General features: G+C 37.6%; 1 protein-coding gene across 1 annotated transcript; it reads left to right on the top strand.

Moving 5' to 3' along the window:
• Window positions 1-15,829: 15,829 nt before the first annotated feature.
• On the top strand, window positions 15,830-62,747 carry LOC129250617 (uncharacterized). The gene is made up of 6 exons (XM_054890224.1): window positions 15,830-16,084; window positions 16,139-16,458; window positions 16,520-16,623; window positions 16,676-16,823; window positions 59,820-60,166; window positions 62,502-62,747. Exons 1-6 carry the CDS (start codon window positions 15,972-15,974, stop codon window positions 62,745-62,747), a joined length of 1,278 nt encoding a protein of 425 aa, XP_054746199.1. The 5' UTR covers window positions 15,830-15,971.
• The last annotated feature ends 9,342 nt before the right edge of the window (window positions 62,748-72,089 follow it).

The following is a 72,089-nucleotide window of genomic DNA, read 5'->3' as shown; positions in this document are numbered from 1 at the left end:
CGCCCGGTCAGATAGTTTTTGATAAATAATGATCACCGCGACGGTAATTTTCAAAAAACACGACTTCGAGATAATCGCGTCTAGAGTTTTGCGTGCACTTCATTTATGGATAATTTGCGCGCTTCCACGGTCTGTAACTTTCGTTCTAGTGCTCCGATCTTTACGATTTTTTTGAATTTATATTTTTAAAATGATGTACTTTTAGAATATGCCATACGAAAATTTTCGATTTTTTAATCCAACACAGGGTATATAACCTCTTAAAAAGATGTAATATCCATGTCGATTTTCCAACATTTCCGGACAAAAAATACAAAGGGGTGCAAAGCTTGGCTTCAGATCAGCCTGACCAATCTTACGAACTTAATTCATCCGCTAGGAAAATTGCAAAATCAAATAAGAGCGTTACCGTGACATGCTCAACGAGTTTTTGTTTCCAAAAATTGAAGAGGATGACATGGACGACATTTGGTTTCAACAGGACGGTGCAACTTGTCGCACTGCCAAAGTTACACTCAAACTTTTGACTACCGTTTTTGAAAACCGAATAATCAGCCGAAATTCCGATATCAATTGGCCGCCTCGGAGCTGTGATTTAAGCCCCTTGGACTATTTTTTGTGGGGAGCCGTTAAGGACAAATGCTATGCGAACCATCCAGAGACGATTGATGCTTTGCTGAAATTGGAGCCTAAACAATCGAAAATGTGCTTAAAAATTGGGTTGATCGAATGGCCTACAGTAAAGCCAGTCGTGGCAGTCATTTGAACGATATTATTTTTTATTCATAAATGACAATGTTCAATCTTCAAAATAAAAAAAAGTTTGAAAAAATCTTGTTTAGTTTTTTTTTTATAGCCGATTCAAAAAGTAAATTTTACATGGCCCACCCTATATTTAGTTGATCCGCCGTTACTATCCACAGCCGCTTGAAGTTAGCATGTCATCGAGGCAACTAAATTTGTCTGCTCTGACGTTTCCAAGCTTGTATTACGCGCTCTAAGAGCATATCAGGGTTAGAAATCTATTTTTTTCTAATCCTTAATAATGAGTGACATGTGTTTTGTATCGTTATCTTGTTGATAGATCCAACCTGCACCAAAATCTAAATTATCCACTGTAAGCTTTCAACTCTAGATGCCTCAAGAGCCCCACAGACTATTACGTTCCCGCCCATACTTGACAGTTTATACCAAATTCTTCGGATTATGTGCAGTATTTATTTCCTCCCAACTTTTCCCCTTCCATCGCTGCCAAATATATTAACACTAAGCCTACCGATATTTTATGTATTCCTATTCCTACCAACGTGGGTCAAATGACCCGTTACGGTAGTTAGAGCAGATCACATATATTTCTCGGTAAAACAATTACGAAGAGAGGAGTAAATCTTGAAAAATACATTCGATGTATTTTTTAATAAAAGTCGTGAAGGCAAACGGTGATTTAATAACGTTATTTTTAAGAACTTCTGACAAAAAGTTTAAAATAGGTCATTTGACCCATCATGGTAGGTTTAGTGTTAAGCTTTGACTCATCTGCAAACAACATTTTTGCCAAAAATCCAACCCCTTTTCGTTATGCGCTGCGTGGTATTCTACTGTGGAAACCATTATTGTTCAGCGTTCTTCAAATTGCTCTTCGATGTACACGTTTTTCTGATGTGATTACTATATGTGAGGGTAATTTTGAAGCATTAATTTTCGGATTTGTGTCCACTTCTTTGATTATCAAACTGAAGTATCTGCGACACACATTCTTCGGCAGGAAATGAGCCTTTTATTTTTGGTAGAACTAATATTTTTAAAGTTTTTCACAATGGTTGGTACTGTTGGTGGATTCAAGTTTTTCTTTTCTATGCTGTATAACCAAATTTCATATGTCAATTGATGTTTGTTTTCACGGAGCCATTTATTATGCTTAAGTGTCCACATAACGACTGAATTTAATATTTGTAAAGCAGCCAACATAATAAAAGATGTGAAAAAACAGTACTTTACCTTATCACAATGCAGAATAACAAGTCCACACGCTTGGAACTTCGTTTTGTATGTAGACTATTGTCAGCGCTGTATATGCGTTTTTCCCCATAACTTTATTTTTTGTCAAAGAATGTATTTGTTTGGCTTACTGTGATTAGAAAAAGGTTTCAAATAAAATTGTATCAACACAATTTTCGATAAACTTTATGGACTTTCAAACCAACGAAAATATGTGGTGTATATAAACTTTTTCCCATCACTGTACGTGCGTGAAAGCTGTAGTCACTGAATTCAGTTTTGCAATTGTATTCTTCCCTCATTGGTTGGCGCCTTTTACTTGTGACATTCCTAATTAGTGTGTTAAAGCAATTAGTCGGTTGCTGGTACTCAGCTAACTCATGATGCGCTTGCGGTAGTAATAAGCAGCGGGAGAATGTTGGTTGGCTATGACTTGTTCTATGAATGTTTTCATTCGACGAATGAAGAAGGAACAACACATCATATAACATATATAACATTAGGGGAATTTGGTTTCTTGCTCCATGTTTATCAATGAGGAGTGAGAGTTGTTCTACTGTTAACTACCACTTTCAGTAATTCTACACGCTCACATTTTGTGTGTATGCATTGGACTATATATATTATTGTACACTTCATGAATCCAAGGGTTGTGCATATACCCCGCAGTTAAACCTATTAGTCTTAAACTACCTTTGCAGTTGAAGTTGTACTTTTATCATTTTTTCAATGCTACAATAGAATCTTGAATTTTTAACATTGCGATGTTCTGAGAAATGTCATATCCAGCCTATGCATCAGTACCACACCATTTATCGAAGTGAGCTTCCATGAAGTCCATGCGTCATGGAAATGAATTTGCTATAATGGACAAACAAAGGAGATTATTGACTCCAACAATATTTAAATTCGTCATACCCTCATAGTGCGTATCATTAATGCCTATTTATGGTAATGGAAGAATGTTTGTTTTGCCTACACGTCTAATTGGTTGTTTTGCAACTAGTACTATTTTACATTCTCGTACTAGTTCGACTTCTTACATCAAAACCAGTTCATCAACAAGAATGTGTTTGTGTTTACACATGTGTGTTTTCCATTTAAGTCTACAGTAAATATATGTACACACGTACATATATTTGGAGCCCAAAACGAATCATAAGCTAGAATTTGCTCTCTGAGAGTTTTCTGCCAATCATCACCGATGCAATTACTTGAATCCCGTTAAGTAGTCATAAATATACACTTGTACAAACATATATATGTTATAGTGATAGGCCAGTGGCCCTGAAATTAAGTACCATATGTGTAGCATTCTCGTCAGTAACTTCATTGAGAGTCCTCTTCAGAACCAGTGCTCAAAGTTGTTTTTACTAATTTTTAAATTAAATTCCTCAGATATATTGAAATATCATTATCATTTTGAGTTATGTCTATTGCTTTTGGGGAATATTGCTACAGTTAAAGTTCTTGGCCCGATATACAGCTGTTGAAACATATTTGATAGATGTATCTCATTATTTCTGTCTCTCACTTGTTCCAATTAATAGCAAATTTGCGGCCGCCGTAGCCGAATGGGTTGGTGCGTGATTACCATTCGGAATTCACAGAGAGAACGTTGGTTCGAATACCGGTGAAACGCCAAAATTAAAAAAAAAAATTTCTAATAGCGGTCGCCCCTTAGCAGGCAATGACAAACCTCCGAGGGTATTTCTGCCATGAAAAAGCTCCTCATAAAAATATTTGCCGTTCGGAGTCGGCTTGAAACTGTATGTCCTTCCATTTGTGAAACAACATCAAGACACACACCACAAATAGGAGGAGGAGCTCGGCCAAACACCCAAAACGGGTGTACTCGCCAATTATATATACATATATATGTTATTATATGTGTATATATATAATAGCATATTAGGGGTACGCACACCAATTTCATTATTTTTTGACTTTTTATTATTTAGCAGTTTGGCAAATGTAAAACACATTGTGAACAATCTTTTTGACTTATTTCTGCTAGTTTGGTAATGCCCTTTCACTCCGGCTGAATTACTTGCAAATTATTTTCGTTTCATCTACAGAAAGGAAAAGAACCATAAAATGCTAAATACTTCACTCAAAAAATTACTTACATTTTTCAAACAGTTGATTGTTATTTAACCAACTATCGATCAAAATGTCGAGATTGCTACTGCGGCGGTTCATTACTTGGCGCTTAGACGCTTTCTTTGGACTTCAAACAAAAAACAAAATTCTCGTAAAATTGCCAAGTAAGAAAGCAACAGGCTCGGTGTGCAAGTTTTATTTTATATGGATATTATTAGACAGTATTAGCTTTTGGGCATGACAAAACACAAAATTTCCGTATACTCAACTTTCCAAATACTCAAGAACGATTCAAAAGCCAGCTAAAACCATAAAATTTCACCAACATAGAGTAATAATCAATGTTAAAATTTTTTTACAAACACTTTGTGCTTTATTATTTTGCCCTATAGTTTAATGCCGGCAGAAAGCATTTATGCTTATTATGGCATAGATGAATTCGGAGATATGAAACGCAGTTATTTTGCTTCAGCACTATTTTAAGCGATAGTGATGTATAGTGATATATTTCTCAAGAGATACTGATCCACTTCCTGTCGGGGTAGTTAACATATTTTATGTCAACATTTAAGTTTAAACTTAATTAATATGTATTTATTAATTTGTGAAACTGGGCTTCAAAGATACATATGTATATTTTTTAAACTAATTGTGTTAGAAGCTATATCAGCACAGGCCTTAAGGCCGATATATAATTAATCGATAATTTCAGACTTGATGCACCGATGAAATTAATGCGCAATTTAACACACACTATGCTGAAGCTGGAGATAAAAAGATATTCAAGCTTAAATAAATTGAAATACGCCAGATTACTTCAGCAGCCATGTAAGCAGCCCAACTCTGGGAAAAGGAGCTAGAGTAAATTACTAAAACTGTACTATATGACTCGACGTCGGGATTAAGGTAATAAGATAATAAGCAAGAGGTTAAATTGTTGTTAAATGTTGTCAATTGATACATGGTATCTATCGAATTCTTTAATCGAGCGTTGTTAGAAGTTTTATCTCAATGATTTTTAAGATAAGGAAATTTTCTTGTGAGGTCTCAAATTTAAAGGAAAAAACTGTGGTAACTATGTCAAGAAGCAAGTTCAGAATGTGTACAATACTATTTTTGTAAATTTTTACAGTTATTTGATTAAAAATTCTGATTTCGCCAACCCAATATTTTCCAGTGAGTCGAGTTTGCTCCCTATTAACCTTGCTCGGCAAATAGTTCTTTCTGCGCTGTTACCATAGAAACTACTCAAGAAGGCAACAAAAAAAGAACATTTGGAAGAACAGGAGATGTCAACCCTTCGACAAGGAAAATTGTCAATTCCCGAGTTCTATGATGAGGTCGAAAAAAAGTAGACTCTAATCATAAATAAAGTTATTATGTTGAATGTTAGTAACATCCTTATGTCAAAAATATAAGCAGGATGCCCTAGGTACTTTTGTATCCGGTTTGCGAAGGCCTTTTAGTGAAATTATGTTATCCTCACAGTCGAAGAACATGCCTAGTGCCTTAGCATTGGCTCAAGAGTTAGAGGCGAATCATGCCAGATATTCGTTTACAAACTCTTTCTCCAGCAAAAACGAAATTGCCCAGAATGAACAAAATGGTGGAAGGACAATTGCTCTGCACCATTCTCCTCACCATAGGCAGGTTAATCAACAGCCTCCACAGAGGATAATCCCTATGGAGATCGATCCAACTCTCTCCCAGTTTAGACAGAGCACGAATCATAACCCAAACTGCAGAGTCGAGCAGAACTCTCCCAGAATTCGTCAGCCAGATTCTAACCAAAAGCCGATAGCCTACAAAAATAAACAATTTAAACAAAGAGAAGCAACTAAAAGACAGCGCAAGAGTAACAGGCAGCACGTTACTAAAATGCAAAGAATAAATAACTTTAATCAAGTTGGCGATTATTATGATGGCCATTTTGAATGTGGTGAACTTCAGCAAGAAAATTAGATGACTTTTTTAGGACAAAGTCTCTCGCGCCCTACATTAGCAGGACACTGGAGGGGGAAACATTAAAGTGTCTAATGGACACCGCTGCGTCTAAAAGTTATATTAAACGAATGAATGGTCTCAAAGAAGTTAAGAATGTCGCAAACTGCTTCAAGGTCAAGTCCAATCATGGTTGCGACGAAATTAAACAGAAATGCACCTAAATATTTTTGGCAAAAATGCCCAATTTTTTATCCTTCCATCACTGCAGACAATTGATGGGATTATCGGTTTCGATTTGCTTAAAGAAATTAATTCTATACATGATTTGAAGAAAGGTACGCTCCTGGATGGCAAGAAAAAGGAGCATTTACAATATTTTAACTGCCCTGATGTAAATAATATAATAACACATGAAATTTATGAGAAGGAGAGCAATAAAGGATTTCACAGATTTTGGGGAGCCACGGGGGGTGTTTGCCAATGCAAACGAAGTACTGCGTTATACTACCAACATAGTTGCTACAATAAGCACCTTCGGAATTTGTAAATGAAGAAGTTTTGAACTTATTGCGAAATGGCATTAAACGCCCATCTCGATCGCCCTTCCATAACCCCATATGGGTTGTCGATTAAAAAGGAGTAAATGAAGACGATAAAAAGAAAAGGCATATGGTCATTGACTTTCGGAAGTTAAATGCAAAAACAACTAGCGACAGGTACCCCATTCCTGTTACTTCAGTAATTTTGACCAATATGGGAAAGTCTGAAATTACTACTCTGGATTTAAAATAGGTTTTCATCAGATCATATTAGCAGAAAAGGATAGGAAAAAAACGGCATTTTCTGTGAACAATGGCAAGTACGAGTTTTGTAGACTTCTTGGCTTGAAAAATGCCCCGGGAATTTAGCAAAGACGACATTTTAAGGAACGAAATCGGGAAATGGTTGCGGTCTGCGATCGTTTTTAGAATTATCAGTTTACTATATAAAATTTATTAAGAATTATGCTTCTATAGCAAAATCCCCCTCAAAGTATTTGGGAGGAGAAATGGCCACATTGGGGCTAATCAATCAAAAAATTTAAAAATTAAATTGGACAACGATGCATTGTTGTCTTTTAAGAAAGTAAAAAGGATTTTGTCCTCAGAGGACTTGCTTCTACTGTAGCCTGATCAAAATCAACCTTTTGATCGGACAACAGATGCATCTGCTCATGCTATTGGAGCAGTGTTATCTCAGGGTAGTAGACCAATTATCACGATTTCGAGAATGTCGAAGAGCATTATGCAACTAATGAAAGAGAACTTTTGGCTATTGTGTGGGCTCTTCAGAAACTTCGAAATTATTTGTATGGGGTAAGACATTTGAATATTTTTACGGGCCATCAATCCTTAACCTTTGATGTTTCGGATAAGAATCCAAATACAAAAAAAAAGCGTTGGAGGGCAATGAGCGTTGAAGAATTTGCACGCAAGTTTCTTTAGGAACCCGACAAGGATAATCTTGTTGCCGATGCATTGTCCCGGCTGCACAAAAATGCTGTAGAGCATTCCAAAGATTCTACATTTGTCACGATGCATAGTGAATAATCTTTATCGGAAGTAAATCCAGCACTCGAAACCCCAGTGAACTCATTCCGGAACCAAATAATCCTAGAAAAAGGAAATACCTAAGCAAAAGTTACGAAAATTATTTTCAAATCAACATCAAGACATCAAATTGCATTTACAACATTGCAGAATATTATGGCGTTAGTGAGGGACGACCAGAATGAAATACTTGCGATGGAGCACACTAAGGTCCACCTCTCTGACCGGGAAAACTTAAAACACGTCTTAAATGATTACTATTTTCCAAACATGCACAAAAAGTTAAAAGAAATTATATTAAATTGCAGAATTTCAAAAGAGGCAAAATACCAACAACATTCGGGTAATTCAGAAATGGGAAAGACCCCGGTATCCTCTTTCCATGCAAAATGTTGCATATCTATTCCACTGGTAAACTTCATTTTTTAACCTGTGTAGATACTATAAATTCTCCAAATTGCCATTGTTATTTCAATTAAATCGAGGCCCACTGTCTTAACATGTGAACACATGAAACCCCTTGCCACCGTGATACCACAGGGCAGAGGATATCTTAGAAATTCGGCCAGAGTATAAGCGCGTGAAATGCTCGAGTTAGCGTGTCCCCACGCCAAATAAGTTGACACATGAAACCCCTCGCCTAGAGCAGACGATGGCGTAGCAATTCTGCCAGTGTGCAAGCTCGTGAACCGCTCGTGTCGTTGCGATTAAAATAAAAATATTAGTTTCCATGAGCATATAGTGCTTAAAACCAATAACTTGTACGTAGCCCGGGAAATTTAAAAATGCACCATATTTTTTTAACAAACCTTGTACGTAAACGGCACAAAAAATCCATCATTGGAAAAACCTTCACAAGAACCAGAAGCGTACTTTTCACGGAAGCGTATCTACTCTGTTAAGGCTCAAGCAGAGCGCGATTATAGGTTGCAAATTAGACATTTGGTGTTAGGGTATTCAGGAAGCGTGCAGCATGCGTATTTTTAATAGTTGCGAATTATCGAACGAAATTAATACAGTTTTTGGTGGAGCAGAATGGATCAAAGAAGACAGTGCCTATAACCTGTCTCGCACAGTTACAAAACCATTCAGAGACTTAACACAGACCCAAAGGGCTTTTTTCATCAAAACATGTATTCGGTATAGGATTCGAATTGAGCATTGTTCCGGTATGATGAAAAAAAGATTTGGCAGCTTAGAAAGTATAAGACTTCAAATTAAAATTGAAAACAGAATGAACAAGGTAATTAAATCATACATTGCTGTGCATTGTTGCACAAGCTTATACTCCAACAGCGTGATCATTTCGATTACCAATTTGAGGTCGAGCCACTAACGAATACCCCAACTAATGAAGGGGAAAAATGTGACGAACAATCTATCAAATTATACAAAAAATTAATAAACCAATTTTCGTTTTCCTTTTTTTTTTTAATAAGAATTTTAAATTATATTCCATTTTAATATACATATGTAGAAAAACACATTTTGGCAACTTAGTAGGGTTCATGTTATACTTACAAAAAAGAGATCATTTGTTTACTCATGCTTAATTAATACAATCCATTTAGATTGCTTCTGAATTATCCATACTTTTAAACCTTTCATGTTCTAATCTTAGTTTTTGCATTTCGATCTTTTTTTCTTTCTCCAGCTGCAGTTTTTTGCTATATGAATTTTTTTCCAATTTCTGCTAACCTGCTTCTAAAGGGTGATTTTTGAAGAGATATAGAAAAGTTTTTCAAAAAAAACACAGGAAAAATTTAGAACAATGCATGAAGTTTTTATTTAAATCGATAGTACAGTCCATATAATTTAATGTTTGAAGATTATTTCATACAAATGTTGCCGCGACTGCGCTTCAAATGGTCCATCCGCTTAGTCCAATTTTAGCATACTCTTTCCAATGTTTCGGCCGGTATCTCACATATAAATGCTTTAATGTTGCTTCCAATGCGTTAATTGAAGCAGGCTTGTCTGAATAGACATGAGCTTTAACATAGCCCCACAAAAAATAATCTAAAGGCGTTATATCGCTCACCTCTCAACAAGTCCATTGTTACGCGTGCTGTGTGGCATGTGGCACCGTCTTGCTGAAACCACATGTCATGCAAGTCAAGCTCTTACATTTTGGGCAAAAAAAGTTGGATATCATTTCACGGTAGCGCTCACCATTCACAGTTACGTTACGATTCGCAGCATCTTTGAAGAAGTATGGTCCAATGAGACCTCCAGCCCATAAACCGCACCAAACTGTGACCTTTTCTGGATACCTTCGTAGCTTTTGCAATTCTTCTGGCTGATCTTCACTCTAAAATCGACAATTCTGCTTTTTTACGTACCCATTGATCCAAAAATGAGCTTCGTCGCTGAACACAATTTTTCGATAAAAAAGTGGATCTTCGGCCAACTTTCCTAGAGCCCATTCACCAAAAATTCTGCGTTGCGGTAGGTCGTTCGGCTTCAATTCTTGGACCAGCTGTATTTTGAAAGGCTTCACACCTAAATCCTTTCGCAAAATTTTCCACGTTGTTGAGTAACAGAGGCCCAATCGCTGCGAACGGCGACGAATCATTAACACTGGCCAATATAGCTGCGACATTTTCTTCAGTTCGCACTCTGCGTAAGCGTGTTGGTGGTTTGATGTCCAATAAAGTAAATTTGGTTCTAAATTTAGTCACAATAGCTCGAATAGCCGCTTCAGTGGGTCGAACTGACCATAAAATGGAAGAAGCGCGCGATAAACTTTCTTAATAGTACACGCATTTTTATAATAAAATTAAATAATTTGCAAGCGTTGTTCGTTTGTAAGACGATTCATGGTTGAATTGTAGACTAAACTGAAGATGTTTGACAGTGAAACAAAACACGAAATGTGCGTCAGCTGTTTAAACCAACTGTTTAAAAAGATAGTAGCTAAAAAATCAGCCGTTATTTCACCCTTTTTCTTTTGAATGTCAAATAATAAAGCGAATGGGTTCAAGCTTTGCTTTTCAAATTTCTTTTTGATGTGGTGGTAATGGTTTTTTGCACAAGAATTTCAAAGAAAAGAGCAAGATGGACTGACCAGATTCTCTGGAATTGTAGAAGAAAATAACGACGGACTTATTATGGACTTTCAAGTGAACTCGCGGATGCCTTGCAATCAATTTCCAATAATACCACTTCCGATTCATTGCTTTCTAACGTAAATTTGGTGCATTTTCTGTGATGCGATCACACAGTTTTCTAGAAATATTTAGCGAAATGTGAAATAAACTTATAGTGAAACACGTAAAAATATTACTTCAAATTGTTCCGGATTATCCTTTACAATGTCCAAGACTGTCGCAGCTGGTTTGCTGCGATTAATCCCTGATCGGTTTTTCTATAAATATATGTATGCATACGATAAGTATAATACATATGTAAATGCTTGATTGTTTAGTACGTATTAACAAAATACTAGCATAGTATAATAATATTGATTCTAACTTTAGTTACGTCTGCCATATTATAATAAAAAACAAAAAGCGTCTGCTTTCGTTAACACCTAATAGGGATTTGCGGCAAATTGCAAGTCGCAAAACAAATTTCACATAAAAACTTACAGATAGTTTGCGACATTGCCATTTTACGTTCTTCTCAAACAAATACCATACGTTTGCGATCTTAAATGAGTACCACTATTGAATGTATATGTAAGTATTTTATTGAATATGTTGTGTATTATAAATATTATAACCCAATACAACGCAGTTTGTTCGAATCTCATTAGTCAAATAATTTCCGACCATAGTTTATGTTTGAACGTACATGCATATGTATGTAGGTATGATACTTAGAATACAATATGTATGTACATATACATTATTGGGTTTTTGACCGAGTTCCTCCTCCTATTTGTGTTGTGCGGCTTGGTGTTTTCCTACAAATGGAGGTACCAACAGTTTTACGCCGCCTCGGAATAGCAGCTTGGATGCGTGGTATATTTGGACGAATATTATTCAAAATATACCTATGGTATTTTTGGAGGAATGTTATTCAAAATATGTAGGTATACAAATTATATGGCAGCATGATTCTCTCACGGCTCTCAATTTATATAAAATAATAACTTAGAAATCTAAAAGCTGAGTACTGGGTAACAGAGCTCTAACTCCTTTTTTTGAAGGCCAAACAAAAACTTTTACACTTGCGATGGCAACACTTTAAATGCTTTTTTCTCCTCGTGCGTTATTTCTTAAATAATTTTTGGAAAAAAATTGAAAAAAAGGCAAATAAACAAGCCTTTGAAAATATGCAAGAGTGGGTTATTAAATATTGGCAGGAAAAAAAACGCATTTGTGAAGTAGGTGAAATTGGTAAAGAACTTTACACAGCGGTTCAGTATGCATACATTCTTCTTCTTAATTGGCGCGATAACCGCTTACGCGATTTTGGCCGAGTTTAACAAAGCGCGCCAGTCGTTTCTATCTCGTGCTAACCGGCGCCAATTGGACACACCAAGTGAAGCCAAGTCCTTCTCCACCTGATCTTTCCAACGCAGAGGAGGCCTTCCTCTTCCTCTGCTACCACCAGCTGGTACCGCATCGAATACTTTCAAAGCCGGAGCGTTTGTATCCATTCGGACGACATGACCCAGCCAACGAAGCCGCTGGATCTTTATTCGCTGCGCTATGTCTATGTCGTCGTAGAGCTCATACAGCTCATCGTTCCATCGTCTGCGATATTCGCCGTTGCCAACGTGCAAAGGTCCAAAAATCTTACGCAGAATCTTTCTCTCGAACACTCCAAGCGTCGCTTCATCGGATGTTGTCATCGTCCAAGCTTCTGCGCCATACGTTAGGACGGGAATGATGAGAGTCTTGTAGAGTGTTAGTTTTGTTCGTCGAGAGAGGACTTTACTGCTCAATTGCCTACTTAGTCCAAAGTAGCACTTGTTGGCAAGAGAGATTCTACGTTGGATTTCAAGGCTGACATTGTTATCGGTGTTAATGCTGGTTCCTAAATAAACGAAGTCTTTTACAACCTCGAAATTATAACTGTCTACAGTGACGTGGGTGCCGATACGCGAGTGCGCCGACTGTTTGTTTGAAGACAGGAGGTACTTCGTTTTGTCCTCGTTCACCACCAAACCCATTCGCTTTGCCTCTTTATCCAATTTGGAGAAGGCAGAACAAACAGCGCGGTTGTTAAGGCCGATGATATCAATATCATCGGCATACGCCAACAATTGTACGCTCTTATAAAATATTGTGCCTGAGCGATTAAGTTCTGCGGCTCGTACGATGCTCTCCAACATCAGGTTAAAGAAGTCACACGACAGGGAGTCACCCTGTCTGAAACCTCGTTTGGTATCAAACGGCTCGGAGAGGTCCTTCCCAATTCTGACGGCGCTGCTGGTGTTGAGCAACGTCATCTTACATAGCCGTATTAGTTTTGCGGGGATACCAAATTCAGACATAGCGGCATACAGGTAACTCCTTTCCGTACTGTCGAATGCAGCTTTGAAGTCGACGAAAAGATGGTGTGTGTCGATTCTCCTTTCATGGGTCTTTTCCAAGATTTGGCGTATTGTGAATATTTGGTCGATGGTAGACTTTCCAGGTCTGAAGCCACACTGATAAGGTCCAATCAGTTGGTTGACGGTGGGCTTCAGCCTTTCACACAATACGCTCGCTAGAACCTTATAGGCGATATTTAGAAGACTAATCCCGCGGTAATTGGCACAAATTGCAGGATCGCCCTTCTTATGGATTGGGCAGAGTACACTTAAATTCCAATCGGCAGGCATGCTTTCATCCGACCATATTCTGCATAGGAGCTGATGCATGCACCTTACCAGCTCCTCGCCGCCATGTTTGAATAGCTCAGCCGGCAGTCCGTCGGCGCCCGCGGCTTTGTTGTTCTTTAGCCGTGCTATTGCTATTCTCACCTCGTCATGGTCGGGTAACGGAACTACAATTCCGTCGTCAACGATTGGGGTATCGGGATCTTCACATTCTCTGTGACATGCGCAGCTGTCACTGTTTAACAGGTTCGAGAAGTGTTCCCTCCATAATTTAAGATTGCTCTGTACGTCAGTCACCAGATCGCCGTCTTTGTTCTTACAGGAAAACGCCCCGGTCTTAAAACCTTCTGTAAGCCGCCGAACTTTCTGGTAAAATTTTCGGGCGTTGTTCCTATTGGCCAGCATCTCAAGCTCCTCGCACTCACGTATTTCGGCCTCTCGTTTCTTCTGTCGGATAATACGTCTCTCTTCCTTTTTCAGCTCTCTGTAGCGATCCCACATGGCTCGCGTTGCGCCCGATCGCAGCGTGGCTCTATAGGCAGCATCTTTTCTTTCGGCGGCAGCATGACATTCCTCGTCGTACCAATTGTTTTTTCGGGCTCGCCGGAATCCGATTTCTTCTTCGGCGGCGGTACGTAGGGAACGAGAAATGTTGCTCCATTGCTCGCGCATGCCGGCGTGTTGGGCAGTGCTCTCCGAGAGCAGGAGTGAGAGTCGAGTGGCGAATCTTCTGGCTGTCTGTTGTGATTGCAGCTTTTCGATGTCGAACATTCTTTGCGTAGGTAGATGTACGTTTTTTGCTGCACAGAGGCGTGTGCGCAGTTTGGCTGCAACAAGGTAATGATCCGAGTCGATGTTGACTCCTCGGATCGTACGTACATCTAATACACTAGAAGCGTGTCTTCCATCTATCACAACATGATCGATCCGGTTTCGCGTTTTTCGATCAGGAGACAGCCAGGTAGCTTGATGTATCTTTTTATGCTGGAATCTGGTGCTGCAGACTACCATGTTTCGGGCCCCGGCGAAGTCGATCAGCCTCTGTCCGTTACCGGATGTTTCGTTGTGTAGGCTGAATTTTCCGACTGTGGGACCAAAAATTCCCTCCTTGCCCACCCTGGCGTTGAAGTCGCCAAGCACGACTTTTATGTCGTGGCGGGGGCAGCGCTCATAGGAACGTTCCAAGCGCTCATAGAAAGAATCCTTGGTCGCATCGTCCTTCTCTTCCGTCGGGGCGTGGGCGCAAATTAGCGAGATGTTAAAAAATCGCTCTTTGATGCGGATTATTGCGAGACGCTCGTCCACCGGAGTGAACGACAGTACTTGGCGACGAAGTCTCTCTCCCACAACAAATCCGACACCGAATTTGCGCTCCTTTACATGGCAGCTGTAGTAGACGTCGCAAGGTCCTATGTTTTTCTTACCTTGCCCCGTCCATCGCATCTCTTGGATGGCAGTGATGTCAGCCTTTCCTCTCACGAGGACATCAACCAGCCGGGCAGAGGCACCTTCCCCATTAAGGGACCGGACATTCCAGGTGCATGCCCTCAAATCGTATTCCTTATTTCGTTTGCAGGGGTCGTCATCAGTGTTGGAAGTTCTCATCCGAGGCTTTGTTGCTGTTTTCATTGGGGGGGGGCTTTTTAAGTGGCGGGTCCCAAACCCAGCGCACAACCAGCTATGCTGGGATGCTTCGCCTTCTCACGTTAGCTCACTCCCGAACGGGTGTTCGGAAGCTAACCAGAGGATACGTGGGCTAATCCCGGACGTTGTGAGCTGCTTGAACCATATGTAGAAGAATCGTCCTGGCCACTCCCAGGTGAATGGCGATCAGTAACTTTCCCCACTTGCGTGGACTTCTACACATGGAACCATCCTCCATGGAACCATGCATACATTACCAAGTACAAAAAATGCGGTGAAGTAGGAAGACTAGGTAGTAGCGGAAGGCCCAAAATAACTTGTACACATAAGGCAGAAACAAAAAATGCAAGTTATACTAAAGGGGAGGTCAAAACTGCCACTGTAGTTATCGCTAGAGTTGAAAAAAGCTGATATTATAGAAGGCCATCCTCAAATTGTGTGACATTATTTTCATTCCCTTGGATATTTGCCGCGCAACAAGCTATATTTATTAAAGAAAAGCATTACTAAACATTTACAGTATACCAGATAATATATTCCCGTGCAAAATAATTACACACTGTAATATATATTAGGGTGTCCGTTATCTACCAATTTGATTATTTTTCTTCCGACGCCCCCTATACTTTTAGTTTTCCGTCTAAGAAAAATTGTCAGATCAAAATCAGCTCTTAATATTCAGAATAAACCAGGGGTCGAATCGTGACAGTCGTTAACGAAACTACAATCGTTCGAACACAAATAACGTGAGTCGATAATCGAATGAACGAGTTGGGATCGTAACAGTCGGAAGAAGATGTATCGTAATTGTAATTTTGTTTATCGATTATTTTTCTCATCTTCTTCGTTTTTTTAAGTCACAATAGAATTTGAAGTGTCAAAATAAACCGCAGAAAGTAACGAAAATATAAAAAGTTTAAATGGATCCGAGTATTTTCTTTTATTTAAGTTCCAGCGATGAAGAAAATAATGAAAGAGTTGTGCGAAAACAACTTCGAGACAAAAGCAATCCGCTAGCATTATCAAACAATGCGTAAGTACTTTATATATGACGAAAAATAGGTAATAAAATATCCTTCGCTTACAGGTTTATCCAAAGGTTTCGCTTAAGCAAAGAAGCATTTAATTATGTTTTAAATAACATAAATATAAATTGCCAAGACACAAAAGCTGTTCCGGCGGTGCTCCAACTGGCTGCGTGTCTCAGCCTACTCGCAAGTGGTGGCTATCAGCATGCAATAGGCAATGACTATTTGATAGGAATGTGCCAGAGCACTGTCTCGAAATTAACGGGCAATGTTTTGGAAGAAATTGAAGCCAAATTGTGTCCTAAACATATTAAATTTGAGCCAGATGATTCGAGAAGGTGCAAAGAGTGGTTTGTTGAGAACTATCAAATTCCAGGAGGTAAATTCAATCCATGTTTTAGCTGTGAAAAATTTATTTAATGTTCGTTTTTTAATAATAGTGGTTGGATGCATTGATGGCACCCACATTGGACTACAAAAGCCCACGGTCAACGAGCATATGTATTTCAACAGGAAGGGTTTTCATAGCATAAATGCGATGTTGGTGAGTTTTTTAATAAAGAGATGGAATGTTACTTTAAGGTTGTTTCTGTTAGATTTGCGACCACACTACGAAAATTCTCGCAATAAACTGCCAATATGGGGGTGCAGCCCACGACTCATTCATATGGAAGCATTCAAACGAACGAATGGTTATGGAACATCGTTTTTTGCACAATAGGAGTGACAATGCCTGGCTGCTAGGTATGTGTTATACATATATAATTACAATTGATTTAGATTGTGCTAAATTACGTGTTGTTTGTTTTTAATAGGGGACCCTGGATATCCACTTGAGCCGTGGTGCATAACACCGTACAGAAATCCATCGGACGGATCAGGTGAAGCAAGGTTCAATGAAATTCATTCCAAGGCACGGTGCATCATTGAACGAACTAATGGTGTACTGAAAGGTCGGTGGAGAATCCTAGAATACAACAAAAGAGGAAGATATGATCCTATGAAAGTGGCTAGGTTTGCGAATGTGTGTGCAGCGCTTCACAACATTTGTATACAATTTAATGTGAGCTTTACAGCAACAAATTCAGAGAGTCAAACCGCATCTGACATAGTGTCTGGAGAAGGCCAGTATACTAGAATCGGCCAAACAATCAGAGATCAAATTAAAATCTCGTTGATGAACTCGACATAACCATCTTGTTAACCATCTGCTTTTGAAGTATAATGCTAACCGACCTAAATAAAATAAAATAACTCGAAACACTAATGGATACTTATTCAAAATCAATTTCATTTAATGCTGTTTTTTACTCCATTTAAAAACGTAACAAAACTTCAGGTATAGTTATTTAAAAAGAACTGAAATAAATATTCAAATGCATATATACATATTTACAAAAACCTTAAATAAAACTTAAATATATACAGACTTACAAAAACTTAAATAAAACTTCAATTACATAATATATATACTTATTTACATAAAACTTGAATAAAAATTTGGAATATAATGGATTTTAATTCAGAAGGAGGGACACTATTTTTTTTCTTTGACCTTCAATTGGTTTAATTCAATGCTCTTTATTTTTAAGTCAATTTCTTTAACAGCTATTATAGCTCGGTGCTTCTCCTCCTTCATCGCCAAAATCCTGCTAGAGACAGCTAGCTGTCGTTCGCTTATTTCAAGCTGCCTCTCGTCAATCTCTAATTGCCTCTCCTTAATTTGAAGCAGCCTATCTATTTTCTGCCCCATAGCTTTATGGTGATCTGCTGTCAATTTAATATTCCAGCAGCGAAGCTTTATTTGTTGTCCTTCTTCGTGGAGTTGGAACGACTAGACGAGAAGGCGTACAGGAAGCAGGGCTGTTGGAGGAGGAACGACTTGGAACACTCCTGCTTGAGGCCGAAGCACTTGATGCTGGTCTTGAAGCAACTGCGACTGGTGCAGGTTGTGAACTACCGTATGTTTGCACCATGCGGTTTCCTGAAGCAGATGCTTCAAGACCAGCAGCTTCAACTATTAGCTCCTCAGCTGGAGTTAAAGCCCTCTGCTGGTAAGGTCCTCCGCCTGTCTGCCTTTTTGAACTTTTGTTGAAGGACAACTTTCTTTTCGCATTATATTTCTGATCTGCGTATACCTAGAAAGAAACTAATAAGTTTCATTTTGATAACATGATTATAATATATGTACTAACTTTTTTCCACAACTTCGCATTTTTTATTGGCGGTCCTTCTGCATTTAACTGCTTGCTGAGCAGTCGACCTTCCTTGTGCACAATTCGGCAAGGAATTTTTGGCCAAATCTGTGTGCTCACTCATGAAATGAGCCATTATATCCTTCTGCTTGCTATTTAATTTATTACAGTTTGTCCTGAAATTATAAAACTTCATTTAAAGTTACACAATTTACATATATTTTAGTTATTCTTACATTTTTCTTTAATGCTTTGAAATTCTGCGCAATTACGTTTATAAATAACCGATCGAATGACAATTCGAACGAACGAGTTGTTCGATTACTCGAAGACGTTTGTCATCATACCGAATAACGATAGCGATGACACGTTCACGATAGTTATAATCCGATTTGCGTGACGAATTGCTCGTTCACGATTGTTACGATTCGGCCCCTGGGATTTTGCTACTTTTTGGAATAAACTTTTTTATCTGTAGTATGCTAATATACAGCTATGAAAAACACATATTCTGATGGCAATTTTAACTCTCTGCAAAAAAGATCTCTTATAATTATTCGATAAATTGACTCCTTTAAAAGTTAATCGAAGTTAAAGTTTAACTGTGTGTAAATTTCACACTTTTTCACTTTTGCAGCAAAGTTATTACTGTTATAGCAAAATTCTGACGTTTATATAAAAAAATGATCAATTTGTATGGTATGAAGATGAAAGATGAAAAAATCCATAAGTCGAATCAAATTTATACCACCTATTGATGCGTGCATAAAAATACCTCTTCAAAACGCTTCGCGTACTTCTCACTCAGTTTTGTTTGGTTGCGTTTACGGGAAAGTTTCGAACGACACTAACCTGAGTGGGACTATTATGCAGCAAAAAGCAGAACGAAATATATGTATCTTGAAGTGACAAGAAAAAAACCGGTTCTTTTCTTCTGACACAGACTGTATTAAACATTGGGGCGTGATTATCTCAACTCTAGACGATATGTGTCGTGAAGAGAATAATCCGTTGATTTACGTGATGATTGAAGTATAAAAACATGTCCAGGTTTATTCCTAAATATTTCACTGTGCTCCGAACCGCAACATTTGACTCTGATTTTATTACAAAATGTTTCCAATTTTTTTTTGTATATCACGAGTAAATTTTTTTACGGGGGGTCTAAACAAGATTATTTCGCACTTTTTTGGGCTTATTTTTTGTGTATATTTCGACCTGAGTGAAGATTTGAATTTATCGCACAGATATTGTTGTCTGCGTGATTGATGATGACATTATGAACGTATGAGATGATATTTTCAGAATGATCTATAAGGTCCATAATAAATATGTTAAAAAGTATTGGTGAGTTGACTGTTCCTTGCTGTAAACCGTTTTCCATTATGAAGTTTCGAGAGCTCTCGGCTTTTTTGTAAGCCCTTAGTCAATTTAAGCCTACCTTTAAGCTGTGATAGTATTTCGTCTCGGAGAAAGCGCGTTCAAATGAATGTATTATATATTTCTGCATTTTTTGGACTTCTTTCTTTGGGTACAGGAGACTCATTTGTCAATTTTGTAGGATTTTGCGTTCGAATTTATCCTGATTCGTTCTTCCATAATCATGATTTCTTGAATCTCTTGAGATTTCCATTTGGATTGCGCTATATCATAATCGTTTACATTAACGCAGTGCGTAGTATTGTTTACTTATTTAAAAGATAGTCTGAAATCCATTATACCTACCTGGGGAAACATGGTGTTACTGAAGCGTAAAGATCACAGAATGAGGAATTTTTCTTTTTTGGTTGCTATTTGCATTCCCCAGTTACCATGTTGTTGTTGTTCAATAAGTTTTGCGATTTCATAAAAGAGAGCATTGCTCCTAGCTCAAATATTTTTGTTATGTTGGTACACTCTTCATATAAACGTATGCGAAATTTGATTTCAATCTGTCAATTCATTCTTTATTTACGAGCAATTGAGTATCGACGTGTCGCAGTATTTTCTACAATGGAAAAAATCAAGTATGGTGCAATGACTGAATTTTTTTGGAAGGTTTAAGGCAAAGGAAATTTATGAACGAATGTTGAAAGTGTATATTTTAAAGACTTTTTGCCATCGGTTAGTACAGTAGGAAGGTGGGTTACTGAATTCAAACGTGGTTGTGCAAGCCTTGAAGACGATCGACGTCAAGGAAGTCCAAAAACAGTAACAACACCAGAAATCGTAGAAAAAAAAGGTTATCGTATAGCAAAATCGTCAAGTAACTAAAAGAGGTTTAGTAGATGCCCCTATCTTATTGGGCAATGTAAGTAATATTTTTACTGCAGTATTGGGTTTCAGAAAGCTGTGTGTACAATGAGTGCCGCATTCGCTAACAACGAAATAAAAACACATTGCAATGCGACTTTCTTAGCAACAGATAGCGCTTTCGAAAAGATAAAGTTGATTATGTGTGTCGATTCACCACTTGGGTCTATCACCTTGATCCTCACTCAAAACAAGAGGCTAGAGTGTGGTGTGAACATGGTTCTTCATCTCCGAAACGAGTCCGTTTCCAGAAATCGGCAAAGAAGTTGTTTGCATCCGTTTTTAGGGATGCGAAAGGAATTTTGTTTGTAGATTACTTGCGAACTGGTAAAACAAAAAATTGTTAATTTCATTGTAACCTTTTAGATCAGCTGAAGGAAAAAATTCGTAAAAACAAAAATAGAAAAAAATCTTTTTCATAAGGACAATGGCTGAAATCTATGAGTTAAAGTTCGAATTGTTGGAGCATCCACCGTATTCACCAAATTTGGCCCCATCTGTTTCCAGACCTAAAATAATTCATGCGTTTTTCATCAAATGTTGAGGTCCTAACAGCTGTTGAAGCGTATTTTGCAGCCCTTCCACATTCTCATTCAGGCATGGATATCATAAATTGGAATCTCGTTTGAATAAGTGTAATGATGTCCATAAAATTGTGTTTTTCTCATCGAACCGCAGAACTTATCGAACAACCTAGTATTTCGGTCTCCCGCGATTAAGAAGAGATTGTTAGGGTTTTTAGCTTTAAGTTTTGAAATAAAATATTAAAATCCATCTAAATGATCATTGTTATCACCACTTGGGTAGTAAGCAGCTACGGCATATGGATATTGATATTTGATTATTATATGGGTATTTTTATAACACGAGATTCTAAACATGACATTTTTGTAATGCGTGCAACTTTTATGTATTTAATGTTGTTTCGAACATATATCGTATACCTGTTTTGAGTTAGTTCTGTCCTTGCGTATTACAACTTAGTTACTGAACCAAAGCTTGTGTCTATTGTTTAGTTTAGTTTCGTTCAAGCCGAATTGAGTACTGACGGTGGCGCCATTGAAAAACAGTTATTTTACTCTGACATCAGTTGCCTTCGCAATACAAAACAAAACAACAAAAGTAGGAGAAATTGTATGTTTGTGAAAATTCAGTGAATAGACAGTTGGTACTATTGTGGTTTGTGGAATTAAAACTAAACAAGCTAATGCAAACGAAGTGCCTCGTGTTAAATTGTTAAACCGCAAATGAATATAAAGCCTCCAAATACAGTGCTTTTTTATGCGGAAGACGCCGCACGTAGGTAGATTTAAGCTATTTAGGCGGCCATAATTGGATTTCAGAAAGTTGTCACAACTACAAAAAAAAGCACTCCCACAACTTGAAAATAGACCGAGGAACAATAATTCAACCTCCTACAGTCAATCCCATACTTTGTATTAGCTGTCAGTTAATCAAAACATAGCTATCGTATGTTTTAACGTGAATATTTACGGATTTAAGTTACCGAGCCAAGTAATCGTGATGGATTATGATATTTCAGGTGAATATTATCATTTGTTAATGGTGTTTGTGATTTTAATGGATAAGTGGTGCCTATTTCATTTAGGGTATAATTTATTTTTGTTTTTTTGTGTTTTTTGGTTTTGAAAACCCGGTTTCGTATGTTTCCAAGTCCGCCCAAGTGAAAGTTAGTGTTGAACATGATACCTGGTGCAATTAGCTCGCCACGTGCATAAAAGTTACTGCAGACACTTGCAGATAGAGGGTCATATAAAGGGTTTGATATACGCTTGTCTAAAGTCAATATAAAAATTATTGCATTTGTTTTGATTTCTAAGCCAATTTTGCTTATCTTAGGTATTGCCAGCTCATCAGACACTAAACAAGTAACTCGTCAATATCTCTACAATCAAATGCAAGGGCAGAATTTGACATCTTTGGAGGAAAAATTAGATTTCTTAGAAGATAACCTGCTGTCTTGTCATGCATATTCAGCTGAATATGTGGAAACATTTAAGAAAAGCTTTTCTTATTTTAAAGCACAGCTTAAGGAAAAGTGGACTAAAGACAGAAGAAAGGAGGATGCTTTTCTAAAAGCTAACCAGTCTTGGTTAAATGGAACAATCGAAATTCCAAATAAGTCACATTTTCGCCCTGGCCGTCCATTGAAATCATTCGAAAAGTGTAGTGAGCGAAGTAAACGTAGGAAAACGGAAGAAGTCCGTTCAATGGTAGAAGATACAGTTATTATACATGCTGCGCAAAAGGGCAGAGGGGCGCCTCGCGAATTCTGAAAGAAATCACAGAATCACCATCACGCGCAGCAAAATACAAAAGTGCATACAAAGAATCAACAAGCCCGGGGGGAGGTAATATATTGACACCACATGCAGCCTTAGCTATGTTTGTAGAAGCAGACTTAACAAGAGAGCAATATGAAATAATTCGTAATACAAACCCTTATCTTTATCCCTGTTACGATCGCTTATTAGAAGCTAAAAAAGAATGTTACCAAACGCAAATACGGGTAACTAGTTCTTTCGCAGAAACTGACTTGCAAAGCCTCATCGATAAGACAATTATGCGCTTATCAATGTATTTAGAGGAGGTGCTCCTCACTCTAAGCGAGGACGAAAGAAATTCTCTTACAATAATATGCAAGTGGGGATGCGATGGTTTCCAGCAAGCTAAATATAAACAAAATATTGAGGATACTTCTGGTTAAGATGCCAACATTTTTCTTAGCTCTTTTGTGCCACTACAAATCGCCTGTGGAAACGAAAACAGAAAAATTGTTTGGTAAAACCCTTCTCCGTCATCTCCTAGATTCTGTAGACCGATAAGATTTAGGTTTATCAAAGAAAGTATAGACGTCACGAAACAAGAAATAAATTTTGTTGAATCCTCAGTAAACAACTTAGTTGCTTCTGAAATACAGCTGCAAGGAAATAAATTTGTTTTCCGGCATATTTTTAAGATGACGATGATTGATGGTAAGGTTTGCAATGCTGCCACCGATACCAGATCCACTAGTCAATGTTATTTGTGTAAAGCAACATCGAAAGACTTTAACAATCTAGATAAAAATAATGAAGTCAGCCTAGATTCCCTTGATTTTGGAGTATCCGTTCTGCACGCTAGAATAAGATTATTCGAAAGTATTTTGCATTTGGCTTACAAATTGCCAGTGGAAAAGTATAGAGTAAAGAGAACAGCTGAGGAAGAACTATTGGAAAAAACCACAAAAGAAACCATTCAAAAAAGATTTCGGGATGAGTTAGGCTTACTTATAGACATGCCCAAAGCAAATTATGGTAACACCAATGATGGCAATACAAGCCGGCGATTTTTCGAAAACCCAAAATTGGCTGCAGATATCACAGGTGTTATTATAATTTCATTTACAGGCTTAAAATAATACTCGAAGCCATATCTAGTGGCTATGAAATTGATTCTGCTAAATATGATGAATATGCATTGGATACCGCTAAATTATATATAAAGCTTTACGCGTGGCATCCGATGACACCCACAATGCACAAGATACTAGTCCAAGGCGCTGCTATAATTGAAAACTCATTATTACCAATAGGACAACTGTCAGAGGAGGCTCAAGAGGCGCGCAACAAGCACTTCCGGATGGATCGAGAAAATTATGCACGGAAGTGCAATCCCCACATATACCACCGATTGTTGTTAAGCTCGGACCCCTTTTTGAGCAGTATTTCAGTTCATCGCAGAAGAAAGAAAAAAGCATCAAAGTCGTTTAGCCCAGACACAATTAAGCTGCTCGTACCCTTTAAATATGTGGACAAAGATGTGACAGAACACCTTAATTCAGAAGGCGAAAACTAATAAATTAATCAATTTCTGTATATACATATCTATTGTGCTTTTGGTGTATTTTTAACAAATATAATATAACCGATTAGTAAAACAAATTATTATAAATTTCTAGTTATTACACAGTTTTAAGACGATGTATGCAGTCAAATATTTTTGGCCGCCTAAATCTTCAAAATCTACCTATGTGCGCCGTGGCTAGAAAGTATGTGTGTGTGCGTATAATTTCTTGTGTTTGGTTGTTTCGCATCGCATTGCTTTTCTTCTTCGCAAACAAGTAATTCCGCTTTTTTTTGTTTGTTTATTGACGTACTCTAACGATATGGCGAATTCGAAAGCCGCAATCTTCTCTATCATTCTTGAGTTTCGTTCAACAGAACGATGCCTGGTTTATGCTTTATTAAGAACTTATCAAGATTATATCTTCTAGTTACCACATTTAACACATTTGGGCGGTAGATGGCAATTGGCTGCGCTATGAAAAAATTTAACAATTGCGATATTATAAAATACCTTCTTTTTCAGGGCTCTCAATTTATGCATCTATAGATAATGATTTTTATTGTTTTGGGTGCATTTATGCTACTTTCAGGTGTTAATTTTACCGTGAAGATTGGCAATGCAGTTGCGTTTTTCTTTGAATTTTTTGTAGAAAAATGTGCCACTTTAATGAATTATAAATTATCATTTTGGTGTTTTTTTAATTCTTTTAGAATGAGTTTGGGATGTATATTTGCATTTAATAATTAAGTATAAAGGTTTTTAAAGCTTGTAAGTAGAGAGTTTGTTTTTGTTCCCTGGTTTCTTTAATTCTAGAGTTTTTATGCCTTTGTTAGGCACTTTAGTTTTAGATTTGTTGTCACTTTGTTTAATGAATTGTTAGTTTCTGTGCACTTGTCATTTACAGTTCTATTTTCGATCAGTATTTATTTATTTTATCAACAAACAGGACGCTTACAGACTATTACAAATACCTATTGACAAGAGTCTTCTTAAAAGTAAACTTAAAGTCAGAGAGAGGTCAACGACTAAGACACAAAAATCAATTCATTACAACGCAAAATGCGTCAGGGAACATTCAAATTAATTTTCTTGAGCAGATACGGACAATCTATCGAGCCTGCACAAACATAAAAGACAAAACGCATTAGAACACGCCTATACTCTAAGGACATTACATTTATTAATAAGAAACGAGAGTGACGGAGATGGGATCAACGATCAACGGGAACAAGGAATCTCGTCGAGCGCAAAGAAAAGGGTACAAAAGCTCTCTTAAAAGACTCTCTATTAATATTATATAGACTACATGAAACGACTTCCAAACGAATATCGCGTATTTCATCTAACGACGAGTACAACAGTTTGAGAGTATAGGGATCAGAAAACGAAGAACTCTTCCGACGAATAGGAGTTTCCTGTATGTCGCGATGTGTGAATTTGGTATGCCCGCAAAATTAATACGGCTATGCAAGATGACGTTACTCAATTCAGCAGCGCCGTCAGAATTGGGAAGGACCACCCCGAGCCGTTTGATACCAAACGAAATTTCAGACAGGGTGACTTGCTGTCGGGAGACTTCTTTAACTTGATGTTGGAGAGGATCGTACGAGCCGCAGAACTTAATCGATCAGGCACAATTTTTCATAAGAGCGTACAATTGTTGGCGTATGCCGATGATATTGACATCACCGGCCTTTACACCAACACCGGCGAATATCGCAGGCGATGGAACGAGGAGCTGTATGGGCTTTAGACATAGCCCAGCGAATAAAGATCCAGCGGCTACGCTGGCTGGGTTATGCCGTCCGAATAGATACAAATGCTCCGGCCCTGAAAGTATTCGACGCGGTACCAGCTGGTGGTAGCAGAACGTAAGCGGTTATCACGCGAATTAAGAAGAAGAAGATTTCCACGAATAAATATTAACATTGCGAACGATTTAGAAAGAATACAGTTTATGTGGGTGGTAAAGTTGAGCTTGGAGTCAAAATAAACTCCCAAGTCTTTTAATTCACCAAATGACTTTAGCGGCGAGTTTGAGATGTAGTAAGCTGTTGGAATAATATTAAAAGCTTTCGCCAACGAAGTATAGTACCATTTAATAATGTTAAGGAGCAAACGATACACACACACCATCTGCATAAGTTATTCAACTCACGCTGGAGAATGGACGAATCTTCTGGACATTTAATTTTATAATAGAATTTTAGATCATCTGCGTATAGAAGAAAATTACACAATGAAAAATAGGAAGGAATAGCATTAATGAAGGGATAAATAATAGCGGACCTAGGACACTACCTTGGGGAACCCCAGACGAAACGACACAGTGCCTATTATTAGGATAGGAAATTAACCACTTAAAAAATTGTGAGTGAATGCCGAAACTCTCAATTTTAGCTATAATTATTTGGTGAGATACCCTATCAAAAGCCTCAATTTACATAGAACAGATGTTGGTTTAGATACGATTTAAGGAGAATATACGTATTTAGCAGTAATTTGTTTTTCATCTAGTAGACCTTGGTGCCACATTCGGTCGAAAGCTTGTGAAATGTTCAGGAAAACTGATGGACAAATTTGTTTTTGTTTTGTATTTTTTCCTTGAGTCTTGCTCACTTGTCGAATGCTCTTTCCTGAAACCGAACTGTTGTTTTTTTGAGGAAAACTTTTGACAGAACTACTAGGAGGCTGACAGGATTTCCCAGCTTACATTTCTAATAACTAAAACTTTTGCTGAGTTGCAAAAATAAAAAAATGTTCAGCTTATATCGAATTTAACCAAGGATGTAAGTAAACTGTAAAAATATATAATTATGTATGGTTTTTTTAATAAATTTATTATAGGACGAATTTTAATAAACTCAACCCTACCCAAAATTGTCATGGTGGATTATATGTGCAAACAAAGACTGCAATTAGAAGCCCTACGCGACAACTTAGGGAAGTACCTGCAGCTTTGAATTTTAGTTTTAAGTATTCAGAGGAGAATTTTTGATTTTATAACTTAAACGCTGTGTTTGGGAGTGCCAAATGATTGCCCTTTTCTCTTAACTTCCTCCTCCCTATTTTTTCATCTGCATCACTTTCTCTTGAACTCATTTATAAAAACAATGTCGGATCCATGCTTATATTTTAGTTGTATTTATAATATTAAATTTTACAACACTTTTGACAGTTACGAATCATTGTGACCTAAAATACGTTCCAAAGCATTGTGGAACTTGAAAACTATTGTGAATTGTATCCGTTTGCATTCGTTGGCTCGACTGCGATTAAGCTTATACCGTTCACGTACCACGTAATTTTCTTTCGTATGATTGTTAATCGTTGCACGGATATGATGATTCGACCCCAGGACTCTTTCTCAAATATTTCTGTTATTTAGTGTGCCATGTGCAAAGCGCACACCTTCCAGGACTCTTTCCCAAATATGTCTATTACTTAGTGTACCGTGTTCAAAACGTTATCATTCGTTGTTTGTTTTTCAAGATAAAGAAAAACACATACATACAAAAATAAAAACAAAGACACAGGAGTGGATTCAATGTTATCTTAAGATGAGTTGGGAATTGGAATAAATTTTGCCAGTCCACTAACTATTCCCTTTCAAGATCGAAACGGCTTAGATTCGTTGACTAAATTTTGTTTAGAGTAAAATTTCCAGGTAAATATAGTGGTCCATAGATGAAAACAAATATACGCATTTATAATTGTGTTTTGTTGCTCTATAGGTACACGTCTTTGCTCCATCATCACATTTGCAGAATAGGAAATATCTTTCGGTTTCATTGAGTCATCTGCGGAGTGGCGCAGAAATTTAGACTATTGTTCATGCTCTTAAACGTGGCTAGGCATACAAATATTCAGCTAGCATAGCAATTATTTCATTTTTTTAACTTACCTTTTAAAATAGTGGCAAATATTCAAGACTAAATGCTTATGATCTTGTTTTAGATATTGATTATTTAAATTGTTTATATTTTTTAGATTTATAATTTTTAATTTCAGGTTTATATCATAGAAGAAAAAGTTACCGCATATTGCTCTTGTAAATTTTTATACCATCTATTACTGTTGTTCCTAAGACCTTTTCCAAAACTTTCTCTAGAAAAACCTTGTTGAACTTATTTCCCAGCCTTTTATTTCTTCTAAGGAACATCCTTTCACCAGGCTTTTATGTTTTAGAATTTTTGTATTTGTATCGAATTTTGTATTGAGTCCCCCTAACGTGTTTTATTTTATATCATATCTAGTGTTTCCATTGATAGATTGTGGAAATCATCAATTGGCTTTAAATTGATAGTAAAATACTCGTAGATACTATTATTATACTTATGAGTGGCTAATAAAATTAAGTCATTAGTCTCGTTTGTTTGTTGTTCCTTGTGGAACGTTACCTGTTACCTTGCTATGAGGTCTAGGGATATAAAATTGTTCAATGGAAAAATGATCTCTTAGAAGTCTTTTAATAAGGTTAGAATGGAACACTGTTTCATTATCAGACACTAGTCTTAGTATTTTTTAAAATTTGCAGTATTTCTAGCAATGAAACTTTTATCCACGGTGGAACGTGAAGCTCTGTGCTGGACAATGGAAAATTAGTCAATGCAAGTTAAAAAAATGTTTGTTTGTGAAAAATATATCAATGGTATCGAAGTTTTTCCAAACCCAGGATCAAGTGCCTTTCTTTGATATTTGTTCTCAAAAAAAAAAAAGTTTGCTATTTGCAATTAGGTTAGGATACGGTAACCCGGTTGGCATTAAACCGCGCATAGACTTTTTAGTCCCTAGTGATACCAGATGGAGAAAGGGTAAATATGAAAAGGCAAGGCTTCATGCCTTTGTGCTATCCCTCCTCTTCAATTGTAGCATGAAACCTGTGGTCCTCTTTCTTGAGCTATATCCGTTTTGTCAGTAAATACTGCCGCAGCCACTAATCTTCCCGCGGATTTCGCTACAAGATTTTCCGCCATGAGGTTAATAGGTGATGTGCTAAGTATCATTTCTAGTGCCACCGTAGGAGTGGTTTTCTTTGCCTCCATCATGCTCAGAGCAGCGACCCGCTGAACTCTTTCCAATGGCATTAAATATGTCAATTTTCTTCTTGCACTCCACCATATCAAGGCCCATAGAGCACTATCAGTCTAACTATTGCCGTGTAGCACCAATGCATCAGTGAGGTTGATAGCTCTTATCACCCTTCAACATTGTGATTCCACGGAAGTTTACTATCCAGTATTACTCCGACGTACTTCGCATGATCTTTTAGATGTAGTTTGGTGTTCTCTTGCTTCGGGAGGTTTCTCGCCAGGACCTTATATTTTCTTGTAAATAGTATCAAGTCCGTCTTTCCCGTTTATCCTTAGACCTGCGCGAGATGTTCTTTGATATATAGTTTTAGAGTGTTGTGCACGACATTACTGATGGTGTCCAGGTACTTTTCCGTAACCACTATAGTTATGTCATATGCATGTGTCACTAGTTTTGGTGCCCCTTCATCGAATTTCTTAAGCAGTTCAATTACTACAAGTAACCACAAAGCGGCAACAGGAAGAACTGCTTGGATAGTGCATCGGCTACTTTATTTTCCTTTCTTTCTAGTGAAATTTTGGTGAAAACTCTTCCGTGAAGGCACGCCACTTTTTCATTTTTGTCTTGAGATTTTTATCAGACTTAGCGCAAATGAGGGGCAGGTTATGGGGAAAGTTGTTAATATTATTAGTACCATACCATGCCATACTATTGCGTGGAGTTCCCGTTCATTTGTTGCATAGTTTTGTTCCGTAATAGATAGCGTACAAGAAATCATAGTGATTGGTCTGCCATTTTGTCGTAAGTTCTAAATGTTTGCTATAATCCAGGTGTCGCAAAGAACATCTTCAGATACTAACACTTTTTTCATTTTCTTTAATGCACTTATAGCATCGGTGTCTAGTTCTATGAATAAGTTTTCTGATTTATTCGCGTCAACCATTTTCACCTTTCAGGTATTTTGTAAGCGGCTTCACAATTCCGGCGTAGTCCTTCACAAACCTTCGATAATATTTCGATAACCATGAAATGCACGCACGAATAATGTTTGGATATCATTTGAGCGAGCTTCCCCTCCTATTTGTGGCGTGCGTCCTGTTCTTGTTCCACAAATGGAGGGACCTAAAGTTTAAGCCAACTCCGAACGGCAGATATTATTTATTAGGAGCTTTTTCATGGCAGAAATACCCTCGGAGGTTTGCCACTGCCATTGGAAAACCTTTTTTCTGCGTTTTGGAGTTTCACGGAGATTCGAACCTACATACTCCGCATTCCGGATGGTAGTATCCGGTATCGTATCCAATGATACCGTCAAATGTTTTTAAATTTATGAGTAAACAAAAACTTGAGGTATGATCTGAAATATTTATTAAACATTTTTTATAAATCAGATTGCAGTCATTGATTGATTTAAACTTAAATGGCGACTTGGCGACTTGGAAAAGAAAAGCTTTTGATATAATTTTTGGAAGTACATGTGTCTATTAAATTACGTTGCTCCTGGTTGATTTTTTCGTTATAAATGGCAAGAGCGAATTCAGCTTAAAAAGTTGATTTCGTCCGTAAAATCACTGTCAATATCTTCACGGCTTGCGCCTTTCATTTTCATATGCATCGCTAACAATATGTTTGTTCGCGAGCTTGTTTAGAAGCTATAGCAGCGTTATTTTGTGCCAGAAAAGTTGTAATGATATGATTTGGATTAGAAAATTGTTTGTTGTCTTGCTCTTGAAAAGAATTTATGTTGATAAGTTAGTATGTTGCCAAATGGAAGGGGTACAACGATCAACTTCCATTCGAATTGGTTGTTGTTGTTGGGGTAGCATTATACAGTACCTGGCCATTAAATTATGACCGATGATAAAAATTACATATTTATGTCTTTCAGAGCGATAAATGAGCGCATTTAAAAAAGTTTACCTATGTGTTTTTATTAAAAGCTTCTTGACATTTTTGCATTAAAAATATTTATTTTAAACTAATATTTCATGGCTCTTCCCCTTGCTGTTAAGACGGCCGCATACTGGCATACTGGCTACGCACTGTGTTATCTTCATCTCAAGATTTTGGTCATTATACCACACATCTTCGATGTTTTCCTTAAGCTGTTGTATTGTGGTATTATTCCGCTGGTATATTGCTGATTTGAGGTATGGCCAACAATTTTCGATGGGGTTAAGGTCCGGTGAATTGCATCGAGCTCAATCTTGCATTAAGGTGTATTCGTCTTTCGGAGACTTCAGGGTTTCTAAATATAGCAGCAAAACGTTTTCCAGCACGTCCACGTACTGGACAAAGCGCATTGTTCCCTCAACAAAATGTAGCGGACCTGGTCCCTCTGAGATTATAGGTATAGCCCCAAACCATAACACTGGGGGGTGTTTGATCCTTGGAAGCACACATTCTTCAGAATATCATTCTGTGGCTCTTCAGCGAACATAATTTCCTGTTTTTGTGACCGCTTCCAATCGGCATTCATCGCTGAAGATGATCTGTAAGAAGAAAAACAAAACCACAAAAAAGTGTGAATATTCACATCTTACTGCTATTTGACAAAGGAAAAAAATGTTTTTTTTTTTAACTTACTTTTTCAAAAAGTTCGCGTCGAAATCTCTGTGTGCCCAAAGCTTCCGCCGATTTCGCATACACGGAGTCAGTTTTGGCTTTTTTGCAGGCCGTCTCTATTTACTCCAGATTTCCTGAACCTCTCTTAAAATCATCAAAATTCAAGCTTCTCTGTTCCAGAGAACTGTTTGGACGATTTTGCGATACTGCCTGGTTGAGGTGATGCGTTCTCGGCGACAATTGTGGCGATTGTTTCAAGTTACCGCTAAAACGTTGTTGGCTTTTTTCAACTTTTTGGCAACATTTACCACAGACGCCTTGGATATTCCAACGGTTCTTGCTATGTCTGCACAGCTCAAAAGAACTGCAATTTGTTGCTTTTGTCCCGAAGTCAAATCCGACTTTCGGCCCATTTTCTAAAAAAAAACTGGTTAAATTCAAAAAAGGATAGTCCACGTGACAAATTCAAAAGATTTGCATATTTTGTACTTACTGTTGTTATATTTTAGATATATGAAAATTCACTATTCAATTCTTTCACTTTTCAGACGATCTCAATTAGTTTTTTATGCTCTTCACACAAAATCGAATTGATTCAGACTGGCACTTGCTCACTTAACTTTTCACTTATAAGTAAAAAAAAACTCATCCTTTTCCAATTGCCAATTGACTGGAAATTCTTAAAAACATCAAAGAACAGGTTAAAACCCCCTTTATACTCTTTTTTATTTGCAAAAGTCCAAATTATATTGATATTTAAAGTTTTCAGAAAATATGCCATCGGTCATAATTCAATGACCAGGTACTGTACTTAGTCCTGCCAGTGTGGTGTAAATCACCTCGCCTAGCTCATTTAACGGTAGGCCCTGGAAACATGCTGTTTCGATAGGTTGGGCCCAGGGGGAGAGGGGTGTTAGATGAGTGGGTATCATTGGGCATGTGAAAAGGGGGTTAGTGTTGTGCGGGGTGCCTTCACATGCTGGACATATGTTTAGTATGTCGGGGTCGATTCCGAATAAGTAGGAGCTTAACCTGCTACAGTATCCAGAACGTAATTGTGCCAAGATTACGCGAGACTCTCGGGAAAGTTGGAGCTCTTTGTCTGCAATAGGTGGTGGTTGGACTCCGATAACGGCATTCGGGGGTCGGGAGCTTAAGAAGTTGGTAACTGTCTCCCGATTGATTTGTCCTGACGTGCCCGGGAGGTGGATCGGGCTCAAGGAGGTGTCTGCATGGGTGGTACGTACTGTAACACCCTAATAAGATCTTGCTGAGCAGTTTGTTGTGCTTCATAGTTAGCAACTGAGCATTGTCGTGTAGGTGGTAAAGTGGGGACATCAGTAGACATCCCGTCGCAGTCCGAATGGCAGCGGTTTGGCAAGTCTGAAGCTTCGTCCAACTCCCAAGATTTTGAGGTTGTGAACAGTCGGTATTGGTGTGTCGTTGACTTTCACCTTAAGTTGCAGTTTGACCTCCTTTGTCCCGGTGGTAAAGAGGGTCGCCGTGAACTTCGTGGGGGAAAGTTGTAGATTCCTCGCAGTGAAGAAGCGAGAAAGGCAGCCGAGGTAGTCGTTCACTTTGGCGTACAGGCTGTCAATGTCATTCCCTGAAGATATTATCGTGCAGTCGTCAGCGTAGGAGACCAGGAAGACTCTCTCTAGTGGCTGGGAGAGTTCTGAGATGTAGAAGTGGAAAAGCAAGGATGAAAGGACACCACCCTGTGGGATTCCTTGCTTGATCTTCCTCTGTTTGAAGATTTGGTCTCGAAATATCACTGACGAATGTGGACCACTCAGATAGGTCGCTGACCACCTCTTCAACCCTGGCGGGAGTGTCGACTGTAAAATATAATCTACTAGCGTGGCGTGGCGGGACAGTATCCAAAACCTTCTTGAGATCCAGCGCTACTAGGACAGTTCTCTCGCAGGAGCGAGTTTGGTTGAGCCCGCGGCTTCTCTGGGTGTTTACGGCGGTGAGTGCTGTGGTGGTACTGTGCCCTCGTCGGAATCCATGCTGGTTTGCGGCTGGGGTCAGGTGTTTCGTACAGAGGGAAGGTGAAGGTGAAGGACTTCAAGAATCTTCACTACTGGGGAAGGAGAGTTATCGGCCGATACAACTCTCCTTGGTTGGCGGGATTCCCAGGTTTCAATAGTGGGACTACTCTCCCTGAGTTCCACTTGTCAGGAATTACGAGAGTGATAATCGACATATTAAAAACCTTTATGAGGTACTCTACTCTAATCGACCCAGGTTTTTCAACATCAGCATGTAGGTATAGTCCGTCAGGGCCAATGGCTTTAGATGGTTTCGTATGGTTGATGGTCCCCTGAACCTCATGACTGGAGAGAGTAAGTGGCGCATTGTTATTAAGTTTTTGCAGCCGTCTGGTGGCACTACGTTTGGATCTGTCGAGCGGGAGATGCAGAATGAATTGCCGGCTAAAATATACCACGCATCTCTTCGCAACCGTTCAAGATGATATCCACCTTGTCGTTATGCTTCGTCGGGTTCGACAGGGCCTTTACGGTGGACCAGAGCTTACTCACACCAGAGGTGATATTGCAGGCCTGCAAATGTTCTTTCCATTTAGTTCGCTTATGTTTCAGTTGCCGGATCACTACATCGGTGGGGATAGGGAGAGCGGCGAAGGTGTCCTCGGTAAATTCCGGGAAGCCGGTTCAATTAGCTTTGTTGAAGTTAATGTGTGACCGGTGGTCCGGTCGAAGTCGGCAGGTCTCTCGAGCGAGATGATAATGGGCAAGTGGTCTGATGCAAGCGATAGCATAGGTCGCTATGTTAAGCTATTTATCAAACTGTCGCTAGCACTGTTATGTAAGGCCAGCTGCTGCAATTGTCCACTACCCTAGTGGGAGCGTCGTTGTTTACAGTGCTGAATGTCGAATCGTCTATCTGCTCTGCCAATAGCTGTCCCCTACGATAATTTGGCCGGCTTGAATGCCAAAGATCGTGCTGCGCATTAAAGTCACCTACTACCAATCGGTTTTCACCCCTGGTGAGCGCACCAATTTTAGAGCTAACAGAGGGTAACAGCTGACAGAGGGTATATAGATATTGAATATTTCGAGCTCGGCATCACCAGACCGGACAGCTATAGCTTGACATTCTAAGGTACTATCCCTGCACTCAATGCCTTCATCCATGGGACGATACTTCACTGTGTGGTGGACTATAAACGCTAGGCCTCTACCGTTGTCTTGCTCGTGATCCTTTCTGTGCACGTTATAGCCATCCCTGGTGATCAGCGAGGAGCTAGTATGCAGTTTTGTGTCGGCTCATGAGGTCGACCATTTCGTCTATCTTGCTCATGAGTCCACTGCAGTTGAGTTTAAAGCTCCTCGCGAGTATGGTCGTAACTCGGGGTGTGAGGGACGCATGAGTTTGCCTGCGTGGTTGTTGCCGTGTGTTCCGCAGTTGTTGTTGCAGCCTGATGTTGATGGGCGGCCGCGCCAGAGGTGGCTATTGCGGGTGCAGAACTCTGCAGCAGGGGGCAACGTAGTCGCGTGTCCCTTCACGGGTTGTGCGCAGGTCAGAGCGCCTCCGAAAGTGGCACCAGCCATTGCAAGAATCAAACTTGACTGATGTCAGGTTCCGAGGAACCCTGGTCTGACGTACAGTGGCCGACATAACTATGCATACCCTACCTAAGGGAAAATTCAAACACAAATATTTTTTTCTATTATATCATTCAAATCTAGATTAACTTATTAATTTATTTCTAATATAGTAATATAGTCTTATAGTCTATATATATAAAAATTAAGCCGAAACAAGTGTGCATTTGTCCGGGGTAATCTCAGCAACGCGTGTAAGGAAAACAATGAAAGTTTCACACATTGTTGGCGTTGCTTTGGCAAAGGTTTTTGTGAAGTTTGGTTGAAATGCAATAACGCGTATGTGTGCGGTGCGTCGGTTAAGTGAGTGTGTTTTTGCTATTTGCCGCACGTATTTTTTGTACCGCACATAGCATTCATTAGAATTGAATACATTTTGGTCGTGTGTCTGGGCCGATTATTATGAAATTTGGTATATATATATATTTTTCCACGGTGAAGGTTAGTATGCTTATTGATTCCACTCGCCGCCAGGTGGCGCTGCCGAAGGCCAAAACGAGGACCCGGGTAACCCTAGGATGTGTTTTTACATTGTGGGTATAAAATCAAAGCTATTGATGAGTGCTTTAATACAGAGTATTTTTTAGATCTCTGAGTGACCAGGGTCTCGAGATATAGCCGAAAAGGTGGACCAAGGTACCCTTGAATGTGTTTGTACAATATGGGTATCAGATGGAAGCTGTTAATGAAAGCTTTTAAGTGAAGTATTTTTTACTGCCCGTTTCCGGGATAAAGAAAGGAGATGGAGCTGGAGATGGAAGAGGAAAAGGAATAGCTACAGGAAGAGGAAGACCACTTATTACTAAAAATTAAAAAAAAAATTCTAAAAAAATTTTAAAATGTTATATATACGCTTATTATATAAACGTTAATCTGAAGTCAGTTATAGTGAAAAATTCATTGTATCATTGCCGGCGTGATTGGTGATCGTTTCCTTAATTTTTGGAGAAAAGTTATGCTAATATGAGATATTACCTATATCATTCATATATTTACGTATTAATATGTCATTTTTTTTTATCCATCAGCTGCTGAATTTTCAAAGCAATTATTGGATATTGGAAATGGCAAAGTTCCTCTCGATAATTTAACTGGCTTAATAACTTTACAACCAAACTTTTGTCAAATAAGTCAAACGAAAGAACAGTTAATTCAAAGTATTTTCCCAAATTTTCAAAATTACAAAAATCATGATTGGCTTAGTGAACGAGCCATCATGGCTGGCAAAAATAAAGATGTGAATGAAATAAATGCGGCTATTTTGGCTAACATACCAAGTCCAGAACAAACATACCGATCCGTTGACACTGTTACAAATCAAGATGATATTGTAAATTATCCCACTAAATTTTTGAATTCCCTTGATTTACCTGGATTACCGCCACACATGCTAAGCTTGAAAACAGGAGCACCGATTATTATGTGGTGAAACATAAATCAATAAACAAACAACGACTATGTAATGGCACTCGATTAACAGTTAAGAGATTGATGAATAACATCATTGAAGCAACAATTTTGAATGGAAAATACTCTGGTGAAAACGTTTTAATACCACGAATACCAATGATACCATCGGATATGCCGTTTGAATTCAAACGTCTTCAATTTCCTATTCGCCTTGCATTCGCGATTACTATTAATAAGTCACAAGGCCAAACTTTATCAATTTGTGGTATTGATTTAGAATACCCATGTTTTTCTCATGGCCAACTTTATGTTTCATGCTCAAGAGTTGGTAAGCCATCGGTATTGTTCATTTATTCAACAACGCATGGAAAAACGAAGAATATTGTATACCAAAGAGCATTACAATAAAAAAAGTAATAAAGTAAATCACATCAAACGTTTTTTAATTGCTACTACTATTTAAAACTTCTTTCATTACTATTCATGCGGGAGAATTTTTAGATAATACACACAGTATTTTTCGGCTTAATTTAATTAATTAATCTAGATTTTTTTAAAGACGACCAGCGGAACGGGCGGGTTTTCGCTAGTAACATTATAAAAACACAAATCAAAATATTTCAATTCCAAAAACAAAATATTATATTAAATAATATTGTTTTTTATAAATGCCCAGAAACTTGTACAGACAAAATTTGCGTACCCTTGAAGCCTACTAGTAATAGTAAAATTAATAACGTTATGCAAATGACTCAATACTTAGTGTTGCCGCCTTTTGCGTTAATTACAGCCAAAAGGCGGCGTGGCACACTGTGAACTAATCTCTTAAGAAGCTTATTCCAGGTCGGCAGTTTCACATTCGACGATAAGGCCGGCAGGGGCCGCCTGGTGGCGCAGCAACATCTGGCCACATACCGTGTGGGCCACTCCTAATGTGTCTCAAGGCCTGAGCAGGTCTTAAGATAGCACCACCCGTTGCACTTTTTGCGCTTAACCGAGGTGGGGTTCGGGTGGAGCCGTTTGTGGCATATAGCAGTAAAATACTTCTCGTCTAGGGTTCGATACCAGCCTTGAAGAGAAGTACTTAGAGCACACTTGCTGCGTAGAATTGCTCCAGTGACGATAATATTGAGGGTGAGGTACGGGACACTAGACAGGGCTAGTTAACTTAGGCGGCAGCTCTTGGTCGGGAAAAACCCGAGTCATTCCGATAACGTAGAACCAGCCTCTGCCAATTTGCTGCGGCATAAGCACGCGCAAAATCGTAACTTTTATGTATAGCTTAAAGCTCTGGCGCAACGGCAAACGCAGTAGGACTGGTTTGGTCCACTGGAAAAAGTATATCACATAACGGTCTCCGGAGACCCAAATAAATACGCGAAGTGCATTTTTTGTTGCTCTCTGTTGACATGTTTTTTCTATTAATGGTAAGTGTCATTTGCTTGTCAACTGTATCGCAATAGCCACCGATCGATGAATTACCATGCCTCAAAATACCTAGATCACTTTCTAAAACATACATATATCAGTGTTTCATCGGAGCACATTTGGCATAACGTTGCAATTCTTCTTGTTCTTCTTAATCGGCGCGATAACGGCTTATACGATTTTGGCCGAGCTTAACAAAGCGCGCCAGTCGTTTTTTTTTCGTGCTAACCGGCACCAATTGAACACACCAAATGAAGCCAAGACCTTCTCCGCCTAATCTTTCCAACGCAGAGGACGCTTTCCTCTTCCTCTTCTACCACCAGCTGGTACCGCATCGAATACTTTCCAAGCTGGAGCGTTTGTATCCATTCGGACGACATGACCCAGCAAACGTAGCCGCTGGATCTTTATTCGCTGCACTATGTCTATGTCGTCGTAAAGCTCATATAGCCCCTCGTTCCATCGCCTGCGGTATTCGCCGTTGCCAACGTGCAAAGGTCCCAAAATCTTACGAAGAATCTTTCTCTCAAACACTCCAAGCGTCGCTTCAGCGGATGTTGTCATCGTCCAAGCTTCTGCGCCATACGTTAAGACGGGCATGATGAGAGCCTTGTAGAGTGTTAGTTTTGTTCGTCGAGAGAGGACTTTACTGCTCAGTTGCCTACTTAGTCCAAAGTAGCACTTGTTGGCAAGAGAGATTCTACGTTGGATTTCAAGGCTGACATTGTTATCGGTGTTAATGCTGGTTCTTAAATAAACGAAGTCTTTTACTAACTCGAAATTATAACTGTCAACAGTGACGTGGGTGCCGATATGCCAGTGCGCCGGCTGTTTGTTTGAACACAGGAGATACTTCGTTTTGTCTTCGTTCACCACCAGACCCATTCGCTTTGACTCTTTATCCAGTTTGGACAAGGCAGAACTAACAGCGTGGTTGTTAAGGCCGATGATGTCGACATCATCGGCAAACGCCAACAATTGTACGCTCTTATAAAAAATTGTGCCTGAGCGATTAAGCTCTGCGGCTCGTACGATGCTCCCCAACATCAGGTTATCTGAAACCTCGTTTGGTATCAAACGGCTCGGAGAGGTCCTTCCCAATTCTGACGGCCCTGCTGGTGTTGAGCAACGTCATCTTGCATAGCCGTATTAGTTTTGCGGGGATACCAAATTCAGACATCGCGGCATATAGGAAACTCATTTTCGTACTGTCGAATGCAGCTTTGAAATCGACGAAAAGATGGTATGTGCCCATTCTCCTTTCCTGGGTATATTCTAGGATTTGGCGTATTGTGAATATCTGATCGATAGTGGACTTTCCAGGTCTAAAGCCACACTGATAAGGTCCAGTCCGTTGGTTGTGGGCTTCAGCCTTTCACACAATACGCTCGCTAGAACCTTTAAGGCGATTTTTAGAAGACTAATCCCGCGTTAATTGGCACAAATTGCAGAATCACCCTTCTTATGGATTGAACAGAGCACACCTAAATTCCAATCGGCAGGCATGCTTTCATCCGACCATATTTTCCATAGAAGCTGATGCATGCGCCTTACCAGCATCTCGCCGCCATGTTTGAATAGCTCAGCCGGCAGTCCGTCGGTGCCCGCGGCTTTATTGTTCTTTACCCGCGTTTTCGCTATTCTCACCTCGTCATGGTCGAGTAGCGGAACGACAATTCCGTCGTCGACGATTGGGTTATCGGAATGTTGACATTCTCTGTGACATGCGCAGCTTTCACTGTTTAACCGGTTCGACAAGTGCTCCCTCCAAAATTTAAGATTGCTCTGTATGTCAGCCACCAGTTCACTGTCTTTGTTCTTACAGGAAAACGCCCCGGTCTTAAAATCTTCTGTCAGCCGCCGAACTTTCTGGGAGAATTTTCAGGCGTTGTTCCTATTGGCCAGCATCTCAAGCTCTTCGCACTCACGTATTTCGGCCTCTTGTTTCTTCTTTCGGATAATACGTCTCTTTTCCTTTCTGAGCTCTCTGTAGCGATCCCACATGGCTCGCGTTGCGCCCGATCGCAGCGTGGCTCTATAGGCGGCATCCTTTCTCTCTGCGGCAGCATGACATTCGGCAGCGGTACGTAGGGAACGAGAAATGTTGCTCCATTGCTCGCGCATGCCGGTTTGTTGGGCAGTGCTCTCTGAGAGCAGGAGTGAGAGTCGAGTGGCGAATCTTCTGGCTGTCTGTTGTGATTGCACCTTTTCGATGTCGAACATTCTTTGCGTAGGTAGATGTACGTTTTCTGTTGCACTGATTCGTGTGCGGAGTTTAATTGCAACACGGTAATGATGCGAGTCGATGTTGATTCCTCGGATCGTACGTACATCTAATACACTAGAAGCGTGTCGTCCATCTATCACAACATGATCGATCTGGTTTCGTGTTTTTCGATCAGCAGACAGCCAGGTAGCTTGGTGTATCTTTTTATGCTGGAATCTGGTGCTGCATACTACCATGTTTCGGGCCCCGGCGAAGTCGATCAGCCTCTGTCCGTAACCGACTGTTTCGCTGTGCAAGCTGAATTTTCCAAAAATTCCCTCTTTGCCCACCCTGGCGTTGAAGCCGCCAAGCGCTCATAGAAGAAACCTTTGGTCGCTTCATCCTTCTCTTCCGCCGGGGCGTGGGCGCAAATTAGCGAGATGTTAAAAAAACGGGCTTTGATGCGGATTATTGCGAGACGCTCGTCCACCGGAGTGAACGACAGTACTCGGCGACAAAGTCTCTCTCCCACAACAAATCCGACACTGAATTTGCGCTCCTTTACATGGTAGGTGTAGTAGACGTCGCATGGTCCTATGGGTTTCTTGCGTTGCCTTGTCCATCGCATCTCTTGGATGGCAGTGATGTCGGCTTTTACTCTCACGAGGACATCAACCAGCCGGGCAGAGGCCCTTCCCCATTAAGGGACCGGACATTCCAGGTGCATTCCCTCAAAGCAGATTCCTTATTTCGTTTGCAGGGGTCGTCATCAGTAAATGTAGTTCTCATCCGAGGCTTTGTAATTCTTTTCATTAGGGATTTTTAGGTGACGGGGCCGAAACTTAGTGCACAACCGGCTATACTAGAATGCTTCGCCTTGTCACGTTATCTCACTCCCGAACGGGTGTTCGAACGCTACCCAGAGGATACGTGGGCTAATCCCGGACTTTGTGAGCTGCTTGAACCATATTCAGAAGAATCGTCCTGGCCACTACCAAGTTTATGGCGATTAGTAACTTTCCCCACTTGCGTGGACTTCTACACATGGAACCATCCTCCGTTGCGATTATTGCCTTAAAATTAAGGCCCGTGTTAAGCGACGACAAAGTTCTGTTAACTGAATCTGTAATCTTGTTCCTGAAAATTCCTAAAGGAATATATTTTTCTGAAATGTTTTTATAATAATTCATTGCAAAATGAGCAGCAGCTCTTATATTCTGAGAGAGATTTTAGTGAACCTAAACTAGAATTGTCCGAACCAATTGCCGAATCAACAGTGGCCGGAAAGTATTATTCATGTTGCATTTTTTATTATGGTTACGTAATCTTTATTTATATATTTTAATAAGTACACTAATTTTGCAATGCTGAAACTTCAACAGCGTTGAAAAGGCACTTCTCAGAAGCTCTTAAAAACGGCAAGGCACTGTAATCTTAAATATGCCCAAAACACCAGATTCGAAAGAAAAAATAATAATAATAATATCACTTGAATGTGGTAAAAAAGTCGACTTTATTTTTAAACTTGCACTCTTAGGTAATTGAAATAGCAGAATATTGAAAAGCACTGGTATTTAATAAAATATAATTATTTAAATGCATTTTTATTTTCACTTTCAGATTTTTTTGAAAAGAGGAGCAAAAAATCACAAGTCTTGAAAAAATTATTAAGATCTTTCTGTTATAATTCACAAGAAATAGTCTTGAATAATTACTTGCAATTATTTTTTAAGAAAATTCTCAGGGATAGTTAGATGCTATCGTGGAGTCAAGGATTGGAGACTCCTTTCAATTTCACTATTCCATCATTTGGTGAGTTCCTTAGCCTGCCGTATTATTCTTCGTTTGGAATTTTTCTTTATAAGATAAACCGCTTACAATAAGTTATAGTGATTATTTTGCGACAGGCCCCACTTTGGGCACCAACTATAAGATCAGACTTCCGCAACCACTATGTCCCGATTTACACACAGAAACATCTGGAAGAGAGATACTGGAAATTTTATTTTGATGGAAATTCTCATTTGCGTTCACATGGGCAAATTGGTTTTCGGGAATATTCCTTGCTTTTAACGTTTACTTCTTTGCATAGGATATATTTTACAATCCACGAAAATGTAAAGCGGAGGACGTTCGTCAACAGTTTCTTAACACTAAACCTACTATGACGGGTCAAATGACCCATTTTAAACTTTTTTTCAGAAGATTTTGGAAATAACATTATTAAGTCGCCGTTTTCTTTCACGACTTTTATTAAAAAATACATCGAATGTATTTTTCAAATTTACTCCTCTCTTGCTAATTGTTTTACAGAGAAATATATGTGATCTGCTGTAACTACCGTAACGGGTCATTTGACCCATGCACAGATTGTGTCTCTTGATTGAGCCGTTTTTCCTATTACGTGATATATTTCGCTCCATTGAGTTATATTTATCGCAGACTGACGGATGAATAGCCAATTTCGTTCTACTACAAGCGAGCGTTACAGTAAAAATTTCAAGTTATAGTGCTATTTTGTGAATCAACAATTCTTATTTGATAATTTTACATATAATTCTTATCTCAAAAATGTCCAAAACATTCAAGATATTTGAAATCATTGGAAGTTATAAATAACATAGATGAAGAGTGTTCGGAATTCAGTGAGGAGCAACTGTCACAATACAATAGAATAATTCATTTGACAGTACAGATGAATGTGAGTCCTCAGGTAAAGAAAGCGAAGGTAAAGAAAGCGAAGACGAGAAAAATACCGTTATCGAGTTCAGAAAGTGAAAAATATGTGGAAGACCGATGTACTGAAATTGCGCGTGATGGTACAATTTGGCAAGAAATAGAACAAAGCTCAACACCTGGACGTTCTCCAATTTATAATATTTTTGTATTTGGATGTTGTAAGCCCGACAGCGTATGCCAAACGAAATATAATGATATTATATATAAATATAAAAAAGCCTCTCGAGTATTGGAAGCTCAATGGAATTTTACTCCTGCAAAAGTAAATGTATTTATTGGTCTTCTATGTATATGCACGTGGCTTATATCAGGCAAAAAATTAGAACATTTCATATCTATCACTAAATGGGGTCTAGCCAGCAACGAAGCCAGCGTTTACAAAATGATAAATTCGCTCTAATCTCAGAAGTATGGTACAAATTCATCAAGAATAGCCAAAATTGTTAGAAGCCTGTGTAACATGTAACTATCGATGAACAGCTCTTCGAAAACAAAATAGATTTACACAATATATGCCGAACAAACCGAATAAGTTTGGTATCAAATTTTGGCTAGCATCTGATGTCAGCACTAAATACATCATAAATGGATTTTCATATTTGCAAAAGGAAGAAAAAAGAGGTGCTTCAACTCCGCTTGCGAAACTCGTTGTTCTCAAACTAATGGAACCGTTCACAGGATGCGAAAGAAGCGTCACTACAGATAATTTCTTTACAAGCGCTTCACTCGCTACGAAACTATTAGAAAAGAGAACCACTCTTTTGGAAACGATTCGCGGAAGCATAAGAGAACTGCCCAAATTAGCCAAGTAGAAGAAAGATGGTGCGCCACGCTTCTCAACAAAACTATATAAATCGAGTCATTATTCACTTACCATTTATAAAAGTAAGACAAACAAAAAAGTGCTTTTACCAAGCGCAAAACATAAATCTGTAAGCATTGAAACATATGGCAAGCGTATACCAGAAACGATACGATTTTACAATAATACTAAGTACGGTGTAGAGATGACGAATCAGATGGCCAGAAAATACTCAGTGAAATGAAAATCGCAAAGATGGCCTGCGCAGATTTTCTTCAATATTCTTGACCTGGCTGGAATCAACTCAAGAGTTTTATATAGAGAAACAATCGACAAAAACATCTCTAGATAACAATTTTTATTTTAATTAGCTGAAGAACTTGCCGAAAGAAGATTTTCAACAGGAGCAAAAACAAAGCAAAGAATAAACTATTTTTATGTTTTTTAAATTTAATATATAAACTATTTTGAATCATTAATTGAAAACAATTGTTTCATTCATGTACCAAATTGGTCTAATTGATATCGCACCCTAAATACAAAAGGGTCACAAGTCAAAATTTTCCACACTCGAGCTTGACATGTTTACAGTAGCACAGAAAACAAACTATGTGACATATCACGCTGAAATTTGCCATGTAAGCTTATAACAGTCCTACCAAAAAACAAAAAATTTATTTTTGCCATATGTCATCCGCAGACCGTTTTATTGATAACGTCTCGTTCATATTTGAGCAGAAGTACATTTTGAGTTGTGACCCTTTTGTATTTAGGGTGCGATATATTTTTCGCTAGACTTAGTAATATATATAACATTTTAAAGGCGGGTCATTTGACCCCCTTTGGTAGGAATAGGAATACATAAAGTATCGGTAGGTTTAGTGTTAAATATGTGAATGAAGAAGGCAAACTGGATTGGTTAAACAATAAATAATAAGTTTTTTTTACATATACTTATATATATAGATATTTGTAATTGAAGAAAAAAAAATTACTTAAAAACATCTCATATATAAATAATTAACTTGAGTATCTAGAAATGGCGAAAAAAAATTAGAATTCCGCATAAACATGTTCCAAAAGTTGTATAAATCATACCTACTTTACTAGCAAAAATCATGCTGTCCGAAGCAGCGTTCTGCTATTTATCATAATCGATTTCTTCCATTTGATTGGAAACCAACTTTTTCACACAAAAAAAGAAAACGAATGAAGCAACTGTTAAAAATTGTATTGCAACCTTTAAAATTCACAATACGAATAAGGCGCAGAAAGCGTGTCGCCAGTACGTCCGTCCTCCCACGGCCAAAGTGCTTTCCTTCCTTTTTTCACTCAACTTTTCCAATAAAATGTATTTTAATATATTATATAGTATTTAATATATGTATTTTTTTATGTTTTTGAATGGGTTATTTGCCATTTACGGTTTTAGCAGAAAGAGTCAGATTTGAAAGTATCCACTCTCAAAACTTCTTTTTTCGGCCTGGTGTTGTCGATAAAAAAAAATTCAACCGAATCGTTTGAGATTTTAATTTGTTGTTCACATCAATGGCTATCGCCCGTACTTGAATCATATTATTATTTCAATTATTTCGTATTTTTTTGATTTGTAATCCGCGCCATTTTGTCAAAATTTTTTTTTTCTTATTATTCTACGGGACATACATGGCTACAGTCATACTGATTAATAATTTTTTTTGATTTTGTGTTTCAGGTAAATAGAAGAGCCAAAATTAACAACACCGTCCAAGTCCAAGGGAGGGTCAACTTCAGCGCCATTTTTACAATTATTAAAATTAAAAAAAAAAATTCCATTTTTGTATGTAAAAGAAGTTAAATAAAAAGGTTAAAATATGTAAATTTTTTTTTTTTTTTTTTTTTTTTTTTTATTTTACATTGCGACTAGTTACAAAGAAAAAAATTTATTAACTAACGAGCAATTTGTTTAGAATTTAGAAAATGAGGTATATACAACAGTTAACGTTAAGGTGTGGTTAGTACATTAAGTCTTTGGGCTTTCTGCGTTTCAGTCTTCTTCTCCAATTAGCTGGATTAGCGAGAATAGTGGCCTCCGTATTGACGTGGTTTTTTAACCTTTCATCATGGGCTTTTGCTATCTTTTTTATCGTGTCTACCACCGAGTCAATATTTAGGTCGCGTTCAAGATCGGAGCTACGGATATACCACGGAGCACCGACTGCACATTTAATAATTTTGTTTTGGAGCCTTTGTATAGATTGAATGTTACTTTGGCTGGAGCAACCCCATAACTGTGCGCCGTAGGACCATACAGGCTTCAGAATTTGTTTGTATACAATTATTTTATTATTGGTGGATAGTGCTGATTCCTTTCCCATAAGCCAATACATATTTCTGTATTTTAATTCCATTTCTTCTTTCTTTTTCTTTACATGGGCTTTCCATCTTAGCTTGGCGTCTAGAGTCATGCCCAGATACTTTGCAGTATTTGAGTATGGAACCTGTCTACCATTTAAATATATTGGAACATATTTGATTTTGTTTTGGGTGAAATTTATATGCACAGACTTGCTTTCATTTAATTTAATATGCCATTTATCGGTCCAGTCGTATATTTCATTTATGGCTAATTGTAATTGAGATGTCGATGTGTTTTCCGTGTTTCCTATCGAAAGAATAGCTGTATCGTCGGCAAAAGTAGCTGTTACGCAGTTTGAATTGCATGGCAGATCGCATGTAAAAAGCAAATACAATAAAGGGCCCAGTACGCTTCCCTGGGGAACCCCTGCTTTGATTGGTTTGAGACATGAATATGAATCTTCTTGTTTTACTCTGAAGTAACGGTCGGATAAATACGAATGTAGGATTGTGGAGTACTGCTTGGGTAGCAACGCATTTATTTTCTTCTGTAGCCCATAGTGGCATACTTTGTCGAACGCCTTGGATATATCAAGGAATACCGCAGAGCAAGTTTTTCTTTCTTCAAAAGCATTTTCTATTATTCGCACTATCCTATGTACTTGATCGATAGTCGAATGCTTCGTGCGGAATCCAAATTGGTGCGTCGGTATAATTTTTTTGTTTTCTATTATTATGTTGATCCTTTTGATTAACAATTTTTCCACCATTTTCGATAGTATTGGAAGAAGGGAGATAGGCCTGTATGATGTTACATCGTGAGTATCTTTACCTGGCTTATTGAACATAACGACTTCCGCTGTTTTCCAATATATTGAAAAATATTTCAGCTTAAATGTGGTGTTGACGATATTCGTCAATACAGCAATAATATTGTTCGGGAGCTGTTTCAATATTTCAGCAGTAATGAGGTCGTAGCCTGGCGATTTTTTTATCTTAAGATATGAAATTTCTTCTAATATTTCGTCTTGTGAAACCGGAGGGATCTCATTTATAGCATTGCTATCGCCGTCGTGATCCATATCATCAGCCATTACCGATCCATATGGTGTGAACGTCTCCTCGAGGTAGTTTGCGAATGTATCTGCTTTTTGTTTATTTGTTTTGGCCCACTTATTGCCATGTATCTTGATGGGTGCGTTCTGAGATAACGGTTGCTTTAATTTTTTAGTACATTTCCACAGTGAATAATTTGTCTTTCGTTCATTTGTTAATTCTTGCAGGTATTTTGTGAATGAACTGTTTTTGTACGCTTTAATTTCGTCGCTAAGTGTTTTGGTTATTTTATTTAGCTGAGCTTTGTCAAGAGGTGATCTTGTTTGATGCCATCTTCTTCGTATTTTCCGTTTCTTCAATACCATTTCCTTTATTTCTTTGGTATACTTGTGACCTGAAATGGTTTTCCTTATAGTTGGTGTACTCTGCCAAGCTGCGCGTTGGATGTTATTTGTCAATCGAAGTACTTCGTTATCGAGTTGATCCTTTGTGCTGATTATCGGCAGGTGGTCATCTGGGCCTTCCAAAATGTGTTTAAAGTAATCCCAATCGTTACATTTTCGTGCAGTGTTAGATAAATAGGAGAGTGATCTGATGACATATCCATGCCATTCTCAATGTTTACATAAGCGGTTGATACTTTTTTAGCGATGAAAAAATCAATTAAGTCCGGTGTTTTATGTGGATCAGTTGGCCAGTACGTTGGGCTGCTCGTCGATATAGCAATGCATCCTGTCTTCTTAAGTGCATCGTAGAGTTCTCTTCCTTTGGTTGTTGTGAGTCGCGATCCCCAGTGAGTATGCTTGGCATTGAAGTCGCCACCCATTATAAATCTATTCTTGTGGCTGTTTATCAGTTGAATATATTGGGCGCATTTGATTGTATGTCGTGGAGGGCTATATACCGCGGAAATTGATATTGCAGTTTTGGCGTATATCGTAACAGTTGTTACCTGGAATTCTTCCGTGAATATTTTTTGGTCTTCGTGATGTTTCAAGTTTCTTTTGATGATAATTGCACTCCCTCCTCTTGCACGGTTGCTAGGGTGGATAGTGTGATAAACACTAATTTTTATTGATGACTCCTTTGTGAAGTGTGTCTCTGCAATCAAGCATACATCCACCTTTTGAGAATCTAAAATAAATTCCAGCTCTTTTTGGTGCTTTAAAAGCCCGTTTGCGTTCCAGAGCATTAGTTAATTTCTCTAGGATCAATTTCAGAATGTTATCTTCCTCAATTTTGTTAGCCTTCAATGTTTCTGCAAATGTAAGCACCTTTGGTGCCGTATCTGATGATAGCAGAGTTTGCTGTTTATTTTCTGTTTCAGGTAGCCCATCTTTTTTATCGGCTTCAGCTACTTCTTTGTTTGGGTGTAAAGTTCCGGTAGTAGCTGTATTTTTGTTAGTTTGCTTGTCACGTATCTTTTGTAACTCTTTTGCTACAATGCAACCTCTGTAACTAGCCGGATGGGCTTCTCCACAATTGCAACATTTCGGTTGATGTTCCTCCGGTTTTGTGCAGAGAGAAGTTTGGTGCTTGCCTGCGCACTTAACACATCTAGGTTGCTTTCCGCAGTAGTTATGGGTATGACCGAAGGATTGACAGGACTTACATTGAGGTATAAACGTTGGTTGTCTAACTGGTTCAATATTGACTACTGAATGCAGTATGGTTTTTATATTATAAATTTTATTTATGTCTTCCGAAGTTTCAAATGTAAGAAGGAACATATCAAGCGGTTGCTTAGTTTTCCATTTTAATTTGTTTATCGCGTTGGTTATTTTTAATCCCTGTTTATTCAAGTCGGAAATTATATCCTTGGGGTCACATGAATGGTGTAAATTTTTGGCTATGACCTTAATTGGTCTTGATTGCTTATCTTCATAAGTGTACCATGAAATATTTTTATTTTTCAGTGCCTTCGTAATTTTCCTATAATCATTTGGGTCCTTGGTGGATACTTTGTAATATTTGTTGCTAAGCAGTTTAATTTGAAACTCTTCGCTTGCCTCAACTTTCGCTATGTTAAATAGCTGTTGGTAATTACACTCTACCGAGACCATTATAGGTGGAGGTCGATGGGCCTTTTTTTTTACTTCCTTGGTTTCTTGAGGATTTTGAATAATTGGTGGAGAAATCAATAGTTCGGGGGAAGAATCGGCTTTCCTCTTTTTGCTGGATCTCTTTTTGAGTATCCATTCCGTTTCGCGGGTTAGCTCTTCTTCATCGGTTTCATATATTTTATCATTTGCATTTTCTATTTGAAGTGCATTTTTTCCAACATTGGATTTTAATTGGCAATTTTCCGATTTAAGGTGTACTACTTCTTTTTTAAGATCGGCGCATAGCTTTTCCAAATTTTTTAATTTCTCTGATAACTGATTTATTATTGTTTCATACTGGTTATTTTTAGTTGCAATTGGCTTTGCTTGATTTCCGCCACCTCCCGGTGGAGGTGCACGATCGTCTCCCATAATAACGCAGAGTTTAGTTTATGCGATTTACTTAGAAGCAAAATAAGTTTAATCTAAGTATGGTGTTTGTTGTAATCGTAAATCGCGAGATATCTTCAGATACATCCGGATCAACTTTGTTAGTATGAATTAAGCAATAAATACATATATATAAATTTAAAAGATGATTTTAGGGGTTTTTCAGCATAAACTCAACGCTTATATATGTAGTATGGATAATTGCAAATACGTTAACAGTATGTTATGAAGTACAGTAGGTTCTGTTTTTATGCGGTAGATACGTTCCGCAAGAAACAGCATAAAAAAAAACAGCATAAAAAAAGCTACTAGTTCTATAGTAAAACTATAGATACGTTTCAAATGCTAAAACCGCATAAATCTGAAATAATGTAATAAAATCGCATAAAAAAGGGCACTAGTCCCATATTATAACTATAGATACGTTCCATAGGCCGCATGAATCTGTGATGAGTTTTTGCTTAGCTGGTTTAGAATCTTGTTTATATGTACAATTCCCGATAGGTCGACATGCATTTTGTAATTTAAAAAAAAACCGCACTATTTCAAAACCGCATAAAAAAAAGCCGCATAAAAACAGAACCTACTGTATTGTAATATAAATATATTGTACCAGACAATTTATATCAATTTCTCTTTACCAGAAATTTTTGCCTACTTTTAGGAGCTATTTAATACAACTGCTATTTATTATGTTTTAGAACCACAAGGAGCTTTTACTAATAATACTAAAATATAAATTTCTACAAATACAGCAACAGCTGCTCGGGTCAAAGTCCAACCGTCGTTGACAGCTGGGTAGGAGTCCCACGTAGGAAGATTTGTATTTCAGCACTTTTGGTTGTATTTCACTGGCCAACTTACTGCACTTCAGCTTCCAGCTTTCCCTTCCAATAGGTGTTTTGAATTTCCTTGCTTATAAGTTTTGTTTCGACAGAAAACTTCGAATATTTAAATATATTTGATTCACACTGCACAGAAACAGTCTTTATTCGACAGAGTTGCCGCCTCGTTTGAAATGTAAATGCCGTTTTTTCATTTTTTTTATTGTAAACAAAAATTCCTGAAATTTCGAGCTCTAGACAGACCACCATAAGCGACAAAAACAAACCACTATTCTATTTATTTCCATATATGAGTATATACATATATGTGTGTATATACATATAAGTATATATGTATATATTTGTACGTCCATTCGTCCAATGACCATCTCGTAACTAATATAATTCATATACATATGTATGTTGTATGCTTGTATTGTACTCGTACGTGAATATATGAACTATGTATGCGTTAAACACAAATGTGCAAATCCGTATATGTACATATGGCTAGCCACATTCCTACGTACTGTATAGATGTTTCTATGCTTATATATAGAATGTTTGTATATATTTAAAAAATAACTGTACGTTAGTTGGTGAATGAGAGCTGATAAAAAACATGCTCACGCATATGTGAGAATGGCAAATGAGCCGGCCGGCTATTAGACAACTTGTTTGTTTACTTTTACACTTGAACAGAAGTGATGTTTTCCCTACAGTTAATTGGACGGTTTCGAGAGTAACACAAAACTGGACAATTTTAGGTAGTACTGGTCCCAACAAACGCTGTCAACCGTTTTTATGAGGCGATAACATAGCTGTTATTAACTCTATATATGTATGTATTCTCATACATTTCAATATGTATTTACAGAATGAAATAGATGCAAAGTTTATTAATGTCAGCTTTGGAAAGTGTATGTAGATGACATTGTATGTGCATAGATATGTACATATGTACAAGCCTAATCTGTTTAGTTCGCTAGCTATCACTGCGGAAAGTATTCGCAATTGTGAAAATATAGAATTTTGGGGCTATTGGTGAATTTAACTGAAGCAGCTATTGGGTTGACGTAATTGCAGACTTTTGTATAGGAACCATTTTTTCCTTTCCAAGCTCTTTTTTAGTATCGCTCTTGTTTACATAAACAAAACCTGACTATTTCGACACTCTTTTATTAGTTCTCCCAAACACCTTATCTCCACGACGTTGTCGCAAAGTGTTAATATATATAATAAATATTATAAATATGAAAGATTAGGTTTATTTTTTTTATTAAAATGAGTTTTAACTTAACTCTCAGTGATTACACACACAGAGACATCATCTGAAAGTGAGACACTGGAAATTCTCTTTTGATTTTTCATTCGCGGTCACACGGGCAAAATTGTTTTCGGCAACATTCGTTAGCATCTTTTGACATGTCTCCTGTTCCGTGAATTTTGCGATTTTTTTTTAATATGAAGAAAATAATTCCTATAAATATGGATAAAGAACAAAAATATGAACTAATCAAAAGAATATGACAATGCATTGAGGAGGCGGCAAAATTGAACTCTGATGAAGGCGATAAAGAGTAAGTACTTCTGGGTAGGTACCAACAGGCTAGTCAAACGTCCACATAAGATCTTTAAATTATACTCCAATTAGGATTGGGGAATTAGGGCGTCGCCTATCAAGAGGCCCGAACGGCAATGGATAAAGGAATGGAAAAAATAAGTGTGGTCGCTGCTCGTTCGCCTTTTTGAATAGAGATTTGCTGCTGCTTAATGAGGAAAGCTACAAACACTTCCTATGAATATTAAATGCTCAATTTTATTATTGGTTATTGCTAATGTCGTATGATATACAACACTCTGATACTGCTACGAGTCACGCGATTCCCGCAGCAAACAAAACAGCCAAGGACGTTGCGATGTCTCAGCACATTTATCCAAATAATGTATTTGGAGTGTTCTTTTTAACAAATTAACATACATTTAAGTATAGAGTATTGAATATTTCACAATTAACGACAACTTTTACATAGTTTCCAAACAGCAAACCTGAATGGTAGGCTATCGCAAAGAATCTGACGGGACTAATAATTTTATTAGTCCTGGAGGATGCTAACTGCAAATTTATTTTCGTTGACGTGGATTGTAACGGTCGCAGTAACGATAGTGGAGTGTTTTTTACTAAGAAAGTTAATTACTGTTCTTCAGGATGAGAAAGGAATACCAAAAGCAACTTTAATTGGAAGCAATTGATTCATTCCGTATGTCGTAGTCGGAGACGACACCTTTATAGTCTAAGATCCGGCTGCAGATTTGGTGTAGTCATCACATTTATGATTAGGAGAATAAAAATTCACCACAGTGCCAGTAGAAATGTAGCCGAAAGTATTTTTAATTAAATTATTGTTAATTGATTTTGCGGGAAAAATTTAATTAACCAAGTTTTGAGATAAAATATCGTTCGGTTTACTGCAATAGGTGTAAAGACTTAAAAAAACCGTAGTTGCCGTTGCGCGCTTGGCCGCACCTCTCCGCAGCCAGGTATAAACAGGTATGATTTCGATATATTTATACATCCATAACGTATCTTGATCTGTTATAGATCAAAATATAGCTAATTTTTTTCTCATTATTATGATATACGGCAACGTAATTAAATCTGGCCGCAAGTTAGGGTTGCTAGCAGTTAAAGATGGGAAAAATTGAAGGTTGAGTGAGAGGAAGCTAGCGCGTAACATTACTAGTCTAACAAGGATAGCGATTGCCAGCTGTACGACATTTTAAGGCTAAGAATAAGAAAATAAGAATAATAGTTTTTAACGAAAAATACTTCGAAATTAGCACTGTATAATTTATATTATAACTATAACCAGTATTTTTTGTATTAAATTGAAATTTTACTTACTGTAAGTGTTTTGCAAAAATTTTCAAATTCTTCCTTATCTTTTTGTTTTAAAACCGTAATTTTTTTATGGCACTCTGTATGATATCCAAAATCCTCGGTAGATTCGAAACACTTACAGTAAGTAAAATTTCAATTTAATACAAAAAAATACAGGTTATAGTTATAATATAAATTATACAGTGCTAATTTCGAAGTATTTTTCGTTAAAAACTATTATTCTTATTTTCTTATTCTTAGCCTTAAAATGTCGTACAGCTGGCAATCGCTATCCTTGTTAGACTAGTGATGTTACGCGCTAGCTTCCTCTCACTCAACCTTCAGTTTTTCCCATCTTTAACTGCTAGCAACCCTAACTTGCGGCCAGATTTAATTAGGTTGCCGTATATCATAATAATGAGAAAAAAATTAGCTATATTTTGATCTATAACAGATCAATATACGTTATGGATGTATAAATATATCGAAATCATACCTGTTTATACCTGGCTGCGGCGAGGTGCGGCCAAGCGCGCAACGGCAACTACGGTTTTTTTAAGTCTTTACACCTATTGCACTAAACCGAACGATATTTTATCTCAAAACTTGGTTAATTAAATTTTTCCCGCAAAATCAATTAACAATAATTTAATTAAAAATACTTTCGGCCACATTTCTACTGGCACCGTGGTGAATTTTTATTCTCCTAATCATAAATGTGGGTAAAAATGTGGATTTCAGCATGTACTCGATGACTACACCAAATCTGCAGCCGGATACCGTACTATTACCACACGCAATGTCAATAAAAACAAGTTTTCAATCGGAGACTCTCCCGTGCACGACATGTATGGAATATGCATTTGGAACTTTATCGAACAGACTTCGCGTTTTTCTAGCTCCTATAAGTTTTGAAGTGGCCACTGTATAGAAAATTGTATTAACCTGTTGTGCTTTACACAATTATTTGATTGAAAGTGGCGAAACGTACACTAATGGTAGAGGAACTGCAGAAGCTGTAAGCAATAACCTCCCAACTGGTTCGAATATATTATATAATACGAGAAAAGGTGAAACGGAGAACGTTTGTCAACAATTTCAGTGAAGTAAACAAACTGGATTGGTTAAATAATAAACAACTTTTTTTATGAACATAAATGTAAGTATAAGTTTTTATAATTAAACTAAATTCTAGTATTAATACTTAAGTCAAACGCAGCCTCATATTTTTTAGGCACTTTGGTCTTTAGATTTGTTCTTTACTCTACACCCAGTATCACTTTTTTTGTTGCAGGAGTTTCTAAAAATTAAAAAGAAATTGGAATTTAACATATTAGTAAACATGTCTCATAAGTTTTTTAAATCATACTTACTTTAATAGAAAAAAGCATCCACTTCAAATACTCCATCCATGGGCAGCTGTAGTAAGTCCTTGTCTGATGATGATGATGTTGTTTGTTAATGATGCAGCAGTGCTATGAATGTTTCTAGATTCATGGATGTATCTATTTATTACTGACTGCATTTTCCAAGCAACATTTTATTGTTTGCCATGGTATATTTCTTCGAGTTCATTTTCAATCAAAGTTACGAACCAAGCGTAATTGCGTATATATTTTTTTTTTCAGTCATTGTCTTAAACAATGTGAATTCACGCTGCATTTCATCAAACTAGTTACTTTTCTATAAAAAAAAAAAACAAATCTTAATTTTTGTGTATTAATTGTAATGTTTTGTACCTTTCTTCGTTTTTTCGATGCCTCATCATTTACGCTCGAGCTTCTGTTTCCATAAAAGTTAAGCTACCCGCAGAAGAAGGCTTCTGAAAATCAAATTTGAGTATGTATAACGATACATAAGTATGTTAACGATAGAAGTTACCAAAGCGAAACTTCGGTACTTTTTACAGTTTTTATTGATAAAATTGCTTTGATAAAACGCTGATATTGTGAATGGTGTTTATGGGGCCGATACTGTAACATGATGGTAAAGAAAATGTCGATAATGTCTATAAAATCACAGAAATAATCGAAGTTGACCGGCATGTTAGTAGTCGTAGCATCGCCGAGGTGCTTAGATCGACCATAAAACAGTTTTAAACCGTTTTTGCAAAAATTGTACTCAAAAATAATGAATATAGTTTTGCGCAAACTAATATTCCATTTCCATTTTCTTAAATTTTTTAGTACATTGCATTTTAATATAGGGGTTTTCAGTAAGAGCGCTTCAACTTTTGAACTTTTTTGAATAAAACACAAACGGTTTGACTTGTTTAACTAATTTTTTTTTTTTATTATCGAGTTTGAACATATATATTTAAGTATGAAATTCGATTTCTTTTGCATGACCACCGCGTGCACGTTTTACGAAGTCCAATCGTTGAACCCAATTTTCGACCACTCTTTTGCATAAATCGGCCGAAATTCCAGCAATTTCGCGTTCAATATTGGCTCTGAGCTCACAAATCGTCGCCGGCTAGTTACTGTAGACCAATGACTTCACATAACCCCAAAACGGGACGGCTTGTTAAATGGACCGTAAAATGGTCGTAATGCTCTTAAAGTAGCAGCAACAGAACGATTTTCATAAAAAATTTGCACGATTTGCGTCGTTCGCCCTCCCTATCGGAAAGAAGTTGAAGCGCACTTATTGAATAACCCGTACTTCAGTATTGTCTTGCCTCTGTCTGTTTGAAACATGGTCTGCTGGAAACTACAGTTAATCAAAACCCCAAGATATACCTCGTTTACTTCGATTCCACTTTACTTGGAGTTCTTTATGAAACGTAGCTCCCGCACATATTAGATACGCAGGCCTTTCAATTTTTTCTTTATCGCTAACCATTTCTGCCTCCATTTTTTTGTATTTCCATAAATACTCGCATTTTTGGCTCGGTTCATATATTCATTTGATCTAATGCTGCACAGCATTTTCTTATATACTATTCATTTTTCGACGTGTTTTTGGCCCCACATAGATTCCACTTTTAAAAATATTTGATTATAGTACTTTTTCACACCAAAGAAGAAAACGAATGAAGCAACTGTCAAAAAAAAAACCATGTCACCAGTATAGCCAACAAAAAGCCCTTTTTCTGTCCCATCCGTTATCTTCCCACGAATAAAATGTTTCCCTGCGTAAATCGGGACTAAATTTCTCATAATGAAAATATTTATTTGAAATGTCTCCCATAGATAAGGATTACGGCGGACCTTTTCCAGAACAGACAATTGCAAACCCACGAATTTCTATTCTAGGTGACATTTTTGCACATTTCCCCACTTAAACTATTGATATAATAAAAAAAACAAAAAATAAAGGGACATTGCGCAGCACCGTCAGGGAAAAAAATTATCAACATCAAACTTGCACTTTGTTTTAACGGGCTATAAAACTGCGTTCCCAATTTTTTTTTTAAGTTAATGAAGTTTTGATAAAAAATTGTCGAATTTTTCTAAACTGGATTAATATGGTCTTTGTTAGAATGAGCTATATTTTTTATAGGAAAAAATGGAAATTAAAAAATAAATAAATATTCAAAACTGGTGAACATGTGGTGATTTTATAATTGCGCAACGATTTTCACAGTTGATCGATATTTGTCGTTTTAACAGCAGTTTTACGTTAACTGTAATTTCCAGTGACCCGCTCAAAATAGTCTCGTTTTTAACACACTTTTATTAGCTAGTCCTTGATGATTTGCGCAGAATGCTTGAGGTCATTATCTTGCTGGAAGATCCAGCTCGAGCCTAGGTCTCGTTTGTCCACGGATGGCATCAGGTTTTGTTCCAAAATGTGCTTGTATTAGAAGCGATCCATATTTCCTTCAATGAAAACGAGGTTTCCAGCTCCTGTGGCTGCAACTGTTCCCCAACCCATGACACTGCCACCACCATGCTCTACAGTCGGAATCAGGTTCCTAGGATCCATGGCAGTGTTTGATTTTCTCCAAACTTTGGCTTTGCCGTCGTATCCAAATATGTTGTATTTGGACTCACCAGTGAATAAAACTAGTATCCAAAATTCTATTCCCTTATAAGGTGCTTTTTTGCAAACTCCATACGAAGCTTTCAGTTTTTCTCGCTTATAAGGGGCTTCTTGCGAGGAGTTCTGCAGTTGTTACCTTCATTATTAAGGGTCCTGCTTATTGTACGTGGGTGGACAACAATTTGATACCTCTCGGCTACCTCCTGGGCCAAATCAGTAGCATGTATTTTCGGATTCTGATTCACTGCTTTGCGAATAAAGAATACATCTCTCCGGTTGAGCTTCTTGGGCCGACCACTACGCGGCTTAATCTCCAGAGAATTGGTTGTTTCAAAGTTTTTACAAATAGTTTGTACCGTAGACTTGCTTAAATGCAATAAATCAGCTATTTAACCAAAGGATGTCTTATTACTTCTGTATTCAACAACTAATTTTCTCAAATCAGTAGAGATTTCTTTGCGGAGCGACATTATTCCGATCGTACACTTTTTCAAAAGACAAAATGCCATAAATTTTAAGAAGAATGCAAAGTAGAACCACAAAATAAAATAAACGGTACTTTACAGTTAAGTATTCGCAGAAAAGAACAGCAAAATAAGTGTCCTAATATAACGTATGTACACTTTTGTCAGTGCATTTTTTTGGTTTTTCGTGAATAACTTTTAAAGTAACTACTGAAAATAATTTTTTTTTTACATTTGTTAGACTGTTACAATAATTAGACTTAAAACAAAATTGCATCATTACATTCCTTTTGAATGCTTTAGATCGGGAGAAATTAAGAATAAAAAATAGTTAAAAAAAAGCTAAAAAACACGCTTTTATTGCTAATCGAACTAAAAAGTAGAAAATAAAAAATAGTTTAAAAAAACTAAAAACACGCTTTTATTGCTAATCGAACTAAAAAGTAGAAAATAAATTTTAATGACAGTCATCGACTGATACTCAACGCGGAAGGTTGTGCGTACAGTGTTTCTGGTGATTTATTTTGTGTTTTACTATTTTCAAAGCGTATTCTGCATTTTCATACACACATACTATTTTCTAACCAATTCGAACAGCCACGTGTATCGTTGTGCATAGTATAGTGTAGTGTTTATTCATTATGTCACCCGGGGGACACCCTCTTGGTGATAACAGGTTTTCCCTGTTATCAGCAAGCCCAAAAACTAAAAGACTCAAAACGCTATTAGTGAAAACTTTCCCACATTACCAGCCATTAAAAAAGATAACCCCAAATACTTGGTTGCAAGCGCCATAAATTCCAACCGGCCACTTAATAAATATTCCTGCTTTGCGGTTCACAAAGCCCTAAAAAACATAAGTACAGAAATTGTAAGTGTTTCGGAGCTTAGGGACGGTAATTTGTTGTTGCTAGTAAAAAACAACAACATTGCAAAAAAATTTATCCCCACTACACATCTTATAGGAGTGTGCAATGTAAAAATAGAGCTTCACAATAATCTCAATTGCACTAAAGGCACTATTTACGCACCTTGCCTGAATGAAGTATCAGAGAGCGAAATTATTGAAACTTTTAGCGAACAGAGTGTTGTCTCTGTATTTAAGTTCCCGAAATTTGTTGACGATAAATCAACTCCGAGTGGTGTAGTTTTATTAACATTTGACACGTATCATTTACCAGAAAAAGTTGATATCTCTTGGTATACCACCAAAGTTAGGCCATATTACGCAAATCCCATGAGATGCAAGAATTGTCAGATTCTTGGGCATACAGCAAAACGGTGTAATAAACTCCCTGTATGTGACTCATGCGGTCTTCCTCCCCACTTACCTCAACCGTGCACTCGATCGTGCTGTGTCAACTGCTCTGGGCCTCACCCCGCTTCGAATCGTTCGTGTCCTAAGTTCACACAAATGAAACAAGTCATAATAATAAAGACCGACAAAAAATGCTCTATGCGCGAAGCTATCAATTTACACCGCATGCAAAATCCTCCTACCTTCAACTCTCATTCTAACACTTTTTCCAATATTACAAAAAATACAGGTAATATTATCAACTCGCAACAACAAAGCCCTCCAAATGAATTAACTATTCTAAATGAAACAAATCATTCACAAAACAACATATACGAAAATGACAAAACTACTCCCACCTTCAATAAAACCGGTTTACCAAACATAAATGATAACAATTTACAACAACAAACCTCAATTATTAATATACAACAACACAATAGCCACATAAGCACAACGCAAGAAAACCCAAGCACTGTACAAACACACCGTGCATATAATAACAGTTCAAACTCAGAAACCAAAGAAAATAGAGAATACGATATGAATTCAATTACAACAATGTTATCAGTCGATGACCCAACAACAAGCGGAACGGTATCAGCATTGCTTTTACATCTTACCACCCCAAACACTCCCACTACACTTCCTAGCTCCTTGCCCTCATAAGACGAAATGTTACAATAAATGCTTCGTATCCTACAGTGGAACTTAAACGGTCTGTTTAATAATTATGCAGACCTCAATATATTGATTAACGAATTTTATCCAGATATCATTGCCTTACAAGAAACCCATCTTCCTCACAATAATACAGCCCACCCGCCTAACAACTACATAAGCTACTACCACAATAATAGCCACATCGTAACGCACAAACAAGGTATTGCTATGTTTATAAAAAAGTCGGTGATACATAAACAAATCCCCATAGTATCTTGTACTTCCTGTTTGGAGATCGAAGTTGATATTGGTTACAAACTAACAATAATCAATTGATACATTCCACCACACCAAAATTTCACAACCAGGGAACTTATAAATATTCTTAATATTTTCAATACTCCGATTATTCTGCTTGGAGACTTTGTCAACTATAAAAAAGAAAACGCGGCATTTAGAAAAGAACTGAAGATCGCCAAATATAAATCACTGGAAAGGATTACTGCAAATATTAATCCACGCTCAAACCCTAAGCAGATCTGGGCAGACGTAAAAATTCTTACTGGCTCTGCATCATCCTCCTTCATCCCTTTTATTCACTCACCTCAAGGCCCGAAATACCCACCTAAGGAAATAGCGGAAGAATTTGCTTCTTCTTGGCCAACAGTCTCCCACCCCTCCAATTTCCACATACACTTCAATGTCCTTTACAGAAAAAATTACAGCAGAAATCTATGATAATCCCTCCCCTTCTCTCAGCGTTCTAGCGATAGAAGCTCCCATTACTCCCGATGAGTTCGAATCCACGGTGTCCAAAATGTCTGGAAAAACTCCTGGTGAAGATAAAATCTCCTACCCCATCCTCAAAAACCTTCCCGACACCTTAAAAACAAGACTTGTTAAGTTATACATCGAAATTTTTAGCTGCGGGGTATATCCCCAAGATTGGAAGATGTCATCTATCATCCCTATCTCTAAACCCAATAAGCCTACTTCTCTTATAGCTAGCTATAGACCGATATCCCTCCTTCCTTGCATGTCAAAAGTCTTGGAGAAGATAATCTCAACGCGCATTATGTGGTTCGCTAAAACAAATAATTTGTTATCTCCCCACCAATTTGGGATCCAAAAAGGCATAGGAGTTATAGAACCTTTGTTATATTTCGAACCCTTTGTATCTACAGCCTTAGCAACTGGAAACCATGTCTCTTAGATTTTGAGAAAGCTTTTGGCAGAATCGGAGTTAACCTTGTACTCAGAGAACTAAAGCGTTGGAAGATCGGCAAAAAAATCTATAACTTTGTGAAGTTTTTCCTACAAAATCGTAAATTCATTGTTAGAGTTAATGACCACAAGTCAAGTATCCACAATCTCTATAACGGAATACCACAAGAACCCCACTCTCAGTTACCCTGTTCACAATTGCTTTTAACGAACTAAGCTCAGCAATTGCTTCTTTTAGTAACGTACAGCTTGTTATTTACGCCGACGATGTCCTTATCTTCTCCAAGATCATTCACTTGAGGCAGATTGAACAAACCTTCATAGAAATCCTAAAGAGCGTAAACAATTGGAGCCAAATCTCTGGTGCCAACATTGCTCTTAATAAGTGATCCTCATTTCATATATGTAGGAAACATAGCTGCTCCTTTCCTCCCCTTACCCTCCATAACATTCAAATTCCCCATTCTGACACCTTAAAAATTCTTGGCTTAATATTTGATAAGAGACTTAGCTTTAAGCAACTTTGTCAGTATGTAAGAACTAGTATATTATCTAGGCTAAATATAATTAAATTTCTCTCATCTAAACACTGTTTTGTTCACACCAATACTCTTATAAGCATAACCAAATCACTAATACTTTCAAAATCGATTATGGTCTTTCAATATACGGTAATTGTGCTAAATCGCATATCAGACTCTTACATGCACCATACCATGCTGCCGCAAGAAGGAGTATACGTGCGTTCCCAACGTCACCAGTCAGAGCAGTTCTAACCGAAGCCGGTCTACCTGATATCTCGTACAGGGCTGAGTACAATACTATGATGCTTTTACCTAAGATTCTCCATTGCCGGAATCAGCTGTTATTCACTCAAATTAACTCGGTTTTGCTCCATGCACGCAAAAGTAAGAAGAAATCTACATTATTACGGTGCCTATCATTAGTACAGGAAATGGACATAATATCGACACCAACATTAGTAAAAACAGGGTGTAATCCACCTTTCATGATTCCTCAATCTTCATTCATTTCCGTTGTTCAGAATCACCATAAAAATAAAACCAGTTCTAACGAATACCAGCAAATATTTCGTGAAGCTTTACAACCATACAACGAGGGCTGGGAAATCATATACACCGATGGATCGAAATCTGATACCAGTACAACGTTTGCTGTCACAAACACACTTGGTGCCACGATTACCGTCGGTGCTCTGCCCACATACTGCTCAGCTTTTACAGCTGAAGTAGCTGCTCTGCATGAAGAAGTACTGTACGCATCTCGTTAAGATGCCAAGCATATTATATGCACAGACAGTAAGTCTTCAATAGACGCTATTCTTAACTCATCAAACGAATGCCATCTCATAAACAAAATCCGCCAAAATCTACTTCAGTATAGTTCCATAAAAGTAATGTGGGTACCTGGACATACAGGCATTAGAGGTAATGAGATTGCGGATAAAAGAGCCAAAGAAGCTGGCACCGAACCTCTTCTTTTTTTCGATTACCTCACAAATGCAGATATTCGTAAACTCTGCAAAAAAACAGCAGCACGTTAGATGGCAAACAGAATGGAGTAAATACAAGCATTTCTATAAAAACTGCAACCTCGATGGTGCACGATCGACCTTTCCTGTAAACCTGCCAATCAAAAATATAAAAAATTTTGTTAGGCTAAGAATTGGACACACGATTACCACACACACGCATCTACTTAACGGCGATTCTGCACCACCATGCCCCTCTTGCTGCGACTGCAACTTCACAGTATCTCACCTGCTCGATGACTGCCCAGAGAAACAACACATCAGGACAGCTCTATTTACTAACACTAAACCATCTGATCATCTTAATGTTATTAATGCCACCAATGTTAATATTCTATCGCAATTCGTATCCCTATGTAAACTAAGCATATAATTTAATATCCTCACATCAGCTATAAATATACACATTTATACATCTCTCTGTACTAAATATTATCACCTAAGTATGTTAAAAAAAAAAAAACAAAACAAAAAATAAATTTTAATGACAAAGGGACCTATAATGAAGTAATAGCAAATCGAACGATCAGTCATAGTCAACTACTTCAGAACAGAATTATAACAAAAATTAAGATAGAAATAGAGTAATTCAAATTAGAGTTAAAATCGTGGGATGCATTTTGCTTCACTTTCATAACCCTCTGTACATAGGTAGTTGCCAATAGAATGATTGTAATATTTACTATATCAAGCATCTACAACAGTTGCATAAAGGTAGTTGAAAATTTTTTATTTTGCAAAAAACAAAAAGTGCGAAACAGGTTTTTTACTCAAAAATTCATTACTCAAAAACAACGCATTTTAGCTACTAGACATTCAGCTCAATTAAAGTTTGAGATGTCCTTTTGATTTGGAAAAAGTTATAAAAAAAAACAATACTATTTTTGAAATATTGAACTTCGAAAAAATTTAAATTTTTTTTCTTTTTTGCTAAATAAAAAATTTTCAACTACTTTTGTTTCTACATGAAGTCGCTCGTGTAAGTAATTACGATCATTTTGAACCCAGAATTATTAAAATCGGTTCGTTATTGACTAAGTTATGGGCATTAAAAAAATTTGTTTTCTTGTATAATTAAAAAAATCGAGTTTGAGCCGAAAAACAAAATTGCCGATAACTCTTGAAAAAATTTTTTTTCGGGCGAACAAAAAAATACGTGTCTGATTATTTTGACCAGAGAGCAACATATTTGAATCGAAATCGAAGAACATGACTCGAATAGCCCGGTTGAATTGAAATGGAAAGCATCAATTATTATTTATTAGCTTTGGGAATATCGCTTTATTAAAAAAATTATCATTACATATTCATCTGCGTCATTAAGGTATTATATTGTGTTATATTTATTCTTTTAGCCATTCCATGCATTATTCCGACAGTTGCATAGATGTTACACTTCAATATGCAACTCCTTTATTTTACAGTTTTTGTGTATTTAGTTGTATTTATATATGATGGCTGAACAGTATTCAAAATGTGGCTTAATAATAACTTTATTAATATGAATTGCAGTTTTAGTGTCGGGTTTCACTTCGTATCCTTTAAAGAAACCAATCTTATTTCCATTTTTTATTTAAATTTATAATTAAACAAAATTAAATTTCATATTCTCTATTCTCTTCTTGATTGTCGCGATAAACGCTTAAGCGATTTTTTCCGAGCTTTTTCATCTAATATTTTCAACGTAGAAGAGACCTTCCTCTACTATCACTTGCAGGTACCGCATCGAATACTTTCGGAGCCGGAGGGTTGTTTCCGTTTGGACGATCGGGCCCAGTCAACGAAGCCGCTGGATCTTTATTCGCTGCGTTAGGTCTGTGCTGTCGTAAAGCTCGTACTGTTCATCTATACTCGCTGACACAAACGTGCAAAGGTACAAAAATCTTTCGCTTCTTCAAAAGCGTTCTCATGTCAATATCATCGGCAACGCCAAAATTGTACGCTGTTGGCGTACGTTCGCTAGGATTTTATTCGCGATGTTTAGAAGACTAATCTCGCGGTAATTGGCACAGATTGCAGTATCAGCCTTCTTGTGGTTTAGACAGAACACACTTAAATTCCAATCGGCAGGCATGGTATTCTCCGAATGTTTTTCAGAGGATTTATTGTAAAGAACAAGAAATGTTTTTCCATTGCTCGTGCATGCCTGATTTTTGGGCAGTATTCTCCGAGAGCCGAAGTGGGAGTCGAGGGGGGAATCTTCTGATTGTCCCTTGCCATTGTAGCTTTCCGATGTCGAACATTCTTTGTGTAGTTGGATGTACGTGTCTTGGTGCACAGAGGTGTTTGCGTATTTGGCTGCAACAAGATAATGATCCGCGTCGATGTTAGGCCCTCGGATCGTACGTACATCTTAAACACTATCACAACATGATCGATCTGGTTTCGCGTTTTTCGATCAGGAGATAACCACATAGCTTGGTGTAACTTCTTATACTGGAATCTGGTGCTGCACCATGTTTTGAGCCCTGGCAAAGTCGATTAGCCTCTGCCCGTTGCCGGATGTTTCGTTGTGCAGGCTGAATTTCCCGACTTTGGGACCGAAAATTCCCTCCTTGTCGACCATGGCATTGAAGTCGCCAAGCACGGTTATTATGTCGTGCCGGGGCATCGCTCACAAAAACGTTCCATGCGCTCATAGATATGTTTGGTCGCATCGTGCTTCTCTTTCATCGGGGCGTGGGCGCAAATGACCGAGATATTGAAAAAGCTCGCTTTGATGCATATTATTTTGAGACGCTCGTCTACCGGACTGAACGACATTACTTTGCGCCAAAGTCCCTCTCCCACTATAAATCCAACATCGAATGTGCGCTCCTTTACATGGAAGCTGTAGTACACGTCGCAAGGTTCTACATTTTTCTTGTCCTGCCCCATCAATTGCATCTCTTGACTGACAGTGATGTCAGCCTCTACTCTCATGAGGGCATCAACCAGCCAAGATTATAACGTAAGAAAATTCGTAACAATAACTTAATCCTTATGTCGCTATGGTTTCCACAGCATTATCTGGCATTTGTTTTGTGTTTTTTACTATAATTACACCTCTACAGATTTAATTCGTAGTCAGTAAATTCAAATGGTTTTTCAAATTTATAGAAACGTTTTGAATGTTAAGAAGAGTTGAAAGATGAAGAACCCTAAAAGGAGAAAAAAATGAGATTTTGACATTCGAAACATCAAGTTTTCAATAGCACTAAAATCTACTTACATCACATTCCATATTGGTAATTTACTTCAACAGAAGAAGTACAATTAGCATTTATACTGTCAATGAAGAGTAGCGGACTTGTGCGAAGAGAGATTTGCATTCTACTTTGAGTAGAGTACAATGCAAAGAGTACTTGAAAGCGTAGAAGAAGCAAATATATTTTTGCAGTCCTTCAATACGCATATATATGTATATCAGGTCAGTTCATAAGTTCGTGCGTATTTTACCCATAATTTCACTTTTGTACGATTTTTGCATACAAAAAATTATTCGCGGAATATCTTCTGCTCAAATATGAACGAGACGGTATCAATAAAACGGTCCGCGGATGACATATGGCAAAAATAATTTTTTTTGTTTTTTGGTAGGATTGTTATAAGCTTACATGGCAAATTTCAGCGTGATATGTCACATAGTTTGTTTTCTGTGCTACTGTAAACAAGTCAAGCTCGAGGGTGTTCTTCGAATTCTCTTTTATGACTTCAATTGTCTCAAAATGTTTTCCACGGAGCGGCAACTTGAGCTTGGGAAACAGGAAAAAGTCACATGGAGCCATATCAGGCGAATACGGTGCTTGCGGAACGATATTAACATTATTTATGTTCAAATAATCGCGAACAAGACGTGATGTGTGAGCTGGTGCATTATCGTGATGCAAGAACTATGACTTGTTGTCTCACAATTCCTTCCTTTTAAGACGAATGTTCTCGCGCAAACGCTTTAAAACGTCTAAATAATATTCAGCGTTAACCGATTTTGCGATTTGTGCGATTTTCAAGCACAATTTCCTTTACTTTTCCGATGTTTTCGTCGTTTACTGATGTTGCTGGACGACGTTCATGAGGCAAGTTTTCAACCGATGTACGGCCCTCTTTGAACGATTTGAACCACTGGAAAACACGTGCACGCGATAGAGCAGAGTCCCCATAGGTAGTCTGCAACATTTTTAAGGCGTCTGAAGCCGAAATTTTGTTGGAATAACAAAATTTCAAACAAATTCTTTGAACTTCCATCGTTAAATTCGAAGAACACACTCGAGCTTGACTTGTTTACAGTAGCACAGAAAACAAACTATGTGACATATCACGCTGAAATTTGCCATGTAAGCTTATAACAATCCTACCAAAAAACAAAAAATTTATTTTTGCCATATGTCATCCGCGGACCGTTTTATTGATACCGTCTCGTTCATATTTGAGCAGAAGTTATAACGGAACTATTGATATTTTCTTTGATATATTGTGCATTCAGCAAGTGATTTTAATCACGGATAGAAGCACGTGTTGTTAAAAAATAAAATGGAATCTTCGAACGCGTATAAGAGGCATATTTTGTATTTTTTTATAAAAGTGTTAAAATGCAACAACTGTTGCTGCAGAAATTAACACTGTTCGCGAAGAAGATACCGTGAGTGTAAGGACGGCGCAAAAGTAGTTTTCAAAATTCCGAACTGGTAACTGCGACGTAGAGGATGCCCCGCGCGACAAACGGAATTCGATTTACATATTCCGCACAATGGTTTAGCCCAAAGTATACTTTTTAAGAAGTATTTGATGATATTCGATTAATTATTAATCGCCTTTATTAGTAGCTAATAAAACCATAACAATTTTTCTAATTGCGTTTATTTGTGTGTTGAACTGTTTTTATAGGTGTGTCTACTAAAACTGAAACTTAGAGCTAATTGTAATTTGCGTTAGCTAATATTTCAAATTCGATGTTACATATTAACACACTTACAGCTAGAGTAATCTTTGAATTTAACAGCAGAAGTTCGCTTAATAATGCTCTTCCTCATTAATCGAATAAATATTGGCTAGCTTAAGTTAGTTAGAGCAAGAGTAACAAAGAGGAAAAATTAGAATAAAATTCAGATTGGGGACTAAGTAGGTATATTTATTATTAACTGGACATACTTTTAGAAGTAAGAGAGTATGTAACTCGCGCTGGTCGTCGTGAAGTCTTTAACTCCGACGCCTTGCTCGAACTCGTGGAAGCGGAGCCAAATTTGACAGTCGATATGATAGCTCAGAGGTTAAATTCATCGCATGGAACAGTTCACAGGCACCTGGTTCAGTTGGGAAAAGTTTCAAAGCTGGGAAAATGGGTTACGCATAAACTTTCCGTCGCCAACCTTCAGCAGAGAGTGAATATGTGTTCTCAGCTGCTGCAACGGCTTGAAAATGAAAGTTTTTTGAACCGTATCGTTACTGGTGATGAAAAATTGGTCCTTTACAATAATCGTTCGCAAACGCCATGATGGGAGCTAATGCCGTATCCACCATACTATCTGGATATTGCACCTTGTGATTATCACCTTTTCCGTGGACTTCAATATATGAGTAACAAGAACTACTCCTCAAAAGAAGCTATAAAAAGGGATATCGAAGCGTATTTTGGCTAAAAGGACAAACAATTTTTTGAGCAGGGAATTAAAAATTTGCCTAAACGTTGAGAAGACATTGTAAATAATGAAGGAAAATATAATATTGATTAATAAATACTTTAAACGTCTTTTTTATTAATTTTAAAGCCACCTTTAAAAAACGCACGGATGATGATAATTGTTTTAGCATTTGTTAGTTGTCCCATATATGCAAATAGGCTTGTTTAAATTTATATATATATAACCCAATTATGTATATATAATTGGGTGTTTTGGCCGAGCTCCTCGTCCTATTTGTGGCATGCGTCTTGATGTTGCTCTATAAATGAAGGGACCTACAGTTTCAGGCCGACTCCGAGCGGCACATATATTTTTATAAGGAGTTTTTTCATGGTAGAAATACACTCGAAGGTTTGCCGTTGCCTGCCGAGGGGCGACCGTTATTAGAAACAACTTTTTCTTCATTTTGGTGTTTCACAGAGATTCGAACCAACGTTTTCTTTGAATTCGGAATAGTAGTCAGGCACCAACCCATTCGGCTACGGGGGCGCCAAATTTCTTTTACTTATTTTAAATTTCGAAGTTTTATACTATCTAGAAAATTCATATTTTATTCCCTGTAATAAAATGTGGATAAATAAATTTCAAAGAAACATAGAACTGCACATTCAAATGCCGTCGGCCATTGCTGAATTTGATTTCATATAGAAACCAAAAACTCTGTATAGCCGATATACTTAGAGAGAATTCAGTGCAATCAGCTCTGTTAAAAACTTCCTCGCAGTTGAGCTGAACGAGGTGAAAAGTTTTTCGCGTTATTCTTCACTTTGGACAATTCACATTGTTCGTAGCGTGATTTATCTATATCATAAACGTCCAGCTTTTTTTTGGAAGATGTACACTAAATTAAATCTTAAGATATTATAGTTATAAATATCTTATTCGTCGTGGGTGCAGGAAACAGCTTTTTATGCCATGAGTCAAGGATTTGCTACAGTTCTCAGGCTCATTAGAAGAGAGCCTTTGTTTATAGTTACTACCTATATGTGTTTTTACACCAAGGTTGAAAATTTGGACAGTTTGGAGAAAGCTCTTAAAAAAGTAAAATTATATTCGTGGTGTTATAAATATTAAAAACTCGAATTTGAATTTCACTCTAGGAATACATAGAATTAGTATTCATTGTCTTTTTCACTTTCTGAGTCTTCCCAAACTTTTTTATTTTAAAATCTATATCCTTTCTAAAGGATATTGTTTTAAATGATAATCTTTTGTTTTATTAATTTCTTGAAACTTTTGTAGGCGCTTAATAAAGTACCTAAATTTGTTACGATCTATACATTTATTCCTGTAATTTCAGAACTTAACCGTAGAATTTAACAACCTATGCGCAGTATTGCCGTTAATTGAAGATCCGTACCCTTGCTTCGGTTTATTGACAATAAGGCCTATTTCTTCCTTAAATCTGGCTTTATCTTCCGCTTACTTACTATTTCGTTATATGTTGTGGGTAGCTTATGTGCAAGTATTGCGAAACATTCAAAATATCTGCATTGGTTTCTCTCTTAATTTTCTATGTGAAAAGTTCTCTACTTAGTCCTGCCATAAGTTCTGTTACAAGTTAAGTCCGTTATAGATATCAATTATAATACTTCTTTTCAATGAAGTTAGTTTTATTTAATCATGTAAATATTAAAAACAAAAAATTTTAACTTTCTTTCGAAATTGTCAGAAACCTTCAAGCGATTAGGCTATTCATCTATTGCAGTACGCACGGTTTCCATGGATATTGACGTCGCGGCCGGAACCAAAGATGGTTTGAGACTCTCCAAATTTCTGTGAGGTCATCAACAGGTCATGATCTCCAGTTCTGACCACAAAGTGTAGTCCAATTGATTCAGATCTGTAGATGTAATGTACTACGGCTATGAACCCAGGAATATTGTTTCTTTAGCCACTGCTGGGTGGTTTTAGCCTTGTGAGCTGGAGCGGAATCTTCCTGGAAGATCCAACGCTATCCATTGAAGAGAGTACTGCTGAACTGCTTCTCCACACCTTCTAAGACGTCCTCCTAGTACGCTTTTGCCCCGGTCTTAACCCCTTTCTGGCAGAAGTGAAGATATGTAACGCCTTTACAAGACACTCTTCAACAAACCATTACGGAAGCTGGATGGTGGCCACACTGAACCCTTGAGCAACATTTTTTGCATCTTCAGAAGTTTTAGCATACACTTTGTCGTTTTTCTTATTAAAAACTTCTTCAACAGTAAACCTTATTTCATCTGTGAAAAGAATAATTTCATGGCCGTTGACCGCGTGCAACCAAAGAAGCTACTTGCATCAGTCGAGTCTAATTTTCTTAAAGCGCGAAAGATGACCAGTTGAGCGACGAATGGCTTTCATGTGGAGATAATCTCTAATTAGTATTCACATGGATCTGGTCGATACATTCATTTCCCTGGACATGATGTTCTGCTTTCTAAGGAGATTTCTCCGAATTCTTTCTCGAACATCTTTTATGGCTGCACTGGTTGGAACCCCACGAAGGCGAACACTTCTTTTTCTGTCTGTCACTTCAGACGTTTGGGAAAACCGATTGCTCGCTCGGTTAGCAACATTCTCAAAATATTAAGTTTTTTCAGCAATTCGTAAATTTCACTTGCACATTTACCACATTTGTGTAATGCAATCACTGCAATGCGATTTTTCCTTCACCCCATTGTCAACAAGCGAAATTTGCCATGAAAAAGAGTGTAATTTATGAGTAGACAATGCATACGAACTTTTTTTCTGCGACCTTTTTCTCGCCGAGTACATTGTAAAATTTGTTACAGAATTTATGGCAAGACTAAGTATATAGACCTAATTAGCTATTTTTGTATCGGTAGTTTCCACAGGGTGCGCCATCTTTTATGTCCCTGTATGATAAATTTTTATTTTATTTTCTTCTTTATTAAGAGTACTATGTATGTTAAAGACAGAACTTATACCAATTCTCTTTGTTACAAACAAAATGGCACAATTTAGATTTGACTTCTCTCATTATTAGGTTTTGTTACGGTATCTGTCGCTCCCCGACAATTCATTTTAAACTGCTGCTCATTTTTAATTTCTTGTTTTGTTTTAAGTAACATTTAACAATTGCCCAATATATTTCAAAGAAATAAGTCTGTATGTTATTTTATGAATGGTAGCAAATGCATCACAAACACTCCTTTATATAAATTTCTTGATTTATAGTGCCCGTGGTAATAAACGTTTTCCTTTTCATACCTTACGGCCAGATGGCTTGCCAAACCAAACATTTTTTAGGGAACTTGTCTAACATTCTTAGCTTAAAGGCACCTGGGACTCCACCTCTCTATCATATATGGATGTCTAGACTGTTTAATTGATTGGGTGCTACAATCTATATGTATGATCGTAAGCCTTCACTTTTACGCACTTTTTGCACGTAACCTTGCGCGGCATCTTGAGTTGATGT

The sequence above is a fragment of the Anastrepha obliqua genome, chromosome 6 (assembly GCF_027943255.1).
Source record: "Anastrepha obliqua isolate idAnaObli1 chromosome 6, idAnaObli1_1.0, whole genome shotgun sequence".
Lineage (NCBI taxonomy): Eukaryota > Metazoa > Arthropoda > Insecta > Diptera > Tephritidae > Anastrepha > Anastrepha obliqua.
This window is presented reverse-complemented; position numbering and strand designations above follow the sequence as displayed.

What these genes read in the sequence shown, in the direction of transcription:
- LOC129250617 (XM_054890224.1), top strand. Translation starts at nt 15,972, where the DNA reads ATGGATCCGAGTATTTTCTTTTATTTAAGTTCCAGCGATGAAGAAAAT. An exon ending in CTAGCATTATCAAACAATGC is followed by an intron (nt 16,085 to 16,138) that starts GTAAGTACTTTA and finishes CTTCGCTTACAG; the next exon opens with GTTTATCCAAAGGTTTCGCT. An exon ending in ACCCAACAACAAGCGGAACG is followed by an intron (nt 60,167 to 62,501) that starts GTATCAGCATTG and finishes TCCGTTGTTCAG; the next exon opens with AATCACCATAAAAATAAAAC.